Source organism: Corythoichthys intestinalis, chromosome 13 (genome assembly GCF_030265065.1).
Source record: "Corythoichthys intestinalis isolate RoL2023-P3 chromosome 13, ASM3026506v1, whole genome shotgun sequence".
Taxonomy (NCBI): Eukaryota; Metazoa; Chordata; class Actinopteri; order Syngnathiformes; family Syngnathidae; genus Corythoichthys; species Corythoichthys intestinalis.
Window position 1 is genome coordinate 21,057,462 of NC_080407.1, and position 71,705 is coordinate 21,129,166.

General features: G+C 41.2%; 3 protein-coding genes across 3 annotated transcripts; 1 reads left to right on the forward strand and 2 right to left on the reverse strand.

The window, feature by feature from the left end:
- Positions 1-10,776: 10,776 nt before the first annotated feature.
- On the reverse strand, positions 10,777-19,658 carry LOC130927873 (uncharacterized). The gene is made up of 3 exons (XM_057853973.1): positions 19,570-19,658; positions 19,197-19,485; positions 10,777-15,278 (listed from the first exon to the last, which is right to left on the reverse strand). The coding sequence occupies exons 1-3, from the start codon at positions 19,643-19,645 to the stop codon at positions 14,780-14,782; spliced, it is 864 nt and encodes a 287-aa protein (XP_057709956.1). The 5' UTR covers positions 19,646-19,658; the 3' UTR covers positions 10,777-14,779.
- Positions 15,269-44,210, reverse strand: LOC130927846 (oocyte zinc finger protein XlCOF6-like). The gene is made up of 4 exons (XM_057853934.1): positions 43,917-44,210; positions 39,938-40,342; positions 32,297-32,410; positions 15,269-23,089 (listed from the first exon to the last, which is right to left on the reverse strand). Exons 1-4 carry the CDS (start codon positions 43,921-43,923, stop codon positions 21,462-21,464), a joined length of 2,154 nt encoding a protein of 717 aa, XP_057709917.1. The 5' UTR covers positions 43,924-44,210; the 3' UTR covers positions 15,269-21,461.
- Positions 44,211-69,941: 25,731 nt separating this feature from the next.
- LOC130927875 (zinc finger BED domain-containing protein 4-like) lies at positions 69,942-70,801 on the forward strand. The gene is made up of 3 exons (XM_057853975.1): positions 69,942-70,049; positions 70,155-70,327; positions 70,479-70,801. Exons 1-3 carry the CDS (start codon positions 69,958-69,960, stop codon positions 70,799-70,801), a joined length of 588 nt encoding a protein of 195 aa, XP_057709958.1. The 5' UTR covers positions 69,942-69,957.
- The last annotated feature ends 904 nt before the right edge of the window (positions 70,802-71,705 follow it).

Below are 71,705 nucleotides of genomic sequence, written 5' to 3' on the forward strand. Positions count from 1 at the left end.
AAATTAGGCGGAAAACACAGACAAGACTGAAAACACAGTTTCTGCTCTTGCACTCCTGTTTAAAAGAAACTGCTGTAGTTTAAGCCAAAACAACGGTTGTGTTTGATAGAACAATATGTCTATATGCTGCCATGGCAGATTCCTGGCGCATTAAGCCCCGGAAATAAATTAAACGTGTTGAACTTTTGTCTTATTTGCGGACTTTTTCAGTTAATTTTTAATTTTCTTTTTAAAATGTCACACAAGGAAGAGTTCGGAGCCCCATTTGAAGTTCTTCATTCTTCCTCGTGAGAAGAAAAAGAAAAACCAATGGCTGAAAGCAATTAATCGAGGAACAGTAAAAGAACACGGTTCTGTGGACTATTCTCGCCTGTGGGAACCTAAATCCAAGCACATTTACGTTTGCAGTCGACATTTTATTACTGGTGAGCAGTGTTGGGTACGTTACTTTAAAAAAGTAATTAGTTACATTACTCACTACTTCTTCCAAAAAGTAACTGAGTAACTGAATTACTCTATAGTAAAAGTAACAATTTCCGTTACTTTAAAAAGAACTTGTTGTATGTCAAAGAATTTGAAATTTTGTGAGCAGTATTCGAGTCAGTGGAATAGAGAAGAACAGACAGGTAGTTAACGGCGTTATTTTTTCAGTAACGGGGTAATCTAACTAATTACTTTTTCCGCCGTTACCGTTACTGACGGTCAGAAGCGGTGTGTTACTTACTCTGAATAAATTGAAGAAACTACCAGCCGAGTCGACTCTCTGCTCTGTTGATTTGTCATCCAAGACTTGGGGTGCGTTCAGGTTCGAGAATAGCGCACGTACTTTTGACTCCAAGCTGTTTGTCCCTGCTCATTCAATTAGACAATGCTTTCCAAAGTTTGGTAACATTTCTGTGTTTGCTACACCTGATGCTAGCCTCGTTCCCATCTCCCACTGTCAGCCAACAATAATTCTGCTTCCATCTTGAGGACGGCAGACGCTTTGAAGGTGACGTGAATTGTCGGGAAACGAGCCTACCTAAATGCAGCCACTCGAGAGATGCGATGGAAGTGATTGTGGTTGGCTGAGGGTTAGAGTCATGTGTCGTGGTAAGCCAATCAGAGCCGGTGATTTCACAAGCAAACCGGAACAGCGCGTGCGGCAAACACACACACGCAAAACAGATGCACAGGGTCGGGATGGCAGCGCATTCAGAAGAAAAATTCTCCTTTAAGAGGTGGCGATATAGACACTATTTCAAGTTTGTCGAAATTAAAGGAAAGAACCTGCATGTAATGTGTAATTTATGTGCCGGTGCAAAGCTTTTGTCGACATCTGTGGTAAGCAATTCAAATCTGCTGAAGCACCTAACAAGTTAACTACCTGTCTGTTCTTCTCTATTCCACTGACTCGAATACTGCTACTGTGCGTGCCCCTTTCGCAAAATGGCGACATGTTGCTAAGTGAGGTGACGTCATCGTGACATCACGCCGACTTCCTCCATCGGTGAACTAACCTGGTAGTCTGTGAAGAACAACTTTAACTTGCAAATTTGTCAAGCAGTCCAGAGTTGATGTTGTCGCTGATCTTTTGCGTCACAAAGTTCCGCCTTGAACTTTGCGGCTGGCATCCTTATTGCACACATTTTGCACACTTTAGGAGGCTCCAACTTGATGTTCAAGCATCCTACCACATTGTTCTGTGTTCGCAAGCTAAGCTAAGCAAACTATGGTCCGAAGCTTCAACGCTAGGGTGACCAAACGTCCTCTTTTAAAAAGGCCGTTTTTTAATGATTTTTCACGGGACCAATTTGAAGACAATCCCTCCGGCCACTAGGAGGCATCGCCTGCCTGCGTTGATGTGGCTCCGACTAGCAGGGGCGGGAGAAAGAGTACATCTTTTTTTTGTTGGCAGTTTACCCTTTTTTTCATGTGGAATTACCACCATCTAACGACGGTTGACAGTATAGCAAGAAAACAGACTACAGCAAGGAGTTTTAAGACGTGGCTCCATACACCTTTCTGTAGGTTTCTCTCCTGTTAATGTCGATCACGTGTGTTGAATATTGGGTTATATGTGTAAACAGAGATGTAGTATATTGTATTAGTCTTGTATTAATTGTTCTGTGTTCGTGTATTTGGTTGAATGTTAGTATGATATTTTAAATAGGAGCGCCTGCCCAGTTGAGAGTTTTTTACGATAAATACGTATATAATGGCAACTGTTGATTTCTGTCGGAGATTTGCACTGGCGTAATCTGTAAAATCCCGTTTGGTGTCGCATCGTTGCGCTGCCGATGATTGTAAACTTTTATAGCAAAGTTTGATTTTGCCTCGCCCGGTAGTCGCTAACAGGGTAGCTATCAGTGCGCTCAGCCGCGCTAGGCATTACGGGCAATGTAGTTTTGAACTGCTGCGTTTGGAAACATGCTGGTTGAATAGCAAGTCAGTTTATTTCGGTTATTGTTTGCGTACAATCTAGAACACTGAATGAGAATAAAAATTGAGTGGGAATAACAATTTGTCAACGCCAATTGTCGTGATAGTAATTTATAAAAATGTTGAGTTGGCACATAGCCTACTGTGTGTGCGTATTGACTGGACTACATTTCCATGGGTCTGTATTATATATATATATATTTAACATTATTCGTTTTTTTTTTTTAAGGTTTGATTATTTTTCTAGGAAGAATAAAGCCCGTTGAGTAAAAAAATATTTCCATATAGTGTATAATATATACTATATGGCAATAGGCCTGTTTTTTTGTTTTTAAATAAAACTGAATTTTTCTAACCAGACGGAGGAGGCACACTTTAAATAAAGTTATATAGGCATCTTTGAGTGGACTTCGAGTAAAATTAAAGTATCTCGAGGCCGGGCCGAGTGTCCTCTTTATGGTCACCCTATTCAACGCGCACAAAGACCACTTGAAGATGGACGGTTCCAGTAAAGTAGTTCTCAACCTCCTGCGTCGCGAACTTACTCAGTGGGTTAACTCCGCACAAAAAGCAGCGTGTTTCTGAGCACGTTTTATTTTCCGCGACGGTAACTCACCGTGTGTGTGGCGACCAGATGGCGGCGTGCATGTGCAGACAAATGTGAGTAGCCCCGCTACTGCGCATGCTCCACTCACATCCTGTCGGGACTCACATTGGGTTGCGACAGGCCTACTTAAATAATACAACAACCATTCGATTTGCCTTGTAGCTTCCAAAATGACATCGCATGGCATGGTTTCTCAAGAGATGGGCACTTTATTGCTTTTCTGTGAAATGCCGTGAAAACTAAAAGAAAATAAAGCTTAGACACTTAAACAAAAAAGGTAACGTGCTAAACAGAAAATGAAGCCAACCTCGTGGCCGCCTGCCACTTTGGAGGTAAGAAATACTTTTAACATGAATTAGACACCTTTCAATAAATACAGTATTCTTTTAACCCTTAACAAATTTCTGAAACATTATTTTAATACAAGAACCATTTCTTAACCGTGACATGCCTTTCAGACCCCACGTATTGGTCAGCTTTCTTTGTGAAAGAAAGGAGAAAAAAATAAGTCCTGTGCTAAAGAGTAAAGCAATCTCAATGTCAAAGTTTTTAACAATTTTTTTTTTTTACAAATGAAATGTCTCAATTTTTTTTCCTATGAACATCTTTCTAAAGCTCTATTGATGGGTTTTAAAGCGCCACGCAGAAATGAATAAATCTAATTGTGTAAGCAGGATTTTTTTATTCTTATTATTTAATTAGAGGTGTTTTAACTCATTTCAATTTATTTTATTTATACGGGCTCTTATTTATTTTGTTATGTATTTCTGTTTTACAAATGTGTATTCATTTATATTCTATATTTTATGTTGTATAGTTTTAGTTCCTAACAAAAGGACCACAGTATTGCAGTCGCAAAAGAATTGTTCCCTGACTCAAAGATTGCATCGGCAAATTAATTTTATCAATTCACCTTTTAATTTAGTTTACCAAAATATTGTTATGCACTGTAATTTTACTCAAGCTTGTAAAAGTGTATGAAAAACGCATACATAGTTTCTTGGATTTCTTTCATTCATTCATTTGACAATATTACCAATAAATTCATATTATCATATTGCACGCTATATGAAACGTTGTAAGATTAGTCACCAATTTGTAAGGGCATACGTCACTATTTTGCCAACGGCCTCGGGTTGAAAGCTATGTCATCCGCTACAATATTAACTCATGTTAGATCAGGGATTATAAAGGCTCATAATTACTATGACGTTATTTAAACATTACTCTTTAAAAATGCATTAGCTAATGTTAATTAAGGGACCTGTATTGTAATGTACTGCCTAAGTTGTACTTCTACAGTGTTTTGAGTATAATTTGGATGTTTAATCATGAATAAATAGACCGTTAAATGTGAATGAAAATAATACAATCGTTCGATTTCATCCCTGCTGACCGTCAGAGGGCGGTGCTGACCGCACTGAATGATTTCTTAGACGAACTACACTTCCCAGGATCCTTATCGACGAAATAATAACGCTATAATCCCACTGTTGATTTTTTTTTTCCAAATAATGTCAAAATATAGATTAACTTGTGTAAGATAAGAGAAACATTTTTATCTTGAAAGGAAAGTTGTAATTTGGACTGTTTTTGTTTGTTATTATCGAAATAGGCGGGCTTTACGGTGTGATAGGGCTGGAGACTGTCTTTCCCATCATGCAATCCTGGTCGGAAATGCAAAAGATAAGACTGGCCAAGGCGGAACGTATTTTTCTTTGTCTGTGGCTTGTTCTTCCTCGATTTCAGTCACTTAACTAAAGCAAAGCCTTGATGACGTGTCCAGCATTAGCCACATTACGGACTCAAACATCAGTTTTCGAGTCTTACCACTCGTTGAAGTTTTGCGATCTACTTTAGCCTAGCCTAGAACTTTGTGGAGTAAAAGAGGAGCCCCCACGTCAGCGACCCTTGACTTTGTGCAAAATAATGTACGCAAAGGTTGTTCTTCACAGACTAGAAGGTTGGTTCACGTTCGATGATACGTACTGTATATCGTAAATGACGGAAGACCGATCCCGTTGATGAGAATTCATTTTTCCTATGGATGCCGAAAAGGCTTTTGACAGGGTGGAATGGAACTATATGTTCGAGACGCGAAAACAGTTCGGATTTGGGGCTACATTTATATCTTGGATTACATTATTATATTCTAGACCTGTGGCTAAGGTTTTAACTAATAATGAGCTTTCAGAGCCATTTAATTTATATCGTGGGACACGTCAAGGTTGCCCTTTAAGCCCTCTGCTTTTTGTTTTGGCCATTGAACCTCTTGCAGTTGCTATTAGATCTAACCGATATATAACAGGAATAAATAGAGGAGGCATAGAACATAAAGTTTCATTGTACGCCGATGACTTACTCCTTTAGATATCTAATGCTCAAACTTCGATTCCACCTGCTCTTGACCTGCTACAACGATTCGGCAGATTCTCAGGTTACAAGCTCGATCTCCATAAGAGTGAATTGATGCCTTTAGATGTCCACAAATTTGAAATTGGTGATGTCAGCTTGCCTTTTAAAGTGAATATTAGTAGCTTTAATTACTTGGGAATATCGGTAACCAAGCAATATAAGGGACTCCGTGAGCATAATTTTGACAGGCTTTTGGTTAGGACTAAGACTGACCTGGCTAATTGGTCACTAACAGGGGCGGACTGGTAATCTGTAGCTTCTGGAGGATCACAGAACGGCCGGTGCTCTGGACGGCCGGCGGCCTCCATACATACATCACTTTTTTTATCCCCTCTATACTCTGTGATTATCTACAGTTCGCATCCAATCCGACAGGTGGCAGCAATGCGCCTGGCTGAAAGACTTGTGGCCCACGAAAGGGCAGGATAGAGCGATAAGAGCTTTGGCGGACTTTCTAGTTGCCACCGGGCTGAGATGGAATAAAGAGGGTTACTTGCTAGGTATATTGGCAATTGTCATCCTACATTCATACATACATACATTCATTGTCATAGCTACAATTTAAATGAAATAAATGGCAATTAAAGGGCAAGTGCCAGCAAAAAACATTTTAGCTGTAAAACAACGTATGCACACGCAGCATGCAGCAATATTAATTCAGAAGAAATATAACAAAATATTAATAAAATGAATGGTTTTACTTTAAAGTTTAGGTAGTTAAATATATATGATATATATTTTTAATCATTTATATATTGTTTTGTTTTCTGGTTAACACTTTCCAATGAAGGTTATGTATACAGGATTTGTCTTGAAATGTTTATTGTATTTTCATTTAAATTTAGTATTTGTGTGGAAAGATTAATTATGGCATAAACAATGAAGTTATTTCATAGACACAGGGGATAGGTGTTATTATAATCAATTGAATACATAAAACTTGCTTTCAAAAATAAATTATTTTGTTTATTCAGGTTGATTATAGAGCTCGGGCAGAAAGATGAATCCAACTCCAGTTCAGTCTTGCAGTACTTTGAGCGCCCCAAGTCAGTCACAGTCTAGACACATTTTCTTCATTTTTCTTTCAAAGTGAACGAAATTGATGCATTTTACAATAAAATATTTTTTAAAATTGTCCCAGGGGGGTATGCCCCCGGGCCCCCCTAGAGGGTCTTTGTACAGCGATTCTTGTGGGCTGGGCTGAGTCAAAGTCCAGGGCTGCTTTTTAGTCCGAGTCCGCCCCTGGTCACTACTGCATACCTCATTAGCAGCATGCGTTAATGCTGTCAAGATGACGGTATTGCCCAGATATTTATACGTTTCAATGTTTGCCTATTTTTATTCCTGCTTCATATTTTAAAAAATTGGATTCAATTATTTCTTCTTATATATGGAATAATAAACAGCCAAGTTTACGTAAAGAATTCCTGCAAGGGGCTAAAAGCGAGGGCGGTTTGGCTCTTCCTAATTTTAAGTTGTATTACTGGGCCGCAAATCTAAATTGTATGGCATATTGGTTATATTACCATCTTATGGAGAATGGTCCCACTTGGGTGCAGATGGAAGCATGTGCATGTCTCCCAAATTCATTAGCCGCCTTGTGTGGTGCGCCACTGCACTTTAAAGTTGGGGTATCGGGAAATAACCCAATATTATCTCACTCCCTTCGGATACTTTCTCAATTTAGGAAAAAAAAATAGTGTAGTTGGTACTTGCCTTTTTAGCAGAGTGGCGTCGAATCATTTTTTGGTACCCTCAACAGTCGATAAAGCTTTTCATTTGTGGTCCAGCCTGGGTCTTACACGTTTAAATGACCTTTTTGTGGATGATATTTTTGCCTCTTTCGCACAGCTAGTCCAAAGATTTAATATTCCTAACTATCATCATTTTAGATACAGTGCCTTGCAAAAGTATTCGGCCCCCTTGAACCTTGCAACCTTTCGCCACATTTCAGGCTTCAAACATAAAGATATAACATTTTAATTTTTTGTCAAGAATCAACAACAAGTGGGACACAATCGTGAAGTGGAACAAAATTTATTGGATGATTTAAACTTTTTTAAAGTGATCCTCTAGTTTTAAGACAAGTAATTCTTAAAAGATACATCTTAGTATGAGTTATAATAATTTGACATTAAATCCCTCTTAATGTTTTCGTTTTAATAAAATTTGTAAAATTATTTTAACTGATTGTTCGCCATGGTTGTTGACGTCGCAGTGCTGTGACGTCACAAATCCCGCTGCCGGACTTCAGCGTGTCATTCATTAGCAACATCTCGTCAGTTCGTCCCTTCCAATTTGAACCAGAGCGGAAAAGTGAAGAGCAGGACAGCACTGTCGGTCGTTCACAAGACGAGCAGCAAAGGCGAAATGCAGAGCAAGAAATACCTGATGAGGCAAGAGTTGGGCTAAACTTCTGGTGTACTTGCGGCAAGTGCATCTCGATGACAACGGAGTGAGAGAGCGTACGTTGTCGAGAACTCAGGTTTTTGTCAGCAGATCTTCAAGGTGAGTTATTGCGTCATCAAACTCATTCCAATACAATTGTGTAGATTGTTAGCATCCAGAGCTGTCGTATGCTTTACATACAGTACAGGCCAAAACACATTGGCATTCGTGCCTTTTTATTTTCTTGACCATTGACATTATAAACTCTCACTGAAGGCAATAAAACTATGAATGTGTGGCGAGCTCGGGAAGGATGCGGAGTATCAAACCACGGAGCTAATCCGCGTTGTTTTATTGACATTTAGGCTGCAAGAAATAGCAATGTCTGTCTGGCATGCGACCCGCGGAAGGTAACAGTTATTTCCAGCTGTTCCCTTCACAAAGTAAAACCACACAACGTGCCAACATAATTTCCGCCGGTGAATTCTGTTATAACTTGCTACAAATGCACACGTGTGTATTGTGTACTTAGAAAAAAGGTGAAATAACTAAAAACGTGTGATATTCTAGTATCTTCAAAGTAGCCACCCTTTTCTCTGATTACTGTTTGGCACTCTTGCCATTCTCGCGATGAGCTTTCAGAGGGAGTCCCCTAAAATGAATTTTGACTTCACATGTATGCCATTCCGGCGATGAGAATTTATTGCTTTATCAATGGGGTTGGGACATTTGTGTTGCATTGAATGAATTGCATTGGACGTGCTTTGATCAGTTTGAGTGGCAGCATCACTCATATTAGCTGAATACTGAACACACACTGCCTGATGAACTGACAGTAGAGGTGAATTATTAGCTTCCTCTGTGACTAGCGGTACGCCCGAAGGTTCGCCTCCCGCTGTAGCGACAGGAGCGGCTTGGGTGCTTAAGAGGGCGGCCAGAGTGTCTCGTCCGTCTCGCTTCATTGCGCGCATTTCACTCGATATCCGAGCAGGCTGAGGCTTCTTGTGCGGGAAAATAGTTGCAACAGCATTTGGTTTTAGTCTGCGCTTATATCTAGCCGCTCCGGTGAGATCTTTCATTAGTTGTCATCTACTAAAATCCTCAAACGCGGTAGGAGAAAAATGGCGACAACAAAGCCTTGGTTGTTTGGGAAGATTTGCTTGTCTACAGGCATTTTCCCAAACCTTTCTCCTCTTCTTGTCACCAGGAAATTTGTGGAGACTCGCATCACTCTCCTTGTTTCCATTTGACTCGAAATTGCATCCATAAGCAGCACATCGTGGCATTTTACTTCGCGAGTTAAGCCAGTAATACACAGTTGTTGTACACACGCTACACGATTGGAAAAATATCATCTACGTCATCACTCCGCGCCCGCAGAACATGGCGCCAACTATCGGTCAAAATATGCACTAAATATTATAAAATATTTCCATTGATTTAACATTTTATGTGTTTCTAACGACATATTTTAATACAAGAGAACAATTGTGATTTATTAGAGCCTACATGTCTTTAAAATCGAGGATCACTTTAACAAATAAAAAACTGAAAAGTGGGGCGTGCAATATTATTCGGCCCCCTTGCGTTAATACTTTGTAGCGCCACCTTTTGCTCCAATTACAGCTGCAAGTCGCTTGGGGTATGTTTCTATCAGTTTTGCACATCAAGAGACTGACATTCTTGCCCATTCTTCCTTGCAAAACAGCTCGAGCTCAGTGAGGTTGGCTGGAGAGTGTTTGTGAACAGCAGTCTTCAGCGCTTTCCACAGATTCTCGATTGGATTCAGATCTGGACTTTAACTTGGCCATTCTAACACCTGGATATGTTTATTTTTGAACCATTCCATTGTAGATTTGGCTTTATGTTTTGGATCATTGTCCTGTTGGAAGATAAATCTCTGTCCCAGTCTCAGGTCTTGTGCAGATACCAACAGGTTTTCTTCCAGAATGTTCCTGTATTTGGCTGCATCCATCTTCCCGTCAATTTTAACCATCTTCCCTGTCCCTGCTGAAGAAAAGCAGGCCCAAACCATGATGCTGCCACCACGTTTGACAGTGGGGATGGTGTGTTCAGGGTGATGAGCTGTGTTGCTTTTACGCCAAACATATCGTTTTGCATTGTGGCCAAAAAGTTCAATTTTGGTTTCATCTGACCAGAGCACCTTCTTCCACATGTTTGGTGTGTCTCCCAGGTGGCTTGTGGCAAACTTTAAATGAGACTTTTTATGGATATCTTTGAGAAATGGCTTTCTTCTTGCCACTCTTCCATAAAGGCCAGATTTGTGCAGTGTACGACTGATTGTTGTCCTATGGACAGACTCTCCCACCTCAGCTGTAGATCTCTGCAGTTCATCCAGAGTGATCATGGGCCTCTTGGCTGCATCTCTGATCAGTTTTCTCCTTGTTTGAGAAGAAAGTTTGGAAGGACGGCCGGGTCTTGGTAGATTTGCAGTGGTCTGATGCTCCGTCCATTTCAATATGATGGCTTGCACAGTGCTCCTTGAGATGTTTAAAGCTTGGGAAATCTTTTTGTATCCAAATCCGGCTTTAAACTTCTCCACAACAGTATCTTGGACCTGCCTGGTCTGTTCCTTGGTTTTCATAATGCTCTCTGTACTTTAAACAGAACCCTGAGACTATCACAGAGCAGGTGCATTTATACAGAGACTTGATTACACACAGGTGGATTCTATTTATCATCATCGGTCATTTAGGACAACATTGGATCATTCAGAGATCCTCACTGAACTTCTGGAGTGAGTTTGCTGCACTGAAAGTATAGGGGCCGAATAATATTGCACGCCCCACTTTTCAGTTTTTTATTTGTTAAAAAAGTTTAAATTATCCAATAAATGTTGTTCCACTTCACGATTGTGTCCCACTTGTTGTTGATTCTTGACAAAAAAAAATTAAATTTCATATCTTTATGTTTGAAGCCTGAAATGTGGCGAAAGGTTGCAAGATTCAAGGGGGCCGAATACTTTTGCAAGGCACTGTATCTGCAATTTAGAAGCTTTGTTAAGAGTATCATACCGCTTTTCCCAAAAAAACCTCCTACAACAGTTTTAGATGACGTTATGTCTTTAGATCCGACAGCGAAAGGGGGAATTAAGCGCATTTTTAATCTAATTTCTCATATGGTAGCTCCGTCCATATCCAGAATCAAAGACCTGTGGGAACGGGATCTTCAAACACCAATCAGTGAGGGACTGTGGTCTAAGGCCTTGGGTAGGGTACATAATTCATCTATGTGCGCTCGTCATGCTCTGATTCAATTTAAAGTGTATTTCAACACCTGGGGAAATGCTAATATTCCATCATTTATCCATAAATGAATGCCTTTTGGATTCATATCATGTCACTTTGTGTAATTACACACATCGCAACACCAAGAAAATGAGAGAAATTTGGGTCATTTTCAAGCTAAAAAGACCTGCCCCCGAGATCCCGGAAATCTGGCAGATTGTGGGCGTGACATCAAAACAAGGAAACAACCGGCTAAGTGCTTTAGTACTGAATGGCGGCGATGATGGCGGACAATTACGTTTCTAGTTGCAGCGACGAATCCGACGTAACGAACATTCTTCTAATGGTGAAGAGGAGAGTTATGAACCTTTCTTTGGTGTTTTGGGTTATCAATTTGATCCCAAACGAAAGCCAATGCAGCCTAATGAAAGGATCATTGAGGGGAGCAATCACACTGATGAAACCCCGACAACAGTTCGTGTGGGAAACACCAAATGGTATGTTTTGCATTTCTTTTTGTGAAGCTGATACACAGTGACCGCAAAATAAAGTAATGTATAGAATAATTACCATTTAATATGCTATCATCGGTTTCGCCCTGCCAACCGACACAAATATGAATGGGATTAGAGCAGCGGTCCCCGGTGTGATTTGGGTCTTTTTTCACGGACCGGTGTCCCTCTTTTATATTCAGTTGGACTCTCAATGTTATCCAATGGTGCTAAAAAACTATTTACATCACAAACATACATGTGCAACACGGAAATGGCATAAATTAACGCTTAACGACACGGCGGAGTTGTTAAGTGAGATGGCTACGTGCAGTTGTTGTGTGCGCCAAACATGGCAAACGTAAGTTAATATTCCTTTCTTTAAAGAAAGTTTGTAGTGTGTACTTAAGAATCGCTGCATTCGCGGTCCTTTTTAACGTTACGCGCATGCCAACTTTGTCAGAACACCGGCAATGTGTGGCAGAAAAATACAGCAAATATAAAATAGCATTTGTTTTTAGCCCCGTCGTGTTAAGTGCACGGAAAAAATACAACTCACCCGCTGAATCAGTAAGAGGGCTGAGTTTGTTGCGTTGAGACGAGATGGGAGAGTGAGAGAAGCTAGCATCAAGCTAGCGATGTTGGAAATTGTAGCAGTTTTCAGCGCGCTCCAAGCGATGTCGGGATATTCCGAAATGACTTTAATCCAGAACTTCGGTAGAGTTGTTGTCTCAAATGTACGCTTAAGTCGCCGTGATTTGCGATCTCTACAAGCTGATATTCCTGTTCCACAGACATGCTCGAATCACTCGATTTATTCACATACGGGTCACGAATTCACTCCTTCGCAGTTCGTGGGTCTTTAGTGATAGGGAAGTAGCATAAATTTTGTTTTCTTTGAGGTTGTAGGCACATCTTCTGGCTTGTCAGGTTCCCGTTTCCCTGTAAAATTGCAAAATTAGCCCTCTTAGCACTGACGAATTTTACTCATTGTGTGCGTAGTCCAGCTTTTTTTCTCGCATTCGGGAACTCATGGGTACTACATTGCGACAAATGGCTATTTGTAAACTACATAGCAGGACAGGTTTGAACCATTTTAGCTATTTTTTGATTGAAAAGGAACGCAGCTCTCTCGTCGATGAACAACGATGGGACCTGCCTCGACCTTTTGTTTCCTTGTTATGACGTCTCCGCCCCATTCGGCTGTTTCCGGAACACTTTCGGAAATGTTCGTCATTTTCGATCAATTTTCGATAATTGCTCTTTAATGTGATTGATTTTTTTGTTAACTTTATCAATATTTGTTATCTTGGCACATAACGGTTCTATTGATGTCTCACACCCCCTTTGCGTTTTCATACCCTTTAAGGTAGTACATCGGGTACACTATTCTAAGGTAAGATTGTCCAGAATCTTTCCGAGATCAGCCCTTTGTGTGATAGGTGTAAGCTGGCGGATGCAACACTGATCCATATGTTTTGGTTATGTCCGGTCTTAGAAATATTTTGGAAGGGTATTTTTGAAGCCCTCTCCCTAGTGTTAGGGGTCCGAATCACTCCTGATCCTTTAATATCAATATTTGGAGTTTTACCGGAGGGTCTGTGGCTGCCTACTTGGGGGTGTAGGGTTATTACTTTTACCACCCTTTTGGCGCGACGTTTGGTTCTTTTGAGGTGGAAGGAGGCTGCCCCACCCACAACGTCGCATTGGGTAAAGGCCCAAGTACACCGCATGCGTGATCGTTGCGTTTCCGGTCCGACTCCGGTAAAAAATAGCGCCGGAGCCAATCCGTTCCCATTATATCCTATTGTTCAACGTATACTGGCCGCATCAGTGCTCCGGCTTGACTGCGAACCACCTCTGGCGTGCCGCATGCCCGCTGGATGGTATAGGCTATTTTCTATTTTTGCCGGACACGCATCCGACAAAATGGGCGGAGCTGGGCCTGACGTCAAAAGCCCAAGTGCCTAATCACGTTCCAAACACGAGCAAAGATGGATGATGAGCGCTTTATCATGGAGATGGAAACCCACAAAATCATTTATGATGCAGCAGATCCTTTCTATAAGGACAATATAAAAAAGGAAGCTGCATGGAACGCAATAGCTCAAGCTATGGGGATGGACGGTGAGTGTCCATGCAAGTAATCCAAATTAAAACAGTAATTACAAAGTCGAAAATGGATTGTCAGCGTGGTTGGGGTGTCAAAAACTAAACGGCAGACTAGACGGACAGAAAAGAGACGATGAAAAGCAGTGTATTTGGAAGTGGTTCCACTGCATATATTCTCGTGCCCGGCGCGCACACAATGTTGGTTCAAATGCAGAGAGGCGAGGAGAAAAGTACGAAAGAATAAAGAGCGACGCCTATAAGTTTCGAACTGGTGGTCTATTCAGGATGTCCCTCTTTCCTTTCCTAAATTTGACGTGCATTCTAATAGAAACACCAACAGTGTGCGCTTGGCACAGGAATCTCTGCATTAATGAGACACCATTTCCAGGCACGCTGTTTTATGCACCAGTTTCAATCAGTGTAGTCTATAAATCACTATTAATGTCACATAGATGAACAACTGTTGAATAATCTGAAATAACAGCCCGATGAGATGTTATGTGCCATGGGAAATTAATGTGTAAATAAATGCAAATAAGTCCATGACCGACACTACCAAGGGCATAATCAGGCAAAAATTCATTTTCAAACGTATTTATTAACAGAAAAAATGAGTCACATTTTTATGGAATGTTTTACATATGAACAAAGCTAAAATGCGTTCCACCTTGTGTCGGAAGTGTGCTTAGGGCACCATCCTGTCCTGCCAGGGCACACTGCCTTCGGGGGTGGTGAAGAAGGTGGCAAAGGTCTCCCTCACACTACAGGCCTCCCTTGAAGCCCTGTTACCCCCCATGTTCCTCACTGATGCCATTCCCCTGCCCAATTCCTCAGCCTCCGTGAGCAGCATCACATTATCTGAGGGGGCAAGGAGGAAATTGTGCAGTGTGCAGGCTGCCATGACGAGAGTGTCAACATTTTTAGGGTCCAGGTTAATCCTCCGATGGAGAATCCTCCACCGGGATGCAAGAATGCCAAATGCATTTTCCACCACTCTTCTCGTCCTTGATAATCTGTAATTAAATATGCTCTTTTTGCGGCTGAGGTTCATTCCAGGGTATGGTCTCATCAAATAGGGCTTCAGAGGGAATGCTGCGTCACCATGACATGTGGCACATACCATGTGGCACATTCCCGAGGTGGGCAGCACCAGGCAGGAAGCTACTTTGTGGAACCTGGAGTGTGCCATTTGCCATTCCCACCCCCAAATGTGATCCAGCAAAAACACCACCGTCACTTGTCCTCCCATAGTCTCCCACCTGAATGTACAGGAAGCGGTAATCAGCATCAACAAGTGCCAAAAGCACTATTGAAAATGTTCTTTTATAATTAATGAATAGGCTCCCTGATCGTGGTGGTGCTTGAATCAATATGTGCTTCCCATCAAGTGCACCCAGGCAATTAGGGAAGTCCCATTTCACCCAGAAGCGTTCTGCCACCTCCCTCCATGTGTCTGGGGTCGGCTTAGGAAGGAATATTTTCATCATGATCTTTTCGATGGCTGCACACACCATATGCACTGAGTTGATTACGGTTGTGTGACCCAGGCGATAGCAGAATGCCAGGCTCATCAGTGAGTCCCCAGATGCCAAGTATCTGTGACGGAATTGACAAAGTAAAGAGAGGTTACATGCGAGATTGTTTTATTAACCTACATCTCCTCTTTGTTTCAGCAAATATGTGCAAAACCAGATGGAGGTGCCTGAGGGATGCGTTCGTAAAATGCAGAAGGAAAGTAGCTGCTAGTGGTTCAGCAGGTGGAACCCAGAGGGAGTGGAAATATGAAGGGCTTATGTCTTTTCTTCTGCCCCATGTACAACCCAGAAGGTCTTTGTGAATTCTAATCATCCGCAATTTGGAGTATTGCAAACTATCAAATTTGTCATTATTCATGGCACATTGCAATTATATTGAATGATATTGATTATTTATCCCTAATGTAATACTTCCTATGACAAATAAGTTTCATTTAATATTTTCCTTAGTTCAAAAGCCAGCCTGAGTGCCACCTCCCTGGAGGAAGAGTGGTCATCCACAACTTTAACACTTAGTGGATCAGATGGGCAGCCCAGTGGCAGCTCATCTGTCACCACAGAGAGACAGCAGCCGGATGCCACTACCTCAGAGACAAGGGACAGGGCAGAGAGGTCTCGCAGCCCCAGGGTGCGGGACACCTCTACCAGCGCCCCTACAAAGAGACACAGGGGTACAGACTCCATGGAGCAAAGACTCTTGTCTGTTTTACAAGAGACCAGGCCAGATACATCACTGGACGAATCCTACCACTTTGCCATGAGTCTCGTCCCCCAGCTGAACCGACTAGGCCGGAGGAAGAGGCTCAGGGCAAAGATACATATTCTAAAGTACCTGGACGAATTGGAACATTCAGATGAGGATGGTGCACAGCCCCAGCAACACCCATCACATTGAATGAGTACATCTAATTATGCACAACCTGCACCACCACTGCCCATCCCACCATTACTAGCTAACAGAAGAATATTGTTTCAGCACCCCACACATCCTCCAGGACACCAACCACATGTGCATTTCACACAAATGCTTCCAAGCGCTCAGGAGTGGGAAGGTAGCAACACCTCTGGACCATGAAAATGAGCTGCCTCATTATTTTTCGTTGAGTTTGTCTGTGTGCTGTGGGTGACTATTTGTGTTGACGTTTTATTTTAATTTATTTTAGATATTGCCTTTGTTTTGTAGTTCTGACACTTATTTAAATGATACTATGAGGTCAATGCCTGTTCAGTTTGTCTTAAGTGATTTGAAATGCATTAAAATGAAAGCCCACCTCAGTGCAACAGCCAGTCTCTGCTTTGGTTCTATGGCTAATCTGTAGTTGGTGGATTGCCTGGTGAGTTCACTGTCGATAAGCGACAGAAGCTCATCCATTTTCTCCGCACTCATCCTGAAGTACTGGTGATGGCGTTGGCTGTCCAGCCGCAGTTCAGCCACAAGATGATAATAATCACCTTGCTGACGCCTGCGCTGGTTCAGTGGATGGACCCAATGCAGCCTCCTTCTACCTCCACCCCTCCTCCGCAGTCTGTCCAGTAGTAGTAGGAAGGCTACTACTTTCCTCTTACAAAAAGGCGCTGAGACAGTAATAATGACAATAGGTATATTATTACTATGTGAGATGTTCAAACATGTCCAACATTGCCTGTACTGTTAACTATAGGAACTTTTACATTCTGACTCTATACATTGATATATATGTATATTTTTATTATATCATATATATATATATATATGTATATACAGGATATACTGTATGTATATATTTTCCCCAAGTGGAAGCTTCCATGATCCTAATAAATTTAATAATTTAAACAATATATATATACGGTATATTTTTATTATATTATGTATATACAGGATATACTGTATGTATATATTTTCCCCAAGTGGAGGCCTCCATGATCCTAATAAATTTAATAATTTAAACTATATACAGTATATTTTTATTATATTATGTATATACAGGATATACTGTATGTATATATTTTCCCCAAGTGGAAGCTTACATGATCCTAATAAATTTAATAATTAAAAAAATAATATATACAGTATATTTTTATTATATTATGTATATACAGGATATACTGTATGTATATATTTTCCCCAAGCGGAAGCTTCCATGATCCTAATGAATTTAATAATTAAAAAAATAATATATACAGTACTGTGCAAACGTTTTTGGCAGATGTCCTGCCTAAAACTTTTGCACAGTACTGTATATGCTCATGTGTGTATTATTCAGCTCGGACAACACTAAATAATGAGTATGTAAACGGTAGGCTATCATTATGTTGCAGGGAAATGGATTCCGGCACACCCTGTAGAATCAGTATGTGTATTAGGGAAATATATTTCTTGATAGGATACGTTATCCATGGTTACAGCAACAAAATGTTTCGGGATGAATATGTTCCGTTGAATCAAGTCCACCTTTTTCCCCGCTTCTCTGACAAGTGTACAGACCCCGTGTGTTCGCCGCGTTGTTTTGAACGGCACATTATCGCGCGCGATCGTGCGTTCACGCGAGAGCTCACGGGGGTACGGAGTTGGCGGACCGCAGCCGTGCAGCAGCCGGTATGATTTGCCTGTTTTTGACGGACTGCGTGGCACGCAGGCAACACTGAACCGGACCGGAACCGCAACGATCACGCATGCAGTGTACTTGGGCATTAAGGGATGTGCTGATGAACCTTAGGCTCGAGAAAATCTGATATATTCTTCGCGGTTCTGAAAAGAAATTTTATAGTACATGGGGACCTTTTCTTTCATTCTTTGACAACACCGCTACACAAGTGCAGGAATGACATATGCACTGTTATATTGCTCATTTAGCCATGGGGGATGGGCAACGGTATGGTCGCTGTCCATGCTGCTCCTATTAGGTGGAACATTTGAATGTATTGCACTGGATTTTTATTCTGTAACAATTATGTATTGGAAGTGATGGCACGGAAGAACTTTCTATGACTCTCTGGACATTTAAGATTAGACTTAGACTTCATGGTTGGTTGTGTTGGATAACTTAGAGTGAAACATTTTTTTTTTTGGGTGGGGGGTGTTCTGTATTTTTGTAAAACCAATAAAAAGAAATTTGAAAGAAAGAGAATTCATTTTTCATGTTAAAAGTAGTGTTGTCAAGGCATTCGAATTTTTAATCGCATTTTACATAGTTAACTGCTGGTTAACTTTTCTGTGTGTGTGTGTGTGTGTGTGTGTGTGTACACGCGTGTGTGGATATATATATAATTGATCCCCCCCTTTCCCATGACATCACATTGCTGTTAATGGTTAAAAAAAAAAAAAAAAAACGCAAAAAAATGTCACCCCGGTGTTGTACCGAAATCTGCGATCCGTCAGAATATGTGACGAAAGAGAGGGCTGTTGCCGACAGCAACGACGATGAGGATTCGAAGAAGGCCACTTACGCTAATGGCGTTAACTGGCATTTGCTACGCAAATAATAAAAATAATAAAAATAAATGAGGCTATACGCTCGCTATAAGTTGCTGAGGCTTATTTTCCCTTTCACGGAATAAAAGTCATGATATTAAATCATGACGTTGTCATCAGGAAAATGTCTGCTTAAAAAAGTTTCGAAAATTTCTGCTTGAATAGTTACTTTTGATATTGTGAAATACTGAGCAGCAATAAGTTTCTATTATCCTTTTTCTACCTGACGAGGTAATTGTGTAAATATCCCATTCAATGAATTATACAGTGGGGAGAACAAGTACTTGATACACTGCCGATTTTGCTGGTTTTCCCACTTGCAAAGCATGTAGAGGTCTGTAATTTGTATCATAAATTCTCTTCAACTGTGAGGGATGGAATCTAATACAAAAAAAAAAAAAAAAGGAAATCTCGTATGATTTTTAAATAATAAATATGCATTTAATTGCACGAAAGTATTTGATACATCAAAAAAATCGAACTTAATATTTGGTACAGAAACCTTTGTTTGCTATTACAGATACCAACCGTTTCCTGTAGTCCTTGACAAGGTTTGCACACACTGCAGCAGGGATTTTGGCCCACTCCTCCATGCAGATCTTCTCCAGAGCCTTCAGGTTTCGGGGCTGCTGCTGGGCAACACGGACTTTCAGCTCCCTCCATAGATTTTCTATCGGGTTCAGATCTGGTGACTGGCTAGGCCACTCCAGGACCTTAAGATGCTTCTTACGGAGCCACTCTTTAGTTGCCTTGGCTGTGTGCTTTGGGTCGTTGTCATGCTGGAAGACCCAGCCACGACCCATCTTCAGGGCTCTCACTGAAAGAAGGAGGTTGTCAGCCAAGATCTGGCGATACATAGCCCCATCCATCCTCCCCTCAATACGGTGCAGTCGTCATGTACCCTTGGCAGAGAAGCAGCCCCAAAAAATGAGGTTTCCTCTTCCATGTTGGGATGGTGTTCTTGGGGTTGTACTCATCCTTCTTTTTCCTCCAAACACGACGAGCAGAGTTTAGACCAAAAAGTTCAATTTTGGTCACATCCACCACATGACCTTCTCCCATTGCTCCTCTGGATCATCCAGATGGTCAGTGGCAAACTTCAGACGTGTCTGGACATGCACTGGCTTAAGCAGCGGGACCTTGCATGCGCTGTAGGATTTTAATCCATGACGGCGTAATGTGTTTCCGATGGTTTTCTTCGAGACTGTGGTTCCAGCTCTCTTCAGGTCATTGACCAGGTCCTGCCGTGTAGTTCTGGGCTGATCCCTCACCTTCCTCATGATCAGTGATGCCCCACGAGGTGAGATCTTGCATGGAGCCCCAGAACGAGGCAGATTGACCGTCAACTTGAACTTCTTCCATTTTCTAATAATCGCTCCAACAGTTGTTACCTTCTCACCAAGCTGCTTGCTTATTTTCCTGTAGCCCATCCCAGCCTTGTGTGGGTCTATTATTTTATCCCTGATGTCGTTACACAGCTCTTTGGTCTTGGCCATTGTGGAGAGGTTGGAGTTTGTTTGTTTGAGCATGTGAACAGGTGTCTTTTATACAGGTAACAAGTTCAAACAGGTGCAGTTACTTCCGGTAATGAGTGGAGAACAGGATGGGTTCTTAAAAAAGAACTAAGAGCCGAAATGTTTACTAGTTGGTAATGTATCAAATAAAGCTTAAAATCTCAATTTTCTGGGGGAAGAAAAATTTTGAACAGGAGGGCATTTAAAAAAAAAAAAAAAAAAAAAAAAGTTTTTTAAACAGCAAAACCCTATCTGGAGGTGAGGACACGTGAGAGCAGAATTACAGACACCATGACTTTAACAAGATATTATACTATTATACTATATAATAGATATTATCTTGTTTTGATCCAAAAACTCCACGTAGCATGCATCACTGAGTGTCAAGACATAGCTGTGAATGGCCAAAGCTGGATTTTTGGGGGATTTTATGTGTGAAACATGGTAATATAACAAGGGTCGCGATGCAGAAATCGCAGACATTAAGGAGTGGCCGAGATTTTCTTTTTCATATATTTACCCTTCTAAACTTTTATTTTCAATTTTTCTTTGTTTGGATCGATTATTATCTAACATATCGGAGAAAACGCGACAGTAACAAACGAACAAAAAATACAATTAAGCAATAGTTATGAGGTAGATATCCGTGACTTTACAGACGCCATTTTTTTCATTGTGACATAATTTGTTTAAAAGTTTAAAATATGAGAGTGAATAACTTTTTTAAGTCCTTTTTTTTTTTTTTTTTTTTTTTTTATTAAATATGAGACATCAAGTAATGATTCTAAGCTAAAAACGACAGAAATTTTGAATAATAAATATTATCAATTAGCTGCGTTTTATGGCTGGGTTGAAACAAGCGGTTGTGCGACGTCTGTAAATGGGGGTTTTCAGGGTAAAACGGACAAATTAAAAATAGTTCGGGGGCTTAATGCGCCCATGAATCTGCTGTGGCAGCATATAGACATATTGTTCTAGCAAACACAATGGCTGTTTTTGCTTAAAATACAGCAGTTTCTTTTAAAGAGGAGTGCAAGAGCAGAAATTGCTTTTTCAGTCTTGTCTGTGTTTTCCGCCATATGTGTAATGGCACTTGAGAGTTAAATCGGGTGAGCCAATACTTTTGCCAATAGTGTGGATGCACATCATTCATGGATTGGACAAAGCACATGTAAGGGACCAAAAGTGACAACCCTCAATAGGATTTGAGGAAGCTCCATAAAATACAATTGTAGTGCATGGGAAATCTGATGAAGCCAGCATGGATGACAGGCAAAAGTCATTGGCCACTGCTTCTCAAACACACGTGTCTCTTAATCTGACTATTCAGGGTGAATCCTTGACCACAAACTGAGCAGGAAAAAGGTTTTTCGCCAGTGTGGGTTCTTGTGTGTATTTTTAACTGTTGCTTCCGAGCGAATCTTCTATCACAAACTGAGCAGGAAAAGGGTTTTTCGCCAGTGTGTGTTCTTATGTGTCGTTGTAAGTGTTGCTTCCGAGCGAATCTTCGATCACAAACTGAGCAGGAAAAAGGTTTTTCACCAGTGTGGGTTTTTGTGTGTGTTTTTAAGTCTCCCGACAAAACAAAACATTTTCCACAAACTGAGCAGGAAAAAGGTTTTTCGCCAGTGTGGGTTCTTGTGTGTTTTGTTAAGTCTCCCGCCTGAACAAAAGCTTTTCCACAAACTGAGCAGGAAAAAGGTTTTTCACCTGCGTGGGTCCTTTTGTGTCTTTTTAAGGCTTCTGTTTGAGAGAATCCTTGACCACAAACTGAGCAGGAAAAAGGTTTTTCACCAGTGTGAGTTCTTTTGTGTCTTTTTAAGGCTTCTGTTTGAGTGAATCCTTGACCACAAACTGAGCAGGAATAAGGTTTTTCGCCAGTGTGGGTTCTTGTGTGTATTTTTAACTGTTGCTTCTGAGCGAATCTTCTATCACAAACTGAGCAGGAAAAGGGTTTTTCGCCAGTGTGTGTTCTTATGTGTCGTTGTAAGTGTTGCTTCCGAGCGAATCTTCGATCACAAACTGAGCAGGAAAAAGGTTTTTCACCAGTGTGGGTTTTTGTGTGTGTTTTTAAGTCTCCCGACTGAACAAAACATTTTCCACAAACTGAGCAGGAAAAAGGTTTTTCGCCAGTGTGGGTTCTTGTGTGTTTTGTTAAGTCTCCCGCCTGAACAAAAGCTTTTCCACAAACTGAGCAGGAAAAAGGCTTTTCACCAGTGTGGGTTCTTGCATGTGTTTTTAAGCGTTGCTTTAGACTGAATCTTTCACCACAAATTGAGCATGCAAAAGGTTTTTCGCCAGTGTGGGTTCTTGTGTGTTCTTTTAAATGTTGCTTCCAAGCAAATCTTTGATCACAAACAGAGCAGAAAAAAGGTTTTTCGCCAGTGTGGGTTCTTGTGTGTTGTTTTAGGTATCCCACCGAAACAAAACCTTTTCCACAAACCGAGCAGGAAAAAGGCTTTTCACCAGTGTGGCTCCTCATATGCATCCGACAAGTATACTTATTAGCAAAGGTTTTGCCACACTGAGAGCATTTGCAGAGTGTGTCGTCACTGTGAGATGTCTTATGATCATCATTGTAAGGTGAGTGTGACATGGTGGCATTTGTGTCTGATGTAGCGATGAAAGTGTCTGCTTGCAATCCTTCTGTTGAGCTGCTGCCGCTTGGAAGTTCCGCCCCTCTGCCGGCCTCACTCAGACCATCTTCACTCTTCAAGGGATCGCCAGTCCACCTGGTGATATGCGCCTCCTCCTCTTCACCATATGGCAGCTCCTGCTCCTCCTTTTTGATTGGAAGTTGCTTCTGTTCACAGGGCCCTGGCTCTTCCTCCGCTTTGATTTGAGGGAGCTCAACATCCTCTTTTACGCCAGGAGATTTTGGCTCAACACCAAGATATTTTCTGAAACCTGCAAGACAAGAAAACCACTGATATATTTGATGGACCACCACTGTGTCATTGGCCAGTCTTTTCTTTCTGCAAAACTTGGAGAAGATGAGTACACTGATTCCTCACGACTTCACGGTTCACGTTGTGCGGATTCAGTGCGTTGCTGGGTTTAAAAAATATTAATCAAAAAATAAAAGTGAAAAAATACACGTCATTTCATTTTGAGACACAAGAGATGCGACCAAAAATTCTACGACGAATGTTATAATTGTTGTTATAATTTTTTAAAAGTGATAAGAACAATCATCCAATCTCATCTACGTCTCATCTACATCGTGCAGAATCCATTTTTGGAGATTCCGTGGGTTCCTCTGACTTGATTTCGCAGTTTTAACTTTGTCAAAACACTGCTAACTTCAACCGCAACTAATGACTTTTTTTTCCTAAACTGTAAATTTGAAGCAGACATTTACAATGATGGCATCGCCCATATTTCGCTCAGGAAACTTGTCTATAGTTCTTTTTTTTGTGTGTAAATATTGGTTCAGAATTGGCTCCAGGAATTTCGGACCATGACCCTGACCAATACTACAAAGTAAAAAATAGACAAACATTTCAAGCACTGTCAAAATATCCAAAAGATGTAAATTCTTGTATGAGTGTCGGCTCACAATGTAATGACATTTACAAACAATTTTTGTTGCTGTTCTTATAGAATTAGTGTACATATATTAAGAATTATTATTAATGAGCAAACTCTGTTGGTCTAGTTGGTTGTCTATCTTGCTTTTTTCCCCCCTTTCCTGGTCTCTTCATTGTGTGGACTTAAAAGTCAAAGGACAGGAGTATCCCACGAAATAAGACTGCTGGAGGATGGGATAAGGGGTGGGATTAAATAAGTTTTTCTTCTTCCCACTCCCTATCGAGCGTAAATAATTTTTTGGGTGTGTTATGTACTCATATGTTGACTTGCATGCATTATATAGCCTTTTATTCTTAGTTGAAGGAATCATGTTTTCACATTCTGACGAGTTTTAACATATTCCATTTGGTGTCATAAAAGTAAGCCCGGTTATCTTAGTCCTTTGAAGAACACAAAAGTGTAACATGAGCCCCCTTTTCACCCTTAGGGGCAGTTTACATGGCGACTCTGCGACACAAAGACGCAATGACTGAGTAGCGGAATTGCCTCGCGTGCATATGGTGTCGGCGAAGACGAAAAATTCTGAATCCTGCCTCGAAAGTGGAAGAATTCGATAGCGGGGGAATGAGGGGGGCTTGCTTCGCATGCATATCAAAGGCTACTGCCGCGCCAGACCCGCGCCGATAACGTCAGCACTCGTACACGTCACATTGGGCGTGCTCAACGGTGCTATTTAACATTAAAAATCGCAAATGGCGGAACGTCGGCTTTAATTTACTGTTTTAATAATATTTTTAAATTTAAATATTTTGAATGTTTCCATTTTTGTGCCTTTTGGAGCAAAAGGAAAATGCCATTGCTTCGAATGGGCGGGCATGTTTTCTTCCGGGCTGAGGAGCCCCATGGGGTCAAAGTGCATCATTCGCTGTCACCTTGTAAATCTGCACTGCCCCCTAGGGCTTGGCTTGAATACTACATCGTTTTCATGCGGAATAGCGACATTGTTCGAATGGAAACGAAACCATGGAAGTGCACATTTGAAATTTTTCGTCTTCTTGGAGAGTCACCATGTAAACGGCCCATTAGTCTACTCAAGTCTTTGATAATCAAATAAGGGTAAGTCACAAACGACCCTCACAACTGTTAACCAATGGTTTCAACGATTAAAGTAAACGCCCACAGATCGTAAAACGTGAGGTATAGACCCTACTCACGTGACGTCACAGCCACGCCCCCGCGCCATGTTGTCCGGATACTCGTCATATAAATGCATTAGCGCTTCGTAAATTCCTCCTATTATTGCACGTTTTACTGCTCGTCAACATTAATACTCAAAATGGTGAAGTCGTGTGTGGCGGTCGGTTGCAATAACAGAGAAGATAGACGGAGAGACTTGAAGTTTTACCCGATTCCGAGGGACCCGGAGAGAAGAGCGAGATGGGCTGCTGCAATTCGACGCGAAAACTGGGCTCCAAACGACTACCACAGATTATGTAGTAGTCATTTTATATCTGGTAAGATGCATTTAATATATATTTAGAGGGTTTTGGGCTGACAACCACAATTAAGATCATTGCTAGGCTAATCGCCGACAACATACACGTATGTATGTAGTGAGTGCTATCGCTAAACCATATAAACATTAAAAGTAGGGCTGCAGCTATCGAATATTTTAGTAATTGTTACAGATGGAGAGTAATTTATCTTTTGTTCAGGTATGTATGTGTTCCCTTTCACTTTATACTGGTTTATGTTGGTTTTCACCTGTATTTTTCATTTGCAGTAGTTTCCACCTGTGATCTCAGAAGGCCTCCACAGCTGGAACCACTTCCTCATTAGTCAATCATCCAATCATCTGTTCGTCCTGCCACTATATAAGTTGAATTGTTTGCTTGGTTCAGGAGAGGCGGTGGCAGCTCTCACTTTGGTTGTATTGGTTTGTTGAAGCCTGTTATGTTTTGACTTTGATTCCGTTTGTGAAGTTTGCTTTCTGCCACTTGTTTATTAATGATCTCTTTTGTCTTTTTCTTTAGGTTGGCGCAGAGCACAGAGGTAGGGACTTTAGTTAGACACCTGCAGGTCTACATCGTGTCTCCCACCTCACGTAGGTACCAACTCTCTGTATTAGTCCATTAGATAGAGCGGCAACACCACCCATGTATTTTGGGGCACAATAGGTGCCTGTCACTGTAGTGTTTTAGTTTGGGGGTTGTTTTGGGTTCTAGTTTTAGTTGGGGTTTTTGAAACTGTTTATTTGGTGTTTGCTGCATAGTGCAGGGGGTTGGGTAAATGTTTGTGTGCTCTGTGTCCATTGTTTCTTTTCTGTTAAATAAACTTTTTATTTGCAATTTTGATTTGTCACTGCCTCCTCATTGCACACCTGCCGTCTTATGTTACGCTCGCGGCCCCTGACCACCAGGGGTACTCGTAACAGTAATCGAGTAATCGACTGAAAATTCTATCGATTAATCGAGTAATCGGATAAAACAAATATATTTTTAGGTGAAGAGCAATTATAAATATACATGAGAAAACAAGACATTTCATCTAATCTTGAACCATTTTCAGTCAATCAATGTCTTTATTTTCGATGTATATTGTTGAAAACAGCCAACAATTGCATCTCAGATGTAACTAGAATTAAAAAAAAGACAAATTCACTGCTTTCACTCAAAAAACCTTTAGATCTTATTAAAATATATATATATATTTATACCTAAAAATGCCATTACGCTTGATAACACACATCACTTAAAAGTTAGATTTTTTCCCACCTGCTTCAATTGAATTTCTATTTGTGTCAAGCCATTTTTAAGTTCTAGTTAAGTTTTACGCTACTCTAAACTGTAAGTCCTGATAGGATTTTGTGTTTTTGCAGTGTTCAAGATAAATGTATGATACAGGCTGTATTGGAGCACATTAGGGACCAGTGCTACTTGGTGTTTTATCCAGCAATGACTACTAAGCTAAAATTGATAGTTAGCATTATTTAGTTTTTATTTTACACCCTTATCACTCCACAAAGCTATGTTATGTTAAAGCCTGTATGTAAGACACGTTAGCCACGCATCGAAAGTGGTCATAATTAATAGAAACCTAGCCTTCCGCAGGGCTAACGTTGCGTGAGCTAGTGACTCAGACAGTAACGTTAATCTTATTTTTTAGCGCTTAGCGCTCTTTATTAGCGCTTAGCGCTTTACTGCTTTAAGATGGCCGCTGTTTATTACCGCTGCCCAGACGCGGCCGAGTCTATCATAATGCATCTAGTTCAACATACATGTGATCTCTATGAGACTCCTAATATGCTACGTGCTACCAACTTAACATCACGCGGGCTAGTTTTTAGCAACGTCGGCGTAGTTTGGAGCGGCTGTCAGCTGCGGAAATGTTTTTTATATTTTTTTATTGCTTCTTCCTCTACGCACGTGACGTCAGCGCGTTGTCCCGCATTAAAAGTAGTCCGAGCGAAACGTGATGCTTAGAGCTGTCAAAATAAACGATTACTCGAGGTGAATAAAATTACTCGGATCAGTTTTTAAACTCGAGTTACTCGAGTTGCTCGAGTATTCGTTTCAGCTCTAATTAAAAGCCCTAGCTCCATCGACAAATGACATGAAATACATTAGACTTGACAGTGGATGTTAGCAAGAACAAAAGATTTTGAATTGAAAATTTCGTAACTCACCTTCCGAGCACAAGATTCCTGCCGAATTTTCGTGTACGAGGACTTGTTTCACCCAACCAGCAACGTAGCATTTATAAGCCTCCAAGCTCTTAAAGTTTTTCAAACTTTCGTGAGAATAGGCTGATTTTGTGTGGACAAGATAGTTGTAAATATAAGGATATCAGATGTCAGGCGAAGCCAGCGGGTCGAAAAACATCGATTTAGGCATCAAATACGGATCTGGCGAATGGATAAACTGAAGCTTTTCCACGTAACGCCTTTTATGCAACGGATCCAATGAGTTTACAGCGTCAGATAACACCGGGGCTTCCATGAATTGCTCTATAACTTGCTCGACTAATTGAAAACAATGAGAATAGGTCTGAAAAAGAGGTACAATATGGCGGCCGGAAACAGCGACACGCCCATTTTGTGACGTAGGTGAGTAGGGTCTATATAATGGAGTCAGACTCTGAAATGTGTGTGCCTCATTCATTAAAACTTGCTTTTATTGTTTGACCGCACCCTGAGACTCAGTATTTGTGTGTCAACTCAGTTTTTATGAAAGCCTCCAGAACAGAAAATGAATGCGTGCCGTTCTGAGTACGAGGTCGAGAGCCAACGACAACATGAGTTATATTATATTTCGGTTTCTTTGTGCATGCTTGAAATAAAAAGCTTCATCATCATCAAAAGGATATTTCGATGAGAGCATATCGATAACCTTTTGGGCTACAAAGTATCACAATATATCGCCTTTTTGATATATTTTCACTAGAGGTGCACGATAATTATCGGTCCAATAATAGGAATTATGACGTCATCCCAATATATTCGATAACATTATTAATAGGCCTGATAACTGTGGCAAATACACAAGAATGTGTAACATTTTACTGAAACATTTTTCTAATAAACATAAAAAAGCCTTCTTTTTAAAAGGACATATGAGCTAATAGCACTCAAAATAATAATAATAATAAAAAAAAAAAAGTCAAATACAACAGACCAGTGTGTAGTGCAAATGTGCAAATCTAACAATTCTTTTGCAGAAAAATGAGTATGTCTGTTTTTCAGGAAGGATACGTCATCTTTCTGGACTTGTGTCCAGCATTGTCTCCAGCAGTGGAGAACACAGAAGTTACGTGACGTAATTCGTACTGGTTGGAGTTGATAAGAGAATTGTTAGATAAACTGCCAAACGATTCCATAGAATTGAAACACATGGATCCGGTTCTCGATTCCCATCCCTAGCTGTGAATTAACCGTTAAAGTTGTTAAAATTGCTCCCGTTATTGCATTAGTTCCCTTCTGTCTACTTTCGTCATGTGAAAGTTTTAAAATTGTTTTATCATTTAAAGATAGATTCAAGTCAAGATTTTGCCCATTTAGGAGTATTTTTGATAAAAAGTAAATTAGGTATGCTACAACAGAGCCTTCCTGAGAAGCCTACTGCTTTAAGATGGCAGCTGTTTACTAACGCCGGCGAGTTTGTCATTTCGCATCTAGTTCTCGATACATGTGCTAACTAGCGGTGCAACGGTTTGCGGTTCAAAGCCGAACCGTACGGTTCGCCCTGTACCGTTCAATATGCCTTTATGAACCGCGCCTTTTCGGTTTTGCAATTAATGTATTCCGAACGCTTGTGGAATGAATTGATCGAGCTCTGTGTGCCTGTGTGTGACGTAAAGCTACGCTGTGGAGAAATTCCCGCCCCGCAAGTAAATGTCGGATCGCTGTCAAGCACCTGTGTAATAGAAGCCGAGTAACGCCCTCTCTCCCTTACGAGCGAAGTGAAAGTGAAACAAGAAAGAATACAAATAGCTATGGCATCACCCACAGATATCACTTTCTCAGGGTAGGACAACCTCGAAGATGACACTAGTGAAAACACACGGCGGACTTCGTTACTGTATTTGCAACGCTTGACCCGTGTTACATTGTTCCCTTGCGGACATATTTCTCCAACAACGCAATCCCCGACATTTATGAAATGGCACGCAAAGCCATCGAAGATGAATTCGCTAAAGCACGTAGTTTCGCCCTGACCACTGATAGTTGGAAGTTTGACGTCCCGTGCTACAGAGTGCTACTACCTAACTGTGACGGTCCACTATAATTCATATCTGTCAAATTTTAGGGTCTCGTCGTAATTTGTACAAGTGAGCACTCATTTTTAAATGTGTACGCCGTACGTTGCGTACAAAATCTGCACGTTTTTCGTGCATTACTTTTTTTTTTTATCCGTTCGGATTTGGTCACCGTCTCTGCAACGAGACAATGCGTTGGTTGAATGACGCGAGAAAAGTCAGAGACTGGGAGAGGGAAGAGTGTTTGTTGAGACGCTGTAGCAAACCGATGCTAGGCTAGGTGGCTCCAATATTAACTGACTTACCGAAAACATACAATCTACGCCTACTTATCTCATGCATATAGAACAACATGCGAAATTACAGACTCGGTAGCGTTAGTAAACAGCCGCCATTTTAGAGCAGTAAACTTCTAAGAAAGGTTCTGTTGTAGTAAACCTTACGAGCGAACCTAAGCAACTTTTTATCTAAAATACTCCTAAATCGGCAAAATCTTGACTTGAGTCTTTCTTTAAAGGATGAAACAGTTTTAAAATTTTCACATGTCGAAAGTAGACAGAAGGGAACTAATGCAAAAACGGGAGCAATTTTATCAACTTTAACGGTTGATTCACAACATTAAATGACCTCCAAACATAGCAAAGGTTACTATGTTTTTGGGTTTGTTTATTTTTGGTTTTTTTTAATGAAAAAAAAAAAAAAATATGAAAGGTATCACCAGTTACTTTGCTAAGTAACTTTTTCACTACAGTGTGTGTATTTCAGTAGTCAGTCACTACACTAGCCAAAGAGCTAAGAGGCATTTTAACAGTCGTAAATGTTTACATTTTAAGTGTTTATTTCATTTTTTAAAAGCAAAATAAAGGCAGTTTGTAAAAAAAAAAAAAAAAAAAAAAAAAAAGCAAACCGAAACCGTGATCCCAAAACCGAGGTTCAAACCGAACCGTGGGCTACCTGAACCGTTGCACCCCTAGTGCTAACGCCGCCGAGTCTGTCATTTCATATCTAGTTCTATATACATGTGATATCTACTATTGCATTATGTGGGTGTAGTTTGTAGCATCGTTGGCGAAGTTTGTAGCGGCTGTCGGCGGTTTTTTATCCAGCGGCATGAGTTATGGTGAATGTTTACTCTCAGTCCGTTCCTTATTGAGTCCCGAAGACCGTGCTGCCTGTGTTTTAGTTCCGCTTTGCTGAGCATATTTAAATAATCGGAGTATGGATGCTAGTAAATCCTTCTCGAATCTTCAGCGGCCGAATCGCGAATATTCTAAGAATCGGAAATTTCACACACCTTTGTCACACCCCTATGAGTAAATGTTCCACTTAATTTTGTGTGGTTGGAGTGACCACATGTTTTCTGTCAGTGTGTTTGACACAACGTTATGCACTTGTTTGCGCTACAAAGTATGTCTGTTCTACACTTGTAATGTATCTACCTCATGTAATTACTTCAAACAAAGCAAATTTGTTTACATAGAAAGAAATCTTTGTGTCTGCAAAAAACAGTCAAGTCGATTCTGTGGCGCAAACCTTACATCGGTTGACGAGTCCATTGCACAGCTACTAAGAGAGCAAATCCACTATATTAGACCAGGGGTGAAAGTGGTTAGAATTTCTTGCCTGAACTCCCCGACGTGAAGGTCGCCATGGAGCAAGAAATTTTATTTATTTATTTGGGGTTGGAGGGGTCAAAAATACTGAAATGCAAAGAAACCTGTTTTGGTCAGTTATTTCTATAACACATACAAAAACTGATTTTCATTCAAAATTGTATTTTTTCAATGATTTGCAAACTAAAAGTTAACAAAAACAGCTATAACATCATTTATCACCTAATTTCTATTTCCCCTCATTTCCTCACATACTAAATGCCAAATCTCAATTTTAACTACTTAAGAGCATGGGATGTATATTAAAATTGAAGATAATGTAAACATTTACTTTTTGTTGTGTTTTTTAATAATAAAAATATAAGTTACAAACATTAACAAAAATAAGTACTAATGACTTAGTGAAAGAGAGTGAAATGGAATACATTTTGAAGATCACGCAAACATTGAATTTTTTAAATGATAAGGAAATAAGTAGCCCAACATAAATGAACAAATATAAGTCCAAAGTGCACATTGACAGCTAAGATGTTCTGAACCTCCCCATCAGAGCAAATAAAACTAAATATGATAAATAAGCCTCCTTAACTCTTTGCTTGCTTTTAAAGATTTGATCCAGTTTCTGTCGCATTGCCCTTTTATTTTTTTTGCTGTTTCAGAAAACATGCACATTTGAGCCAATCAGAGCTAATTATCTCTGGTGATCACATGTCAGTATGTCACCCAATTAAACGGATAAATGAGTCCAGGCGTTTTGCTTTGCTGCGTGCATTCGCACATTGATGTGACTCATCATCGTCAGACTCGGATAACTGCAGCAGCTGGGGAAACCTCCATGCCGTCCTTGGAATAAAATCAATAATAAATATTGGTGGAAACGGATTATGCTACACAAGCATTTTATTATGTTTGTTGTTAACACTTGTGTATGTAAATCTGATGTTGGTAGATTGTTTTCTTCTTGGAGATGAAATGCATGTGTGGCAGCTTTGTATTTATTTTTTTTTTTTTTAACAGAGCGTTTTGACAGTTGCCGTCATATTTTCGGAATCAAAGCACCGTATACAGGAACAGTGTTCCGGCCCTGAATCTTATACCGGATATGTGTTCCTGACCGTTCTGGCCCACTTTCACCCCTGTATTAGACTGAAAGACATTTTCGAACTTATGAAAAGGATTTCTTACTCATCTAAAGAAAAACAATGCTTGGGATGACCTTTAATGTGAACAGACTCTTCCTCCTCCTTGATGTATGGCGACTCTTCCTCCTCCCCCTTGACGCATGTTGGCTCCTGGTGCTCAAGACGATGGGCTTGGCTGACATATAGATCTGCAAAACCACCAACACATTGGCCAAATATTATTTCTTCAATTGCAAACTTGTGTCCCCAAAATTGTTTACTGTAGGAGAAAATTCCTCCTTGCCCATTTTTTTGTTTATTCATGTTTTGTTGCCATCCAATTCAACACAAATAAATTCAAAGTGCTGGACGTTACATTAAAATCAGGAAGACATCAACAAAAACAGTCTCATAAAATACATTAAAAAGGAATACAAATGAAAAATAAAATAATAATAGAATAAATGAAAAAAAGACATCCGGTCGGGACACCGAAGCGATGGCTGCGTGTTAAGAGGAGCTCCCATTTGAACCGCAGAAATTTGGACTAAACCCCGGAATAAGATGAATGAATACACCGATGAGAACATCGATAAAGATGGGGTAAAAAGACTGCACAATTATCAAAATTTAAAGAGTTGTGCGAAACAGCAGTGGAGGGGTGGACGCCACTCATGAACACAGAAATTAACAACCAAGTCGGGCATATGGCCACTACCCAAATCATGGCACAGGCAAAGGAAAGACTGAAATGGATCTCATCCTCGGAGAGATCAGGGAATTCCGCCTCGAAAACAGAAACAATTTGACGCGGTCAAAGAAGATATTTTGAAACTAAACGCGAGGTTGGAAGAGGCAGAAAACCGAATTGAAAAGACTGAGGAACGAGTTGGCAACGCCGAAACTGCTATAGCCGAAATGTTAAAGCTAAACGCTGAATTGCTGGATAAATTGCTTGAATTGGATTGCCGATCTCGACGTTGAGAACATCAGAATTTACGGCGTTTCGGAGGGCGCCAAAAATGATTCGCCATCAATGGTGCAGTTCGTGGAACAACTACTTCACAGCAGTCTCGGTGTAGCAAATAATGAACTTAATTTGAACATCGAACGGGCCCATAGATCGCTGGGCTCGACACCACCGAAAGGAGTGCCCCCACGTTCAATCCTATTAAAGTTCAATAACTTTCTAACAAAAGAGACACTACTACGCAAGGGCTGACAAGGGAAGGGCTTTGCATGGAAGAAAAATCACATCAACATTGACCATGAATACCCACCAATGATTTTGAAGAAACGAACAGAATATGCCGAGGTGCGCAAACTTTTGAAGGAAGATCGCATCCCCTTCCAAACACTTTTTCCTGCGAGACTACGGGTGAAGTTTAAGGAGGAGACAAAGATTTATGACACCATTGAAGAAGCAACTGCTGACGACATGGTGAAAAGAGGCTACAATGTTACAACCATCAGGCCACTGGGAGTACGTTGGAGCAGATGATTTCAGTGGACAAAAGCAGACAGACGGACGACGAGGGATAACATCAATACAGGTTGGGCGACAAATTTTACCCAAATGTTTTAAGTTGCTGTGCGTTATTTTTATGTATCTTTTTTTTTTTTTTTTTTAATTATGTCTATTATTTTTTTGTTCTCCTTAAAAGAAAAATGTAAAGAATCGAGAAATGGACTATATTTACTCATCACTATAAGTACAATGTATATTATTTGTGAGATGTTAAAATATTAATTTGAAGAAAAAAAAAAAAGGACAACATCACAATATGCATGACACCATTCACAACTGAAGCAAGCGTGAAAGTAAACAAACAATTGAAGCATCCGTTTGTGTGTGTAAATTGTAGTTAATGTGAACTAGAGCAGGGCAGTAAACCGAAAATTTACCGTCACCAAAATTCTTCACTATGACTGACGTAATTTTGACCATGTCGGTAAATTCGGTAATTTAATAAAACAAGAAAATATAGTCTATCCCGCTTTGACCCTGTGTTGTTCTATGTTAATTCCCCTTTTAAGAAAGCAGTCAGAGTGCTTACGTAAGGAGTCACATGGTCATCAGGAAGCCAAACAAACAGAAGCCCGGTAGGCTAATGCTAGCGGCTAACGCTTCAACCAAAACATGATGTAGTGTGGCTTATGGGAGGTTCACCAAACTTCCACCCGACATTTAGTAGACTCTTGGTGGCATCCAGACGGGCTTTCACCCGCTGTCCTTCCTTGCTCTCATGATTTCCGGAGATGGTGCTTTCATTGCTTTCTACTGGTAGCCAGTCCACAGGCTAACGCTAGCGGCTAACACTAGCGGTTAACGCTACAAATGAACGTGATGGAGTCGGATAGCAGCTCTAACCTTGTCGAAACGGCTGAACTTAATGGTGGATTGGGCACGGACTGCATCGAGCAATTACTATGTCGCGTTATTTTTAAAGATACACGATAATATCGGCTGCCGATAATTATCGGCCGATAATGGCAATTATGACGTCACACAGATAATACAGATAATAAAAAAATCAACCGATAATGCAATCCGATAATTATATACTGGATTTAGCCTCCAAATGTGCGCAACCAAGCAGTTTTCTCCACTTCTTCACTGCCGCCTGCTCAACCCCTCCCCTCTCTGAAGCCCCTGTGGGAGGAGGGGTTTAGGAGTACGGCGTCATAGAGGAGGCGGTGTTACACATCAGTGTTGAGGCGCTCTCACTAGCGTGCGTTGCTTTTCCCGTGTGTGAAATGAAATAAACGACGCTCTCGCCATCTACAAAACAGTTCCTCAAGGCCTAAAGAAAGCGTCCTCATTGAACACCACTAGCACTAACCCAGCAGCCATTTAAAACTGCATCACAATGATTTTTGGAACGAATATGCTGCTGCTAGTACGAATGCTAAAGCTATTGTTAACAAATAAACTATAAAGGAAGCTACGGGGCTTGTGACGATACAGAGACGCTGCGGTCCTCCTGGAGTCGGGGTGTTTGGGAATGCAGCCCAAAGCGAGTGGTAAACTCCCATCTATGGCTAAACACCTCACGAGATCGATAGTTGACAAGTAGCTGTCTTCCGACGGAGCCCGCCGGTCCGGCAGGCCGCCGCCGCCTCGCCCTAGGCGGGTAGAGCATGAGAGCAGAGCCATGCACCGAATGCGCCGCAGCGAGCCGGCCGGGGCGGGCAGATATACGGTACGAACTTTGCTGCCGCCGCCACTCCGGTTCAAGACAGAGGCCTGGCGCGGGTGCTAATTTGGCAGCCGGGCGGACTGAAGGGCACAGGCGGGAGGAAATTCCCGAAATGACCCGATAGCCAAACCGCTGGATGAAAAAATAATGCAGTTTATATGACCACGATTCTTCGTGAAAGACATGTCGATCACATCAGTTTTACCACGGACATTTACACAGGTGATGTCAACAAACCATGTTTATCATGACGGCACAGTGGTTAGTTGATAATTGTAACATGCACCAAACGACACAAAGAAGTCATCCAGTCAGTAATGCATTCAGTACGCTTTAAATTTATGACGTCTTAATCAGATCATTCTTCTTAAATCTAGTCAAATAATTTTCCCCATCTTGTTTGAGTGTTGAAGACTAGTTGAATGCGCCAGATTATTCCACTTATTTGAACTAAATATTGCAATTTGTTCTTATTAAGCCCAAACATCTAAAAAAAATAAGGTCATTTTTCACCTAAATCAAGAAAAAATTGCTTACAAATAATGTTTTGAACCATACATATTCTTGAATAAAGAACATTTCTGACAAGTTTTTTTTTTTTTTTTTTTTTTTTTAGGATTATGTATAATAATTTATTGCTTAAAATAAGGCTGTTAATCTTATTTTCAGCTGGCCATTTTTCTTCAAGAAATCTGAGTGAAATATACTTGAAGTACTGGCAGTTAATTTAACTTATTTCCAATAGATTTACACTGAAAACAAGGGACTTTAACTAGTCTTTAGGAGCTGTGTTTTTGCTGTGTAGTAATGTTATACTTTAGGAATGGCATACTTTTAAAGCCATTTTTGTGCAACTTATGTATTTACTCTGTAAGTAATTGTTGCCAAAAGTTTACCATTACACAATGTCAGACAATCGGTCTTTATTTAGATGTTGGAATTTACTACTACTTGTTCACATTTGATGTTCAAAAAAAAAAAAAAAGAGCAATATTATTTTTGCACAGCAATATTTTCTCTTGTGTATACTTTAAAATTTTACATAAATCTTTAATAAAATTATCGGCTTGACATTATCGGTTATCGGTTGGAACGAGGAGGAAATTATCGGTTATCGGTATCGGCTGAAAAATGCATTATCGTGCATCACTAGTTATTTTGTATCTGTCTGTGTGTGATTTCTCTGATAGCTTTTGTGATGGTAAAGCATTGAGCATAAAGTACAATCCAACAGTGAAACTCAAAATATGACCGATTAATGGCCCCAGCTATTTTTCTGTATGTGCTTAATTCTGTGTCATTATTGCCATCATAAAATCTTAAATGTTTCATTTGCAGAAGATCAATATAGCTTTAATGTGTGTGTGTCTGTTTGGGGGTTCATGTGTGCATGCATGTATTAAAAAATGCACAAGGGAGGAAAAAAAACCCCTGAAACCATGAAGTAAACACTTGTGTTGAGTAATTATGTCACAGCAGCCATAAACAATAAGTTGTCTTTTGAAGTGTACTGTTCGAGCTGCAAGTCATTTGTGGTGCAATGACATGTTTGCACAGGCATATTGATTTTGACAATGTACATTGTTCAAGCCACACACGCGGTTATATATGTTCATACTTGAACTCTTATTGTTCACAATGCATTTTTAAATACTTAATGTTTAGACTGCATGTACAATTGTTAAATATATCAAATTGAAAGCTGGTAAATAAATCAACAAGAAACGGTTAATCTGTATTTCATGCATTGATTCAGATTTTCAAATTGTATAACGGTTCGCGTGGGCGAATTTATCGTAATTTATCGTTATCAAGGAAAATCTGCTCAATTTACAGTGATACGTGCTTAAGGCCATATCGCCCACCACTAATGTGAACTATATTGTTTACTTTACTAGCTTTACTGTTGGTGTATAAAGAGAATCTTCGTCAATAATTAAAGATGCATTACTGCAAATTTACCTTTGCAGTATTTTCTTGCACTGTCTCTTAAAGGGGATGTAGTGCCCTGGGAAAATTTTAATATTCCATCATTTATCCATCAACGCATGCCTTTTGTATTCATATCATGCCACTTCGTGTAATTACACACAAGAAAATGAGAGAAATTTGGCTCGATTGTCAAGCTAAAACGACCGGCGCCTGAGATCTGGCAGATTGTGTGCGTGACGTCACGACAAGTGAAGAGAGTCCCACCGGCCACTAGGGGGGCAGCGCCTGTCTGCATCAATATAATTCCTTCTAGTGAGGGGAGAATTAGGGGTGTTTTGAGCTGTTTATGCTGATGCATTGTGTTCGTCCTGCACATATTCCAGGTTCCCTCATGAAGAAACACCCCTCGTTGTCAATAAAAGAGAATTCAGAATTGACAGTGAGGGGTGTTTCTTCAACAAGAAAAAAGGCTCAGTGCTTTAATACTGAATGGCGGCGATGATTGCAGACATTTTCGTTTCTAGTTTCAGCGACGAATCCGACGTAGAAGGACGTAACGAATGTTCATCTAATGGTGACGAGGAGAGTTACGAAGCTTTAATCGATGTTTTAGGTTACCAATTTGAGCCCAAACCAACGCCAATGCAGCGTAATGAAACGGTCATTCAGGGGAGCAATGACACTGATGAAACATCGACAGCAGATCGTGTGGGAAACACCAATGATTTGTTTTGCATTTCTTTTTGTGAAGCTGATACACCGTGACTGCAAAATAAAGGAATGCATAGAATAATTATCATTTATTGCGCTATCATAGCTTTTGGCTCTGCCAACAGACACAAATATGAATGGGATCAGAGGATTTGTTCTATATATTTTACGATCGATAATGTATACATGTGTCAAGTCCTGTATCCAATGCGTGACATTTTTTTAATTATAAAAGAGTACTCACTCTGGCCATTTCGAGCTTGGCTGCTCCCCTCCTTTCCTTAGCCTCCTTTGCTAGTCATCATCCTTTTTCTTGATATCTCGGGACATTTAGGTCGCTGCGCGTGTATGGTCGGCACCGGATCTCCTTTGAGCAGCAATCTTTTAGCAAAATCCGATTTCACTTGTCCATAGTTCGAGAAGCTTTCAGGTGGAAAATGCGCACCACAGAAAAGCGTGCCGGAGGCTGTGTCTAGAAAATTAGCCCTCTTTGCAGGACGAACTTTACCCATCGTCTGCGTAGTCCAGCTTTTTTTTTCGCGTTCGGGAACTCATGGATACTATATTCCGATAAATAACTATTTGTACACCACATATCACAGCAGTTTTGAACCATTTTTGAGATGTTTTCGTCAAACAAACCCCAACGCTACTCTCTCGTCGTTAAAAAACAATGGCACCTGGCTCCGCCTCGACTGTCAATCACTTGTCGTGACGTCGCCGCCCCATTCGGCTGTTTCCGGACCACTTTCGGGAATGTTCGTCATTTTCTATCTATTTTCGATAATTGCTCATTAATGTGATTGATTTTTTTGTTAACTTTATCAATATTTGTTATCTTGGCACATAACGGTTCTATTGATGTCTCACACCCCCTTTGCCGCGACATCCCCTTTAACTCTGGATGCCATTGAAGGCGCTAGACACCTAATCCATTTAGACTGGAAGCATCAACAGGAAGGGAGTCAGAAAATGCCCCAAAATGAACAACAAATGACCTAAAATACCCCCAAATTATGGACCGCAGACAGTTTCACCCCCCGAGTATCAGTTGTGTGAGAGGAAACAATGAAGTGCATGATGATGACAATGGCTTCTCTGTGCATTACCTCAAGAAGCCTCAATACATACAGCAGAGATGAAGACATTGGCATCATCCGAGAAGGGCCACCTGATTACTACAGATGGGCAGTCCTTACTCCTGCTAACTGTGAAATTACAAAGTGTGGGGAACTTCCTCTTCAAGGTGTAGTTGTTGATTGTAATTGTTTCCCCGATTTAAAAAAACAACAACCTTCCCCTCCTCCAAAATTGCCTAATTATCTCCCCTTTGTTGATATTAATAAATTTTCTGATGCAAAACGTGACTTGAAGTGTTTATGATTTAATATGTACAAGTTCGGGTGTCCGAAACTTGTTTGTAAAATGAGAAACTCGATTTTTAGCTCACGATTTCACCTACTTTTAGGGTGTCAAAAATGCCCTCCTGCTCAGAAATACGATATTTTAAAGTTTCCAATGATGAATCAGATATGCATGTTGACATTTTTTAAATATGGTCAAATTCGGGGTCTTGGAAAGGAATTTCAAGCCACCTGAGAGTTTTCTGTCATGTGCTCGTCTTTCACACAGTCATGGTGCACACACTTGTTTTGCAGACGATCACTATACATGTTATTCCGTTTCATAAGTTCACACATAAATGTAATGCACCTTAAACTCGCCTTGATGTGCCGATGTCAAAATGAGTCAGTAATAATTCGTAAAACAACAAGGATTGGACACACTGTCGCATAAAGACTAAACGGATTGAATGAATGCCACCAAATGACGTATCCGGCTTCTTCAAACAGAGCCCCACATTCCCCACAAGGTGAGTAACGTAATACTCACAGAACAGCGAGTGTGATGTGAAGTCGTTACTCTCTGATGGTCGAGCGATGAGGTTGTCTGCTTGGGACCCTTCGTTTGAACTGCTGTTGCTGCCATTCGGAGGCTCCGTCCCTCTGCTGGCTTCACTCGGACCTCCATCTTCACTCATCTTTAAGGGCTCACTAGTCCACTTGGGGATGTCCACCACCTCAACTTTAACATATGGAGGGTCCTCCTCCTCCTTTTTGAGGGTATGAGGTTGCTGCAGCTCCTCAATGTGGGGGTTCTGCAGTCTAATGAAGTACTCCTCCTGCTCCTCTTTAATGTGGACAAATTCTTCCTCCACCTTCTTGATGTATGGCGACTCTTCAGCTACCTCCATGCGAGCAGACTCCAGGCGTTCAGGACGATGCGCGTGACTGACATCTGCAAGACCAAGACCATAAAAACACTTTGGCCAAATTGTATGTCTTCATTTGCCATAATCTGTCCCCCAAAAAATGTACTGCTTCAGAAGTAATCCTCTGTGACGATTTTGTATTTATTTGTATTTTGTTGTCATCCACTACGACACAATGTAATAGAGCTGTTCCGACTAGTCTACGTTGGTGACGTAGTCGATGAAGTAAATGCGTCGACGAACACAATATCCCATTGACAGTTAAAGGTGAGTTATAAAAAAAAAAAAATACATTGAAAGTTGAGAATGTCAGACGCCCGGGATGCAAGCGAGGAAAAGCGGCACAAAGCCAAAAAAGCAGACCACTGTGGCCAAAGCATGGACTTAATTCAATGGATAAAAGGAGGGTGTCACTGTAGTGTGCAGTCTCTCGTAAATCCAGATTAGGGATGGGCGATATGGCCTTAAGTAAAAAAGAATGACGAGAATAAAGTTGTACAATTGCTACGAGGAAAAAAAGTCATTATTATGTAGGGGTAATCCAGCTGTGAACTGCTACACGCTTTACCTTAGCTGGGAGCTATGACGAAGCATTACATTTTACATCTTTCTAATGATCATCATTTGATGTAGATGAGTCAATATATTAAGGATTTCCTTATTTGTAAAACTAATTGTAAAACACAAGATGCCTTCAATATTGTTGATTTTAACTACTGGTGCACAATAATTATTGGTCCGATAATAGGAATTATGACGTCATCCCGATAAATCCAATAACATTTATAAAAGGACAGATAATATGTACTGTTCTGGCTTTACAGTTTCTAGTATGGGAAATCAATTGACCATTTGCGGGCCATTGCTCCCACCTGCTGGTCAGAATAATTCACTGCATCTATTTTTTGTTACAGTAGTTTGGTTCATTCACTTACACATTGCGGTGTCTAGCGGTAGCACTGGCAGTCGTAAATGCTTTCTGTTACGTTTCCACCTCGGAAATATATGTATTTTATGTTTACTATAACATATGGATGTGCAATATATGTTTACTTCTGTGGTGAAGGGTCATATGTACAGAACTTCATAAGTTGTGTTATAGAAGCCAGCCAATGCTTTAGTAGCTCAAGCTAGTGTGCTACGCTGAACATATAATAGTTGTGTATATAAGTTTATTGTGCAGTTTGTTGTATATTGAGTATTGAATATGTGTATTTTTCTGTTGTACTTTCACAATATTAAGACGAGTGTCTTCCCATAAAAGTAAGGAAAGACCAAGCCTTGTGGTTTATGGAAGTGCATTAATTCTTAGCTGGCTGTCGGGCAGTGCAGAAGTGAACAGCACTGTTTTGTTCATGTCATTATGAAAAATCTGATGAGATCAAAGGCAAATCTATGTTGAATCCACCACTAGTTTTTTTGTTTTTGTTTTTTAAACCTCCAGGTGCTCAAAAACTGAGGTTATACATTTAAAAAATTATATATTTATTATCGGTTATCTTTATCGGCTTTGAGGATCAGGAAGTTATCGATATCGGTTTCAAAAAATGGATATCGTGCACCCCTAATTTTAACAGAGGCTACGTAACTACGTAAAGTACGTAGCTGCTTATTCAGCTATGTAATAATATGACTTTTATTCTCATAGAAATAGTGCGAGAAAAAACAATGAACTGTAACTACAAGAATAAACATTTAATTAATAGTACAAGAATAAAAGCCGTATAATTACGTCGGGCTAATGTAGCTGAAGAAATAATAATAATCATTATGAGGATACCAGGGTTCACTAAATCCGGACTTCAGTGCCACTTTTCCTGTCGTGTTTTCCCACGTCTCTCTCCCCTAAAACACCTGAATCAAATGATTATGTCATCAGCAACCTCTCCAGAAGCCTGATAATGATCCTGATTATTTTGATTCAGGTGTGTTGGAGGAGGGAGACATGGGAAACACGACAGGAAAAGTGGCACCGAGGTGTGGATTTAGTGAACCCTGATTTATATTAATGCTTCATCGTAGCTCCAAGTTAAGGTACATGTACGTACTGGAAAGTGCATAGCTCCTCACAGAAACTACCCCTACTTAATAATGTGACTTTTTTCTCATAGCAATAGTACAACTTTAATGTCGTAGTCCTTATTTTATTTTATTTATTTGGCAATAATACTCACTCATAGCGTCCTGTCAACGTGCATAATTAAGTTTTTTTTCTCCACGTACATCACTCCAGTGATTTGTGACAATTATTTATCTACTCTGCTGGTGGTCACCCCAATGCTTAGGACAATATAGACAGACCACGAAAAGAAAATGTAAGAATTGTTTTGAATCCTGTTGGAAAATTCAAGTCACAGTGTTCTGAATGTTTTTATTAGCTGATGATTTATAGTCACTCCTTTCTGATTTTGGGGCCTTTTGGGTCACTTCGTGATGATTTTGGGGCATGTATGGTTCACTTCCAGTTTATTTTGGGTTTCAGGACTGGAGATTCTCCCAAAATCTCAAACTTAACAGAAAGTGACCTAAATGCCTTAAAATGAACAAAAAGGGACCTGTAAGTGCTCCAACGATCAATTCTTGGCAGGAACATATCGATAACCTTTCGGGATACAAAGTATCACAATATATCACCATTTGGATATTTTGTCAAACCCCTACTTCACATGCAAGAAAGAATCATGATTCTAGCTTCAGCGTTCTGGTGAATTTTGACCATTTTTTTTCCATTGTTGTACAATTTGTTTGTTCGGTTTTGCAGATATTTGCTCCAGTGTTATATGTTCCATGACTAAATTTAGCCATTAGTTCTTGTTAATATTTTGTTTATTTTTCCAATTAAGTAACATTGTTTTGTTTTTCCAGCGATCGTTAATGTCACCAGCAGTAGACGAGCCTGATTACATGAAATATTCAGATCACCGAGCAGAGCAAGATTTGGAGACAATGGAATCCCGCAGTTCGAAAGGGATAGGAGTCCCTTCATAACCCGCAGCCGGACCTGTTGTACAGTTTCACACAGCCAAATAGCATGCAAATATGTATCTGGAGTATTCTCCTGACAGTTTGGACCAAGGGCGTAGGTTTGCATAGGGACGGTAGGGACATAAGTCACATAACACTTCCCACTTTTCAGCAAAAAGTGTACATGCAGGGTATGTGTTTATACCGTCCCTACCAGTGTTGAAACCAAACCCGCGCCCTTGGTTTGGACATTCATTGGATTGGCAAAAGCCCATTTTGCACGCGTTAAATTGAGTTTTATGCAATTTATGCAGTATTTCAAATTGGATTATTTGCAGATTGCTGTTCGTAGTCATTGTAAATGTATTGTTACAGATTTGTGTCCCAGCAACTGTTATAGGATGTTGCTGAAAGGTCGTCACTCCATTTTTCGATTGGTAAATATGTAGACTTGTTACATGAGAATCATTTAAGTGTTTTACATCACATTCAAATTAGTAAGAGACGATCAAAAACAGTAAAGATAGCAAACAACAAATGGGGTGCTGCGTGACAGCACTAATCAGACATTTTGTGTCTTTAAACATTTGAATGGTAATGCATAGTATTTGCGATTGAGTCATAAGTCTTACTCACTTGACATTTTGGGACTTGACGTTGGCTTGCTCGACGACGTGTTTATTCCATGCGCGTTGTTTCTCTTTGTTAGCTGCTAAACTAGGCTAGGCTAACCTTAGCAGGCCTCGAAGTTTCAACGTGCACCCAAACGACTCGCGCGAAGCAGAAGCGAGATTGAACGGATTCTTGTCCAAAAATATCTGACACCTTTCAGTCGATTACATTACGTCTTGGGGTTAAGTGGATTGTCTTTAAAGCACGACTTTTCCAAAGCAATCGGACGGCAACTCCAGCCTCTCGCATCCTCTACGTCATGACGCATGACGCGCACGTATAGACCCTACTCACGTGACGTCATAGCCACGCCTCCGCGCCATGTTGTCCGTACACCCTCCATGTGTTGGCCGTCACAATTCTATAATTCATGCAACATGAATGAGAGTAAAGAGTGGTGTACAAAACCACAGATTTCAATTTTGACCCTTAGTGAAATATTCAGTTGTTTTTAAAACTTTTAATTATGATACTTTAATCAATTTAAAACAGATTGCTCAACAAAAAGCATGAAAAGAAGATCAAAGAATATTTTACATAAGGCCAAAATTTAGTTTTTAAACATTCTATTGTATTTTTCATAGTCTAATCTCTTTATTAAAAGATTGAAATGAAAATTGTTTGTAGTCTTACCTTTATTTGTAGATGAAGTCCATGCGCCTGTCCTTCGCCACAAAAACCTACTTACTTTGTTGTAAAAGTCCTCCTTATTTTCCTTTAGTTTTAAAAGTCTCTCCGACTCAATGGAGACGATTGCTTCAATTAGATAGTTCTGTATTCTATTTGACAAGCCAGAAAACAGTGGATGTGTCCAAAAGTGTAGCTAACCTTTCATCTTTCTCAGCAAAAGTATGTAATAGTTCTACATAATTGTCACGAATAGAAGAGCTTGCCCTCTCATCGTTACCACGAAATGCTAACTCCTGTTTAGCTAGGAAGCAGGTTGCATTAATGAGGTCTTTCAAAATCGTTCGATTTTTCTTTACCTTAGAATTGTGGATGCTAACGTTGAGCCTGCGGCACCTCTTATTTCATTTCTTTATTTGAACAGGAAATAGGTAAATTCAGCGATTCTGACAATAAAAAATGTTCGAAATTAGTCATACATAAAAATTAATGGACAAATATTAACATAAATTTGATGTTATAATTATTTTTTGTCATGATGACAGTTGAGGCTCTGCCTCCCCTGACCGCACGTCACTGATGGAGTCCCTTTTCATTCAAACGCCGACGGATAGTACGGGTTGACACTGTGAGGTGAAAGTTTGGATACTTTGGTGGTGGTTTGGAGAGTGAAAAGTTTAAGTGATTTGAGAGAAGGGTACAGTAGTTGATATTAGAATGGATCCCGCAAGAAAGAGGACTTCCTCTCTGTGGAATTTTTTTTTTTTTAATAAAACAGAATGAAAATCCCCACCATCCTGTAGCTATACATCAATGTCCAAATTTCACAAGCATAATTAGGACCCTTTTTCATGTTCCACAAACAAGTTTACAGTTCTCTCCCTGATTACGTTAAACGGGTACACGCAGGTCCGATGTGTGCAGTGTGTGGAAAACTCCCTCCCAGTGCCTTCATGTTGGTGTGCTGGCAGGTAAAAGTGTACCCGGGCTTCCAGCTTGGTGGTCAGAGCATTCGCCTGCCGTGCTGGATGCGTCGTGCGCGTGGGCTCGATTCCTATCCTGGGGAAGGGGGACGGATCATCTCGCGTCGTACCGTGCCGCACCAAATCATGCAACATTCATGAGTAATGTGTGACTATATGTGGGCACTCCTCTTACTGGACCCATATGTTTTATGCATAATTTGTTGTACGTTGATTTTTGGGGAGCTGCTTGGCACTGCATGCATGCTGACCCACAGGAGACATCGCCATATCATATATTTTTGTCTGTGAGGTACTGTTAATGTCTATTTGTGCGTTTTTATTGTAGATCCTTTTTGGGTTTTTATTTCTTTTTGATTTAGGGGGTACTGCCCCCCCCCCCCCCCCCCCCCATAAATTATGGTCACTCAGGTTATGAGTTTTATCCCAGTGCTGAAGATGTATGCCAAATTTAACTTCTGTGACTGGAAAACAATGAAATGAAAGTTGAAGGGGAAAAAAAAAATATATATATATACTTATGTGATAATATATATACTTCGAGGATTTGCTAAGACAATATTTTGCTAAAGAATACCTTGCCAATAGACACACACACACTTACACAAATTAACAAATCACTTGGGAGACAAATGACTGTGATTATACACTTAGCCAGTAGGTGGTTCCGTGGACACATGAAGCTCCGAGAAATGAACCCTTTGTCGAACCAGTTGGCTCAAGTGGTGCAATGCCTCATGAGGCTTCATCTCACCATCACTACTTATTGATGACACTGCGCACGGTAGACACAGGAACATTCAGGTCTTTTGAGATGGACTTGTAGCCTTGAGATTGCCCATGCTCCCTCACAATTTTGCTTCTCAAGTCCTCAGACAGTTCTTTGGTCTTCTTTCTTTTCTCTATGCTCAATGTGGTACACACATTTTAACTGGCTGCAAGTGTGATTTAGTTATTGCCACCACCTGTTATGTGCCACAGGTAAGTAACAGGTGTTGTTAATTACATTAATTAGAGAAGCATCACAGGATTTTTCCAAATGTTGCCAATACTTTTATCCGGACCATTTTTGGAGTTTTGTGTAAAATGATAATGATTTAATATGATAATATGATCATGATTTAGGTACAAACTACCTAACGTGAGCAGCCATTGCAGATTTTTTCCTGATTCAGGGCAGTAGCGATTTCTTCAATTGCTTCAAGCACAGCCATAGAGGTTGTTCTTCCAGTTCTAAAACAATACTGGCTTTCATTTATTATTTTATGTTTGTCAAGAATTTTTTCTTGTCGAGAATTTAAAAAGTTTTCAAGAATTTTAGAAAACTGGGGCAACAAAGAAATTGGTCTGTAATTGTTAAAACTATATCACCATTTTTAAATAGCGGTATTACTTTGGCAATTTTTATTTGTTCAGGAAAACACCCGGATTGGAAAGATAAGTTGAAGATATAAATTCATGTTTTGCAATATTAAAGATGACTCTCTTAACCAGAACTTAAAGACAGTATTAACTACTTCCTGCTTATTTGTTGCTGAGAGGAAGAGTGAGTATTGATATTTTTACACTTCCTCCATCACCTCCATGGTCCAGAATATCAATAGGCAACTCTGGGCCAATATTTACAAAACAAATACCCCAAAAAATTGAAACATTGACTAAATTTTTCATATTATATTGTTTACCATTTTTGCCTATAAAATAATCCAGATATGACAATTGAGAAGGACCTTTATTAATTAGATTATTTAATACATCCCAAGTTCCTTTCAAATAATTTCTTTCCATAATATCACTGTTTACTAGCCTCTTATAATTTCAGTTAGTTTCTGTACATTTTATATCTTAGTTCTGACTCTTCTGTTTTCATTTTAACAAAATACTTTGTGAAGATTATTTTTCTTTTTGCGTGCATTAATTATTCCTTTCTTAAAGAATATTCCTTTAAAGGACAGAATTTATTTTATATAATGATGTAAATATGTCTAAAAAATTACCATAAGCACCGTTTACACTCGGCTCTCTGTAAACTCCTCCAATCCTGAAGCGCTAAACTGTTATTAAATGCAATAATTGTTTCATCACTTCTTGTGTGTTTGTAAATCACTTGAACAGAATCCTTAGGTTTCTTAAGATCACAGTTACACAGAGTAAACAGAGGCAGTGGTCGGTGATATCACAAACAAAAAGTCCACGGGTAGTTTCGTTGTCCAATTTTGATCAGATATATTAATGTTGAGGTCTAAGTTCCAGATTGTTCTGAGAGTATTTAAGAAGGTTAGATTGATTTTAAAAATTAAGTCATACATAGACTTTATCATGATATTGACGGGTCAGATTCAACCTTCACTGCGCCACGCCTTTAAGGAGGAGGCCATCCCACAATCCGCTTCAGGTTATCGCAGTCTGTTTTACGTCCATAGCTATAGAGAATTTAGGGATTCAAGAATTTTTTCACAAGAATTTTCAACGTAAAAAGCTCTGTTTACATATCGCAGCCGCCACATTGACTGACAGACTAGCGTCGTACTTTGACATAGTTACGTGAAATAAATGCTAACTGTATGGGGAGAGATTTGTCTCAAAAATGGACTCACAAATACATCCGCGATTCACACAAATGTTTTGTAGATCCACAAATATATCCAAGATTTTCACATATATTTCCGAGATCCACAAATATACCCAAGATTTTCACATGTGTTTTTGAAATCCACAAATATATCCTTGAAATCCACATGTATTTTTGTATGTGGTGCGTACACTTATCATGAATTATTGTTTGCAAACATTCAAATTGCATTTATTTTTGAGCCAAACATAACAAGAAACTGTTAAATTTTCACACAAGTGCACATTCGCGATTCTCACACGTGTTTTACAAATTCACAAATACATCCGTGATTCTCACAAATACATTAGTCATTTTCACATGTGTTTTTCAGATCGACAAATACGTCCGCGTTTTCCACGTGTTTTTCAATTCCACAAATACTTCCGTAAATTTCACATGTGTTTTTTAATGATGTGCGTGCAATTATCATGACTTGACATTTTTGAAGTATTCAGTTTTGCTTGTGAGTTGTTGGAGCTGTGTTTTTTAACAGCGAACACGCGCATCTATTTTTGAGACAAACGTCATTCGATATGATCAAGATTTTCTCACACACAAGCTGACAATTTCACATGTCTCAAAACACCTCCACCCCTACCCGGTAGATGGCAGTATTGAGCGCATAGATGACAAAAGGATGATTCCCAAATTTCAAGAACTATCAAGAGTCAAGAACCCTGTTGACCTGCTTCCCGGTGTAATGTCAACCGCTAGGTGTCTGTATGTGATCTCTTTGTTGATGGGCACGTTTGACCTTGCTTCTAATTGAATTTTATTTGAAATCGCACTTCCACGGTCACGACGGTGAGTGGTCTAGTTGAGATTTAGCTTTGAGTAATTTGAGAAAATTTAGAAAACGATGGCTGAGCAAGAAGAACAAGAGGGAGTCCCGTCATTAGTGAGTAAAAGAAAAATGTCAGCAAGATACAAAAATATAATTACGGTATTCGCTCATGTTGTGAATTAGCTTGAATTAGCTTAACACATGGTTAGCACATTATCTCTAGTTGTGTGTCTTTACATGACTCTAACATGTGTTTATTAATCTATTGCATTCACCTAAGCAAATTACATTACAAAATAGAAACTTGAATTAATATACTGGCATTGCTGTACATGCCTTATAGACCCTACTCACATGACGTCACAACCACCCCTCAGCTCGTCGTGTTTACGCATTACCGCTACGTAAATTCCTCCTATTATGGCGTGTTTTTCTGCTCGTTAACATTAATAATCAAAATGGTGAAGGCGTGTGTGGCGGTTGGTTGCAGTAACAGAGAAGATAGATGGAGAGACTTGAAGTTCTACCGTATTCCGAGAGACCCGGAGAGGAGAGCGAGATGGACTGCTGCAATTCGACGAGAAAACTGGGCACCAAACAATCACCACAGATTATGTAGTAGTCATTTTATATCTGGTAAGATGCATTTAATATACTGTATATTTAGAGGGTTTTGGGCTGACAACCACAATTAAGATCATTGCGAGGTTAATCACCGACAACATACAGTTTCAAATTCAAGATGCTTATTTCTTCCACCATCATTATTTTTTTAATAATATTTAGCTGGTAACAAGTGAAAGCAGCTGGCCTCATCTACGGATCATCAGTTAAACAGGGGTGTCCAAACTTTTTGCAAAGGGGGATTTGCCAGATTTGGTGTGGTAAAAATGTGGGGGGCTACCTTGGCTGATTTACGTAGAACAATATATTTAAACAAAGCAAGCCCTTCTGTGTGTCACATTTGCTTTATTAAATTTTTTAAAAATTCATAATTTCAACAATCTCGCCTTTGTGGCGTTCTCTTTCGACACCCGGGCTCTTGCGAAATACTGCTGCTGTGAAATTGAACTAGCTTCAAGTTGCTTTCATTTCTCGCTGCGTATCTTCCCTGTAATGTTGTCGTACATGTCAGCGTGTCGTTTGGTAATATCGCGTCACATCGAACTCTTTGAAAACAGCGACTGTCTCTTTGCAAATGAGGCAGACACAGTTGTTGCGTATTTTATTGAAGAAATTGTTAGGGCAAGGTAGGCAAAGTTGATTTGGACCACAATGCGAGCCGGAAACAGATGAAGTGTGAAGTGGTATTTATTGTACAAGGACAAAGTGCTGAGCGGCTGGTGGGTTGAATGATCAATGGCTGTGGCTGTGGCTGTGGCTGCGAGGGCTTTGATGGGTGGGTGTCCTAATGGCAAAAAACAGAATAAGTTATAAGTTCAAAGACAAGAGTCACAAAACTACAAGCTTAGTTGGCCGATGTACCTATGGTGACTGGCAGAATCATCTGGCACCTGCTTGCTGTCCAGGCCGATCCTTATGAGCAGTGTTGATTGATGATGAGCTTCAGGTGCGCTCCCAGGTGAGCCAAGATTGGAGTGATTCCAGGCATCAAAAACAGGAAGTGTTATACCAATAAAAGCCAGCAGAGGGGAGTGTGGGCAAGGACCACCACAGAAATAGTCCAATATCCACCTATCCTTGAAGCGTCGGCCATCGCAGTCAACTTTTTTTTTTTTTTATTGATTGTCGCCATTTTAGAAAATTGGAAGTAAAGGGTCACACGGGTAATGTTGCTTAGAGTGCTGCTCTTAAAGTTTTTCAAACTTTCGTGAGAATAGGCTGATTTTGTGTGGACAAGATAGTTGTAGATATCAGGGTAGCAGATGTCAGGCAGAGACAGCGAAGACAGCGGGTCGAGAAATATCGATTTAGGCATAAAATATGGATCTGGCGAATGGATCGACCGAAGCTTTTCCACATAACGCCTTTTATGCAACACATCGAATGAGTTTACGGCGTCTGAAAGCACCGGGGTTTCCATGAATTGCACTATAAATTGCACGATAAATTGAAACCATTGAGAATACGGATAAACAATGACGGACAATATGGCGGCCGGATACAGCGACACGTCGTTGTGTGACGTTGGTGAGTAGGGTCTATAGTTACATATAGCTAGTAGTATTGTGATACTGAATTGGTACATTCTGTAAAGTGGATATTGTGTAGTACTACCGTGTTATAAAGAAAGCATTTCTGCAATCTAATTAATGATTTCATTTCAATTGATTTGCATTAAAATTCTTAACTAATTTTCACTATTGTAACAGACAATGGTTGAGAGTATGGCTCAGTCCCTACTGAACGCCATAAAACGGACACCCCTCAATGCTGCACCCTCAAGCCTTCCCCAGAGCAACTTCACACATAGTTTGCCATCTACTAGACCAAGTGGCTCCTCTGAATTAGCTCCTCGTGTGGATAGGGCTGTTAAGCGGTAAGTGAGGAGAGGAAACGAGCAAATGTATCTAATATGAATTTGTGTTCATTCTTCACTATTATAAATTAATTTTGTGTGTAGCTATGTGCATATATACAGTATATAATTTGAATTGTTGGCTCATCATTATTTCAATGGCAATTTTTATTTTGTTTTGTTTTGTAGGCAGTTTGCCAGTGTGTTTAATGGCAGAAAGAGAGGAAGAGGCAGGTTTTGCCCTGCACCCCTGTCTGCCCCAGTCAAACTTAGTGTACGTTTGCCTGGACCGACCGACTTGACACCCAAGCTTTCACGGGAGCTTAAGTTGGCTCAAGCGGGCCTTGGCAAAAGATGTATTTCTATACCGTTGGACAGCAACCAGGCTGAGGTCCTGTTCATGTCTTAATATTGCTAATAGATAATTGTGATATTTATAATAATGACCCTATTCATGCATTTCAGTTTATGCTTTGTCATATTGTTTTATTTCAGATAGTGTCATTGATGGAGGAGACGTTTGTAAAACTCCGCCCGCTTCAGTCAAGATGGATGTTTTATAAAGGTACAGGTACAGCTTTAAAAATTAAGAAATGAGACTTAAAGAGTGTTGAAAATGGAGTTTGGTTACTTTAATTATACCAAAATATACATCCATTCATGAAAGAATTTGATTTTGGAAGAAAAAGTTATATCTCATTATATTTTGGGGCCATCAAACCCTGCAATAGAAATACAATATGATGAGGAGATAATAAAGCTCAATTTAGCATACTCCTGGGACAGGATGCAGCCATACAGCAACAAGTACAAACGTGCTGTCATAATGACATCCATTCATGTTTTGGTCTAGGAGGCAGTGGACAATGGAAGCGAAGCTGTCAGTTATTTTACATGACAAGGGGTACACAGGAAAGCAGCTTGCCACAACATCAAGCAATGGCAAGCATGTTCTCTTTTTGGTTCCACTACAAGAGCAGCTGGAAACAACGCCACTACCTTTTGATGCTGTGGAATTAGCAAATATGCCACATGTTCCCTGCAAATGCTGCAATACGACCATGCCTCTGCAAATGTTATCACTACACGTGAAAACCTGCAACCCAATAACAAATGTAAGTTTTTTGTTTTTTATTTGGGATGACTGATTAACATGCCACCTCACTACTCTGAGATGGTGGGTTCAGTGTTGGCCTTCATGTGGTTAGTTTGCATGTTCTCCCCTTGCTTGTGTAGATTTTTGCCGTGTACTCCGGTTTCCTCACACATCCCAAAAATACTTTTTAATATTTTCTTACGAGTGGCCAGGGTGACTGTGTTGCACTTTCTCTGGCCACCGTTGGGTGCTTTGTTCTCCTACCTGGCTGCAGCACATGAAGACAATCAGCACTCTGGTTGCGCACAGGTACAGGGGTTGGACAAAATAATGGAAACACCTAACATTTTGGCATCATGGCCATTAAAAATAATTGTTAAACGATGGCATGAGGAACATTCTAATGAAGTTAAGAATCTCGTATGGGCGGCAAAATCCCCAGACCTTAACATTATTGAGCATTTATGGTCAGTTTTAGAGATTCAATTAAGAAATCGATTTCCACCACCATCGTCTCGAAAGAGTTCAGTGTATTTTAACTGAAGAATGGCTTAAAATTCCTTTCAAATTTCTTTTTATTGGTTTTACAAAAATACAGAACACCCCCCCCCTCCCCAAACTTAAAAAAAAAAAAAAATTATGTTTCACTCTAAGTTATCAAACACAGCCAACCATGAAGTCCAAGTCTAATCGTAAATGTCCAGAGAGCCATAGAAAGTTCTTCCGTGCCATCACTCTCAATACATAATAGTTACAGAATCAAAATACAGTGCAATACGTTCAAATGTCCAAATAGGAGCAGCATGGAAAGCGACCATACTATTGCCCATCCCCCATAGCTAAATTAACAATGTACAGTAACAGTGCATATGTCATTCCTGTATTGTGTAGCGGTGTTATCAAAGAATGAAAGAAAAGGTCCCCATGTACTGTAAAATTTCTTTTCAGAACCGCGAAGAATATATCTAATTTTCTCGAGCCTAAGGTTCATCAGCACATCCCTTATCCAATGCGATGTTGTGGGTGGGGCAGCCTCCTTCCACCTCAAAAGAACCAAATGTCGTGCCAGAAGGGTGGTAAATGCAATAACCCTACACCCCCAAGTAGGCAGCCGCAGACCCTCCGGTAAAACTCCAAATATTGATATTAAAGGATCAGGAGTGATTCTGACCCCCAACACTAGGGAGAGGGCTTCAAAAATACCCTTCCAAAATATTTCTAAGCTCGGACATAACCAAAACATATGGATCAGTGTTGCATCCACCAGCTTACACCTATCACACAAAGGGCTGATTTCTGAAAAGATTCTGGACAATCTTACTTTAGAATAGTGTACCCGATGTACTACCTTAAATTGAATCAGAGCATGACGAGCGCACATAGATGAATTATGTACCCTGCCCAAAACCTTAGACCATAGTCCCTCTCCGATTGGTATTTGAAGATCCCGTGCCCACAGGTCTTTGAGTCTGGATAAGGACGGAGCTGCCAAATGAGAAATTAGATTAAAAATGCGCTTAATTCCCCCTTTCTCTGTCGGATCTAAAGACATACCATCATCTAAAACTGTTGTAGGAGGTTTATTTGGGAAAAGCGGTATGATACTCTTAACAAAGCTTCTAAGTTGCAGATATCTAAAATGATGAGAATTAGGAATATTAAATCTTTGGACTAACTGTGCAAAAGAGGCAAAAATATCATCCACAAAAAGATCATTTAAATGTGTAAGACCCAGGCTGGACCACAGATGAAAGGCTTTATCAACTGTTGAGGGTACAAAAAAATGATTCGACGCCACTGGGCTAAAAAGGCAAGTACCAACTACACCGGTTTTTTTCCTAAATTGAAAAAAGTATCCGAAGGGAGTGAGATAATACCGGGTTATTTCCCGATATCCCAACTGTCAAGGGCAGTGGCGCACCACACAAGGCGGCTAATGAATTTGGGAGACATGCACATGATTCCATCTGCACCCAAGTGGGACCATTCTCCTTAAGATGGTAATATGACCAATATGCCATACAATTTAAATTTGCGGCCCAGTAATACAACTGAAAGTTAGGAAGAGCCAAACCGCCCTCGCATTTAGCCCCTTGCAGGAATTCTTTATGTAAATGTGGCTGTTTATTATTCCATATATAAGAAGAAATAATTGAATCCAATTTTTTAAAATATGAAGCGGGAATGAAAATAGGCAAACAGTGAAACAGGTATAAATATCTGGGCAATACAGTCATCTTGACAGCATTAACGCGTGCTGCTAGTGAGGTATGCAGTAGTGACCAATTAGCCAGATCAGTCTTAGTCCTAACCAAGAGCCTGTCAAAATTATGCTCACGGAGTCCCTTGTATTGCTTGGTTACTGATATTCCCAAGTAATTAAAGCTACTAATATTCACTTTAAAAGGCAAGCTGACTTCACCAATTTCAAATTTGACAACATCTAAAGGCATCAATTCACTCTTATGGAGATTGAGCTTGTAACCTGAGAATCTGCCGAATCGTTGTAGCAGGTCAAGAGCAGGTGGAATTGAAGTTTGAGCTTTAGATATGTAAAGGAGTAAATCGTCAGCGTACAATGAAACTTTTTGTTCTATGCTTCCTCTATTTATTCCTGTTATATATCGGTTAGATCTAATAGCTACTGCAAGAGGTTCAATGGCCAAAACGAAAAGCAGAGGGCTTAAAGGGCAACCTTGACGTGTCCCACGATATAAATTAAATGGCTCTGAAAGCTCATTATTAGTTAAAACCTTAGCCACAGGTCTAGAATATAATAATCTAATCCAAGATATAAATTTAGCCCCAAATCCAAACTGTTTTAGCGTCTCGAACATAGTTCCATTCCACCCTGTCAAAAGCCTTTTAGGCATCCATAGCTATAACACATTCAGAGACAGACTGGCTAGGAGTGTAAATTATGTTAAATAACCGACGGATATTGAAAAAGGAACGTCTATTTTGAACAAAGCCTGTCTGATCATGGGTTATAATATTTGGTAAAACAGACTCCAAGCGATGTGCAAGTACTTTAGCTAGTATTTTGTAGTCTGTATTTAAAAGAGAAATAGGCCTGTAAGATCCAAGTTTCAATGGATCTTTATCTTTTTTCGCTAACAATGTAATGCAAGCTTGATTTAAAGTAGGTGGAAGGTAACCTAAGGACAGGGACTCACCATACACAGCCGTCAGAATGGGAGTCAACTGCCGAGCAAATTTTAAATAAAACGCACTGGGGAAACCATCTAAACCAGGCGCTTTCCCAGTTTGGAGCCCGGCTATGGCATTCCCAACTTCTTGCTGAGTCACCGGCTTATCCAATTCTAAGACAATTTCTGGAGATATCTGTCGAGATTCCAAATCCTTAAAAAAACTTAGCATGGCCTCTGTGTCCGTGGGAGCCTCTGAAGTATATAATTCACTATAATAATCCTTAAAAGCTGTATTAATTCCCGACTGATCCGTAATAGTTTTACCATCCAATGTGATGCCGGTGATAGTAAATTTTGATTTAACACCCTTTAGTTGCCTAGCCAAAATTGAGCCCACTTTGTCCCCGTGTTCATAAAAATTACTTCTACTCCTATTCAGCAGATTCTCCACAAAGTATGACGAAACACAGTCATATTCTGATTTGAGACGAAGTCGCTCTTTATACAGAGCGGGACAAGGAGATTGTGCATAAGTATTATCAAGGTCTGCTATTCTCCGGTCCAAGTCTAAAAGTTTTGCATCGGTTTTTCTCCTTTTGGCAGCCATATAAGAAATGGTTTGGCCCCGTAAATAGGCCTTGAGTGCCTCCCAAATTACTGAAAAAGAAACCTCAGGGGTGGTATTGATATCTAAAAACAGCGTAATCTGATCAGAAAGAAAATTTACAAAAGCCTCATCTGCTAATAAAAGTGAGTTAAACCTCCAATTCCTGCTGGTAGCACCTGCTTCCGGTAAATTTAACTTCAGCGCAAGAGGTGCATGATCTGAAATAACTATAGTTTGGTATTCACAGGAGCGAATATTGGATATTAATCTATTATCAGTAAAGAAATAGTCTATTCTGCTGTATGTATGATGTACATGCGAGAAAAAAGAATATTCCCTATCTTTTGGATGTAAAAAACGCCATACATCAGAAACACCAAGTTCTAAAAAACAAGATTGGAGGTAAGAAGCTGATTTGGATGCAACCCTGCCAAACCTATGCGACGACCTATCGAGCAAAGGATTAGTGTTGTATCGGTCGCGAACGATTCGTTCTTTTTGAACGAATTGTTTGGGTGACCGAGACCGAACTAATCTGCACTGATTCGTTCTATGAAGTTGGTGCTTGTTCACTGCGTGGGAGGGCGTTGAGCAAGCGGCAGGGTCTTCTGACATCGCACACGACCAATCAGACGCCAGCCTCATCGCGAGCAGGGGAGGGACCGGAAACAGAATCAGGGCGTATGTCACTCACTTCCACGTGTGGCCAATGAGCAGCCAGCGTGCAGGCAGGGGGGCAAGACTGAGTTTTGTCACTTCCCGTTCAGTGACTCGGTCCTCCGGTTCCTGACCTAGCTTGCTGCTAACTTGACTTTCCAGTAATGACTATGCGGTGAACGAATCAAAAAATGAAAGGAAAGGACTTTGTCACATATTTGTTAACGTGGAGCCTAACAAATGCAGTTCAAAATGACAAAAACACCACACAAATCTAGCGAGCATGGTTTAGTGTACTACTTTTCTCAACAGACTCGCGACTACCTATTACGACATACTATCAAATTTACAGTAATTTAAAACACGGGTAGCTACGAGGCAAGTAAAAGCTGAGCTGCGGTCGCGTGACGGCAATGAAGGGGCCAAAGAACTGTCACTATAAGGAGGCTTCGTGGCAGCGATATTTACCTCATATGTGCACAGAAAAAAAGAATATTTAGTATGATCACCATAATACTGATTTGCAATGAAACGGTATATACTTGTCCATTTTTTTCCAAGTGTTTTATTTTTTTTTTTTTCGTGTCAGGTGTTGGTTGGTTTGACAAATTATGTCAATCCGTCCATCATGTGCTACTCAAGCGCCCCAAAACAACGCACATGGACACGGGAGATGTCGCAATATGTCTACATTTTTCTTAACAGGCTAATGAGAGTAGAAAGGCGATATCGTAAAGAGCAAACAATTATTTCTCGTCAGCATTTGACAATCTGAGATGCGGGGACGACAGGGGATCTGACCGGATTATTTTATTTATTAATACCAGTGCAAAAATTCAATACGATCACCATAATACTGATTTGCAATGAAACTGTATATACATGTCAATTTTTTCCGAGTGTTTTATTTTTTTTTTTTCGTGTCAGAGCGTGTCGGTTGGTTTGACAAATTATGTCAATCCGTCCATCATGCGCTACTCAAGCGCCCCAAACCAACGCACGCGGACACGGGAGATGTCGCAATATGTCTACATTTTTCTTAACAGACTAATGAGGGTAGAAAGGCGACATCGTAAAGAGCAAGCAATCATTTCTCGTCAGCATTTGACGATCTGAGATGCGGGGACGACAGGGGAGTTGACCGGATTATTTTATTTATTAATACCAGTGCAAAAATTCAATATGATCATCTTAATACTGATTTGCAATTAAACTGGCAAATATCAAAATGTAGTATTGTCTTTATTTCAGAGCAGCACATTCGACAACTAGCTATTTACACCTATAGTTTTAACAATAGTGACTAAAAATAATAGTGATGAGCATAAAAACAAAAATACAACAGAGCGACAGGTAAATATGATGTGTTGGTCGTTCCATATTTAGAAATTAAACTTTCGATTATTTTTATTTTCGTGACAGCAAGCATGCTGCGTTGGCTGGTAGCAGGCTAGCAGCAGCATTGTATATGTGATCGAGAACATGCTAAAGAAAGTCCGTGCGCCCCCGACCCCAAACCCCCACTCCCCCCACAAAAGGAAAATGTTTAACCGTGGTCTAAATCGAAATGCAAGCACGAGCCATGATTTTGAGCCCATAGAACTAGGACAGACGACGCGGAAGTTCTCCCTCGCTTTTGCAGCAGCGGGAGGGAGACGAGGCTGTCTGTGAAAGCAGAATGATATTGCCTGTCACTCATTACTGAAACTACGACAAGCGGTCAATGAGGAGCCTGTCTGCAAGAGAGAGGGAGGGACCAAGAATGTCACTTCCCGTTCAGTTATACTGCGAAGCGGTCTTTGGTGATTCGTTCGTCAACGTCACTTCCCGTTCAGTAACCGAACGATTCATTTGGACGGGGAGGGAGATGAGGGGGGCGAACGATTCGTTGAACGATTCGTTTGAACGAATCTTTTAACTTAACGATCCGGAATGGATTCGTTTACTCAAGTGAACGACAGATCCCGTCACTACTGTAGGTATGAATGTGAGAGTGTATAGTTGGTTGTCTTATGCTCTGCAATTGACTGGCAACCAGTCCAGGGTGTAACCTCCCTCCATGCTACCCCCGTAATGATAACTGGTAAAGAAAGATAAATGACTATGTTATTTAGACACGTTCCGCAAAGTGTTGTGTGTATGTTTATTTGCCTCAAGATTTTTTAGCAATCCATCCACTGGAGATGAGCCAGACAATGAGGTCGTAGGGACATCATCATCATCATCTCTTGCCTTATCTTTGACTCAACCCGCAGCATTTAGTAACAAAGAAATAAAATACAACTGTTCAACTCTGCACCATAGGTTCTTGAGAATTTTAATAACTCGTAACAACCTTGTCTCTAAAGAAGCATGGAAAACAACTGAAAGCCCTCAGGAGGCCTTGAAGCTATTTCTTGAAGACTTGAAGCAGAAGGGACAACACCAGGCAGATGCTGTCCTGGTGCTGAATGCAGAACACAGTCATGAGGAGCGGGACATGTGTCTAATTTCTTTTTACAAAGAAACACTAGACAAAACAATCTGGACGCGACCTTTCAAGTGCCGCATTCTAGGTAGAAGTTTTACATTGAGGCAATGTAATGTCAACTTTTTGTAATCATGCATGCGCCTCTAAATCATGATGGTTGTATTCATTTGGTTTAGGGAGAGCAGATGGAATTGTCAAGTTTTTAAAATCGGAGCCTACTGTTTGCATTAATCTAATGTTATATTTTTGTGGTTACCTTAGCATTGACTAAAACAATGGTGGCCCACTTAAATAGCACTGGGGAAAGCCTACACTGGGTTAAACTTTGTATTCCAAGTAGTTGCTATACCCCATGGACTGTTATAACTACCCGTAATTGTCGGACTGTAAGCCGCTACATTTTCCCCTCATTTTGAATCCTGTGGCTTATTTCTTGTTTGAGTTAACAGGTAACACTTTATTTGACAGCGGCGTCATAAGACCGTCATAATTATGACATGACACTTTCATGAGCATGAATGAATGCTTATGACAAATGTCATGTACTGACTGATCCCTGTTCCCAGTCTAGTACTGGATGATAGTTAGGGGATTGTAGTGATGACGTGCGCTCAGTGCAGTTGGAGACGCGAAGAAAACACCAGCGAGTCCATTTCTCAGTTCCAATAAGTTTATTCTGGTGGCGTTTAATAAGTTAACTCAAAAGCACTTTGTCCAAATAAAAGTAACAAACCAAAAGACTCAAAACGTATTCACAAAAGAACAAACAAAATGAGTAATTTCCATTCCTGCACGATGCACTATGACACAGTCAAAAACTGTTTGCCCTCCTAACTGCCAACACCTGTGACATGATTAGCTGCCATTTTAAGCGTACCTGGGCTGATTCGAGGTCAGTGGAAAGACGCGATTGACAGCCTCTAGTGGCGAGGAGTAAAATTACATATAATACAAATCAGGAATATGGTTCTTACATGTCTTATGGCAAATTTGTTCACTAACTCTATGTCTAGTCTGGATCTTTTACATCCATTCAAAAGTGAGATAATTTGTTGCATAGCACTTTGACATCTGTTATAAGCATTCATTCATGCTCATGGCCGTGTCATGTCATAATTATGACTGTCTTATGATAGTCTTACGATGCCACTTTCCAATAAAGTGTTACTGGTTATCTTTTGGTGTAAATATCCCATAATACAATGAGGACAGCTACGGCTTATAGTCCAGTGCAGTTTATCTATGAACAAATATTGTTTCCGTGTGGAATTTGATGGGTGCGGCTTAAAGTCAGGTGCACCTTATAGTCTGAAAATTACGGTAGTTAAAAAAAACACCGGTTCATTGACTATCTGATATTTTGATAATTGTGTTTTATTGCAGGGGATCCTGCTGTTGGGGTGGGGGTAATGAGCCGCGTCCTGTCCTCGGCCATTTCCAAGCTGAAGTGTGGATTTAACATTAACTTGGGTACGTGCATTATACGTATTTAGCACATACGATAACCATACAAAAGAATGTTTTTAAGAGGTTTTGGAAACTTTAAACATGTAGGCATGTAAGGTTTATTTTGAGGCTTCTATTATAAGACGTCGTTCAGTAACTTAGTTTTATTTGTGTATTTATCTGTATCTGTTCAGGAAACACGCCTGTGACGAGACTATTTGAAGGGCAGGAAGACCATCTTGTACCTTCTCTCTCTACAACAATTATTGAAAGTGACCTATTTGTCATGGCTGGTAGGATGATAGGTCATTCAGCAATCCATGGTGGACCTCTTCTATCAGGCCTGAGTCTGGCTGTGGTCGATGCCTTGATATATGGGAGGGGGAAAAAATGGCCATATCACAGCTCTGCTTAGAGGACTGCCCTGACCTTGAATTGTCTAAAACTGAGATGTGCAACTCATGCTTTTTGATACCTCTGGATCAGAGATGGGATTTTGCATCATACCAGTCTCCCATAACTGGTTTGGTGTGAGGTTATGCTCTGTTCTCATTGAGTGATTGTCCCATCCTTGACGAAACACATCAAGACTGGCTTGGAGACGTGGCAAAAACACATAGTGAAGGCAGAAGAAATGTAGGGCATTGCTCAAATTCAGGAGAGACTCTTCCTCCAATAAATGGAATATGTGGTAGAAGACATTGGTAACACCACACCAAACATCACGCCAAAGTCTCTCAATTCTGTTAAAAAAAACATGTTTAAGTCTCAAAAAAGCATTAATACCCAAACTGCAAGCTACCAATTTTGAAATATGAGATGTACCGTACTTGAAATTGACAGCTAGGGTTAATTTTACAAAATAACTAAATTTGTTTATGATCTGCATAACAAAAATGTATATTGGTAAAATACAACTGTGTCAAAACATCTATGGACCTGACTGTGGATCAGCCAATATATGGTAGGTTTTCAATGAAAGTTTAAAGGGAAAAAATGCATGCCTTTTGTCAGAACTGGACTCAAAGGAGGACCCAAATGCAGAGTTATCTTGGTTAACAAAAGGATTTATTTAACAGTCTCTCTTAAGGTGAAAACAAACAAGGCAGGTTCTTCAACAAAAATTAACTTCATCAAGGAAGGCAAAAACATTATCAAAAACACAAAGTACCAAACAAACTCAGAAATTAGTGATGTGCCCTACTGTGCCGAGGCGCCGATGCGTGTGCCGAGTAAACCGGAAAAAAAATCTGCAAAGCGCGCATCGAGGCATGTGTTGATTACGCTTGTGGCCACGCCCAAAGCCTCGGAAGGCACGTTGCTACGTCCGAAGCCTCACGAGACGGGCTTCCTACGTCATCGCCAACACATAGTTTCGCCGGTGATTCGAAATGAAATGGCGCACCGAGACGACAATGAGCTGACAGGTGACACTGACACACCCAACTCGCATCTTCAAACCTAAATTCAATGGGATTCGTTTTGCAATGGACGCACTGTCCAACATCGAAAAAGAAGAGAACATCCCCTGCCTGGGATCATTTTGAGCAGTTCTCTCCTAAAAAGGTACAAATTATAATAACCAGTGTGAATATATATTGTAAATAATGGTGACAACACCGTGTATCCCTCGTTTTAATGTTTTCTACTTGCTGATTGTATTGTATTTGTATTTGTATTGTTATATTATATTATATTATATTATATTATATTATATTATATTATATTATATTATATTATATTATATTTACTTTTGTTCTGTGAAGAATGAAAAGTTATGTGGCCCTCACAGGAAAAAGTTTGGGGACCCCTGCGATTGGATTAATTTGCAATTGCACATAGTATAGGCATTTGACACACTATACACTGATTTATATAATACACACACGCACCCCCCCCCCCCCCCCCCACACACACACAAGTTAGTTTTTGTGTCTGTCAGTTTGTCAGTTTTTGTGTTTGCTTGTTTTTGTATCTGTCTGTCTGTCTGTCAGTTTTTGTATTTGTTAGTTTTTGTGTCTGTCAGTTTTTGTGTTTGTTTGAGGAATCGGCTGAAACCAAATCCTGCTGAGATGATTTTGTTTTTAGATAAAAATGTGTGAAACACCCAGATCCCCATCCCAGTGTCACTAGCATTCTAATAAACACCTACCATCAAGAGTTCCCTATTCCATAAGCATGTCTGTTTTTCATTTAAAAGTAAAACAGCTGTTTTTTTTTCGTTATTATTATATATTTTTTTTTATTCATTTGGGGGCAGAACAAAATATACCTTGTAGGCCAGGAGTCGAACCCACTTCGGCTTGCATATCAGGTAAGTTTGTAACCACCACGCTACCCATTGGTTTAGCATATTAGGGGACACTTTGTTTCGTTATATTAAAGTTCAATATATTTTTGTCCAGCAGATGCCACCACACTGAATAGTTTCAAATGCCTCGTAGCACTGAACCATTTCAACCCATTGCTTGATATTGATTCACTGCTTTAGAAAGCTTCAGTTTCTCCATCACTACTGAAAGTTAAGTTAATTGCTCGGGCCGGGTCGGGCTGGATTTCTTAGGCCCAATCTAGGCTCTACTTGTAGTGATGTGCCCTACTGTGCGGAGGCGCTGATGCGTGATCCGAGTAAACCGGAAAGAAACTCTGCAAAGCGAGCATCGGGGCATGTGTTGATTACGCTTGCGGCCACGCCCGAAGCCTCGGAACGCGTGTGGCTACGTCCGGAGCCTCGCGAGACGGGCTTCCTACGTCATCGCCAACACATAGTTTTGCGGGTGATTCGAAATAAAATGGCTCACCGAGGCGACAATGAGCTGACAGGTGGCACTGACACACCCAACTGGCATCTCCTTCGGATTCGTTTAGCAATGGACGCGCAGTCAACAACGAAAAAAAAGAGAACATCCCCTGTCTGGGATCATTTTGAGCAGATCTCCCCTAAAAAGGTAAAAATAATAATAATCAGTGTGAATATATATTGTAAATTATTGTGACAATACAGTGTATCCCTCGTTTTAATGTATTTCTCCTACTTGCTGATATTTCAAAAGGTGAAGTGTAAACTTTGTTCCAAGGAACTTGGGTACCAAGACAACACATCATCTATGTTGAGGCATTATAGGGCCCTGCATGAAAATAAGGAGACAACTCAAACAGAACCAGGCCCAGGTAAACCATTTTAACATGCAATGGAAAAACAGAATAGCCCACTATGTACATTTCAAATGTGACAAATGAAATGAAAGACATCTATTATTAATAGATGTCGTAATAAATAAAATAAATAAAAAAATAAACTAAAATTAATAAAAAGAATACAAATATAAATAAACGTCATAATAAACTCTGTTTCTGTTAAACTGCAGTGGATAAGAAAGCAGTGGAAGAGGCATTGATCAACATGGTAATAGTAGATTGCCAGCCCTTCAGTTTTGTGGAGGACACAGGGTTCAGGAAGCTTATCCAAGCTTTTGACCCTACATATGTTCTCCCCACCAGGCAGGTCTGTATGAGAGCACATGAATCATTATTCCCCATTCCCCCATAACTGCTCTTCCAATAGTGTTCTTTCTCCTGTCCTTTATGTTGTGTTATGGTAAGAGCACAGATGGACACAAGCTTGGCTTTCTGAACACCCCTTTACTTCCGTATCCACACACGCTAACAACACACTAACTCCACCCACATATCCCACAATCCCATGGTAATAAACTGTCTATATATATACAGCATATATATATATATCTTACAGACACAACATTTCCCCCTCCCACCGGAAAGTGCAACTGAGAACAAACAACTAACAAGAAGAATAACATGCAACATAAACTATTGTCGGTAGTCCCACACCCAACCTAGGTATGATATGATGTAACATAGTCCCGAAGAGTAACCGGCCGAGCTCGGACCCTCACTGGCCTGGCATCCAGTTGCTGTGGTGCCTGGAGCTGGGGAGCAACCGGTTCCTCTGGTACGGCCCACACTGTAGGTGCAGGTGGTCCAGGATCCACTTTCAGTGGAACTGTAAGTGCAGCTCCATCTGGAGGTGAAGGCGGTGGAACCTTTCTCAGTCTGCAGGCATGCCAACGGGAGCCATCGTCCAAAAGGAAAGTCGCACGGCCCAGAATCCGTATGACTTGCCTTGGTTGCGACCAGAAAGATGACATCTTGTTGAGGCGTTGTGGCCGCCGAGTCCTAACCCAGTCCGACACCTGGATCGTTGTTGGACGTGCCCTGCGCCTCCTGTCCACTTGCTCCTTCGTCTTCCGCTGCCGTACTGCCACAACCTCCTTTGTCTGCGCGAGTGAGGGCCTGATTGGCAACAAAGTGGGGGCCCGAAGCCTGTGCAGCGGAAGTTCAATGTCCCGTCCTAACATAAGCTGCGCTGGGGACACTTGAGTCGTGGAATGGGGGCTCGCCCTGTAGTGTAACAATGTTTGGTTGAGAGCAACTGGAAAACTACAGCCTTGTGCCATGTGAGCACGGATACCATTTGTCAGCGTAGCATTGAAACGCTCCACACCTCCATTGGCCTGAGGGTGGTAAAAGGCGGTTCGAATGTGCTTGATGCTTCTGCTGGCGAGGAAATCCACAAATTCCGCTAATGTCAACTGAGGGCCATTGTCAGTCGTCACAGTCTTTGGCAGCCCCCAGCGACCAAACAGATCATCAAGAATTTGGATTACAGCACAGGACGTCACCGTACCCACTGGAACCACCTCAGGCCACTTGGAGTGGAGATCATACACAACCACAAGGAAGCGCTGGTGGCGAGGAACATTCTGGCCATGGATTTCACCACATATATCCAACTGCACGTGGGCCCATGGTTGAGAAGGCCATGCAAGTGCTTGTAAGGGAGCAGCGGGTGGAGGCCCTGCCTTGCCACTGAGGAGGCAAGCAGAGCAGTCACGGACCAGATGCTCAATGTCCTGGTCAATTGCTGGCCACCACACGAACTCACGGCACCTTTGCTTGAGCTTAACCACTCCAAGGTGGCCCTCATGTGCCATCGCCAGCACACGAGCACGTCGGGTGGTCGGAATGATGGTACGGAGTCCCCTTGACACAGGAGGACAACTCATCCTTCACCTTAGCAAATGGCTTTAGCTCCTCAGGAAATTTGGCAGGCCAGCCCAGTCTAATATATGTGCGGAGCTTGCACAAAATCGGATCCTTATCCGATTCAGCTTGCAGTTCCTCGAGCCTGACTGTAGACTGCAAAGGCGCGTACAATGTCTGTATGAGGATCGGTTCCTCGTCCTCTGCTTGCCTAGACAGCATGGGTGGGACAGAAGGCTTTGAGGCTGCAATAGAACGAGAGAGGAGGTCAGCTACAACATTTTCCCTGCCTGGAGTGAATACAAGATCATAGTCGTATTGCCAGAGGCGATCGGCCCAGCGGTGGAGTCGCAGCGGCTTGTGTCCAGTGCCGGATGTGGCAAGCACCGTAGTCAGGGCTTGGTGGTCTGTTCTGATGGTGAAGTGCCGACCATAGAGGAACATGTGCCACCGTTCGCATGCCCATACGCAGGCGAGCGCCTCACGTTCGCCAACCGAGTAGCGCTGCTCCGTCTCAGAAAGAGCGCGAGATGCGAAGGCAATTGGCCTCTCTACTCCATCCTGCAGCTGGGAAAGGACAGCACCAACTGCAGCCGTAGACGCATCGCAGGTCAGGATGGTTGGGCTGTTAATATCAAAATGAGCCAGGATCGGAGGGGATATCAGCTGGTCTTTCAGGGCAGCGAAGGCAGCAGAGCATTGTGAAGACCACACCCATGGCTCATTCACCTTCAATAAGCGACGCAAGGGTGCTGTGGTGTCAGAATAGTGGGGCAGAAAACGCATGTAATAAGCAGTCATCCCGAGAAATGAAGCAACCTCGGCCGCAGAGGTCGGCTCAGGAATGCGCCGCACCGCCTCAACGCTGGACGACAGGGGCACAATTCCTTTCGCTGAAAGACGGAACCCGAGGAAGTCCACAGCTTCAGCTGCGAATAAGCATTTGTCAGCGTTCAGAGTGACATGATGTTTCTCCAGGGCGTCAAACACACTGTGTAGGCGGGCATCATGGGTGGCCTGGTCCGCTGCGTGGACCACTATGTCATCTAAGTAGACAGCAGTTCCTGGAAGCCCCGCCAAAATCGTTGACATAATTTTCTGAAAGCAGCTGGGTGCTGAGCTCAAACCAAACGGCATGCGTGTGTATCTGAAAACCCCCGAGTGAGTCACAAATGCAGTCAGGTCCCGGCTGGTGGGATGCAGAGGCACTTGGAGGTAGCCTTGTCGTAGATCAAGCTTTGAAAAAACTGTTGAGCCATGAAAAAGGGCTGTGAGCTCCTCCACTGTGGGCAACGGGTACTTGTCCGGAATGATGGCCTTGTTGACCTGCCGTAGGTCAACGCATATCCTGAGTCCCCCTGACTTCTTTTTGGCGACCACCAAATTGGAGACCCATGGCGAAGCATCAATGGGCTCAATGATGCCATCCAGTAACATGGAGGACAGTTTGGCTGAGACCCCATCCCTGAGCGCAAGTGGCACGCGCCTGAGAGGCTGGATTACTGGCACAACCCCTGGATCTACACGAGGGCGGTGATTGAAAGCCGTAATACATCCCAAACCATCGAACAATGCTGGACATTTGTTTTGAAGCGATGCAGGTAGGACCTGCATTATAGCCTGGCCGCTGTTGTCCATCATTGAAAAGCCCAGTTCTATAAACAGGTCCAAGCCAAGCCGGTTGGCCCCCTGGCGTGCCACTGTGAATGGGAAGGATGGTAGATGCTTTGACCCGTAGCTGACCGGCAGATTAAGGGTGCCCATCACGTCGATTTTTGAATTTCCATACCCCTGCAGAAGGAGTCTGGGACGAGGGCCAAGCTGAAGATGGTGAAAGAACATCCTATAGGTTGCATAATTGAGCAGTGACGCTGCAGCTCCAGTATCCACCAGCAATGGAATGCCCACCTCTCCCAGTTGGACAGTGCACGTCTTGAATGACGCACTGGTAGATAGGACATTACTAATGTCAGCAGAGCCTGTGGCAGATCGAGAACTGCAAACCGGATTGTTAGGTGAGGTGACGTGGTATGTAGCTGAACGACATAACTTAGCAAAATGATTGAGTTTTCCACAGTTTCTGCACGTTTGACCGCGTGCAGGGCAGTCTGATGCTCTTGTTATATGTGCAAATGAGCCACAGTTGCTGCAGTGTCTCCTATCTCCCCCACGAGGGCGCTGTCTGACCATTTGTAACATTGCAACGTCAGCCTCCCTGCCTGCAGTGTCTGGAGCTGATGTATGTTGAGATGGTGGTTGTCGTACCACGTGCTGCGTCGGCATTTGTTGGACGTACATGTTTTCGGTGGAATTCAGCAAAGAAGAACATTCAAGTGCCGACTCCACTTGAAGTGCTATTTTGATGGCGTCAGCGAGTGACAGATCGTCAGATTCCATTAAGAGTTTTTCTCTCATTTTTTCACATGATGTGCCTTCAATCATTTGATCTCGTATCATTTGATTCTGCAGCGCGCCGTAGTCACAGTGACTAGCAAGGCCGCGGAGGTCTGCAACGAAGGACTGAATTGACTCGCCCGGTCGCTGATGGCGCTTCCGTAGTTTGTATCTGCGCATCAGAACTCTCTGTTTCCCCGTGAAGTGAGCCGTCAGTAACAACACAGCCGCGTCGAACGTCGTAGCGGACCCAAGGGCTTCCAAAATGCGCTGTCCTTCGATGCCGAGGCAGTGGATGAGAAGAGCCAATTTGCGCCTATCCGGCATCTGCTCGTCGGTGAACCCCATTGCAACAACGTAGGCATTGAAACCTGTTAGCCATCGGCCCCACGGCACGACGGGCTCTCCCGGTACCGGCAGGAACGGGTCCGGTGGAGGAAGGTTAAAGCCAGCCATCTTCGTCGCCAAATTGTTGTGTTACGGTAAGAGCACAGATGGACACAAGCTTGGCTTTCTGAACACCCCTTTACTTCCGTATCCACACACGCTAACAACACACTAACTCCACCCACATATCCCACAATCCCATGGTATTAAACTGTCTATATATATACACAGCATATATATATATATATATCCTACAGACACAACACTTTAGACTTTGAAAGCCATGGTGGAGGAGAGGTACCAGCAGGCAAAGGAGAAGGCCCAAGAACTTGTGGCAAAGTCCTCTGCAGTGAGCATAACAGCAGATATGTGGACCAGCATCAACACGGATGCATATCTGGCAGTCACTGGTCATTTCATTGATGAGCACACCTCTCTGCACTCAGCTGTGTTAGGTGTGCTCCATTTCCCTGACCGCCATACAGCTGAGAACATGGCTGCCGTTAAATCGGCACTCATGGCACAATGGGGCATTTCCACCAAAGTCACTTGCCTTGTGACAGATGGTGCAGCCAACATGGCTGCATGTGCCAAAGACCTTCATCTGCGCCACACAATTTGTGTGGCACACACATTAAATCTGATAGTGAAGAAGGCTCTGGCGGAAAACACTGAGCTGTCTGAGATCTGTCTTCAGTGTAGGAGGATAGTTGGCTACTTCAAAAGCAGTACCACTGCAAAGGTGAATTCCTTTATTACACAGCAGTATTCAAATCAATGCTGATCACTTGAATAATGTTTTGTTTCCCATTTCATTTATTATAGACAAGGCTGACTCAGGTGCAGGAGCAAATGAAGCCTACAGAGCATGTGCTGAAGCTCATTCAAGAGGTAAGTTGACATCCATAACTGCTTCCACTCCCCTTTCAAACAATAATGACCTTTTATTTTCAGGTGGAGACACGCTGGAACAGCACCTTCCACATGCTGCAACGCATATACTACCTCAGGGAAGCCGTAGGAGCAGCCTTGGCAGGCCTACACACTGACATTACCCCACTCACGTCCCACCAGTTGAGGCTCATTTCTGAGAGTCTGCAGGTGCTGTCCCCATTTAATGATGCCACCGTAGAGCTCTCAGAGGAGAAGAGAGTGTCTGGGTCCAAGGTCATTCCACTTTTGGCCATGCTGCACCACACCTTGGAGGATGACATGGGAGCCATACAAATGGAGGAGAGCAAAGCAATGGCTGAGGGTCTTAAAAAACAACTGAGGGACAAGCTCTACAACCTCCAAGCCATGAGCGTCATGTCACTGGCAACACTGCTGGATCCCAGGTTTGTATCTGTTGTCTGTTTTTCTCATCTGTCTATACCAACAAATGAACAACTGCCTCTTGTTGAACAGTTCACAAATGCAATAAGTCTCATTGTCATTTGCAGGTTCAAGAAGATAGGGTTCTTTAGCCCCAATAAAGCACAAGAGGCTGAGAGGAGGCTCACAGCTGAATGTGCGGCAGTGATCCGGCACAGGGCATCTTCCTCCTTCTCCTCCTCCGACCCATCTTCATCAACACAGCCGGACACATCAGAAGGTTCCCAGCCTGTGGAGCAAGGTAATATTGGATACATTCTAATGGTGTTAATTAAGCAAAAGGGAAATGAGCGGCAGTGCATTATTGTGGGATAAGGCATTCTTTTGCTCTCATCTCTACGATGGGCAGCCAGAACTGCCTGTTGGCTGTTAGTCTGTTTGTTGTGTCTTAGGTGACAAACTGTGGCGGCGATTAGACCACACAGTCATGCAGAGCAGGACCCAGAGTGAGAGCGCAGATGCAACTGTGGAGGTGCACACTTACCTGGGGGAGCCCAACACTAGCAGGAAGTCAAATCCCCTGGACTACTGGGAGCAGCATAAACATATCTACCCAAACCTCTACAAACTGGCAATAACCCTTCTATGTACCCCGGCCTCATCCGTCCCATGTGAAAGAGTATTTTCAAAAGCAGGAGAAATCCTATCAAAAAAAAGGAACCGTCTAAAGTCCAAATCTTTGGAAATGCTAATTTTCCTAAATAAAAATGAATGAAAGGTGTGTCTTGTTACTTGTTAATATGTCAATGTCTAAAATAAAGCAATCATGCTTTCAAGTAACGCATGCACATTCATTCACATCACAACTCCCTGCCCTTTTGACCCCATCAAATCCATGGTATTATTTTAATCACTCTGTCATACCATTTATTTTCCACATGAAGGCGCAATAGAACAAATGAAGCCTCATGATGCTTTGGCCCAGAAGTGAACCAGTTGGATGGAAAGCCTCATTGCTTCATGATGCTTCAGTTTACCATCACTATCAGAAATGCTTACAGAATATTTGCAATCAGAAAGCAGGTTCTCCAATAAAAATTCACTTCACAAGGAAGGCAAAAATACTGTACCATCAAAACAAAATAGCAAACAAACTCAAAAGCCTTACTAAATACTTCAGGACTTGATTCACGTGGTGACTTTGGCTGTGGACTAAAGCAGGCTGGGGTGACACGTCAGCGGACGAAGACACTCTGGCACAAAACAAAGGGGAGAGTGACTATATATACACACAGAAGGTAATGGGGAACAGGTGGAACCTATTAGTGATTAGGGAGGACATGAGGAAGGGCAAGTGCTCTGAAACATGGAGGGAAAGACTTACAAAATAAAGCAGGAAATGACCATGACACGACAAACCTCACCACGGTGTGACACCTTTGATGATGTACACTTTTCACGGCTATAAAGCAGCCACTCTCTGGTCCACGCATTGTAAACATCCAATGGGCAACACCAACATTCTCCCCGCCTTTGTCGGCTCGCACTCTAAAAGGAAAGGCATTGATATTACACAAAATAACATCTCATGAAGCATTACAACAATCCTCCTTCTTAACAAAATCAAACTTGTCAGGAGACCCGGGATACTTACCTAAGTGGATATCCAAATTCTTCAA

Coding starts and splice junctions, on each gene's coding strand:
- LOC130927846 (XM_057853934.1), bottom strand. Junction 32,411..39,937: donor CACATCACACTCGCTGTTCT/GTGAGTATTACG, acceptor GTGGTTTTGCAG/ATCTATATGTCAGCCAAGCC. Junction 23,090..32,296: donor AGAGTCTGTTCACATTAAAG/GTCATCCCAAGC, acceptor CTTGTCTTGCAG/GTTTCAGAAAATATCTTGGT.
- LOC130927875 (XM_057853975.1), top strand. CDS start 69,958: ATGGCTGAGGGTCTTAAAAAACAACTGAGGGACAAGCTCTACAACCTC. Junction 70,050..70,154: donor GCAACACTGCTGGATCCCAG/GTTTGTATCTGT, acceptor TGTCATTTGCAG/GTTCAAGAAGATAGGGTTCT. Junction 70,328..70,478: donor TTCCCAGCCTGTGGAGCAAG/GTAATATTGGAT, acceptor GTTGTGTCTTAG/GTGACAAACTGTGGCGGCGA.
- LOC130927873 (XM_057853973.1), bottom strand. CDS start 19,645: ATGAGTACAACCCCAAGAACACCATCCCAACATGGAAGAGGAAACCTC. Junction 19,486..19,569: donor GGGCTGCTTCTCTGCCAAGG/GTACATGACGAC, acceptor TCCTTCTTTCAG/TGAGAGCCCTGAAGATGGGT. Junction 15,279..19,196: donor GTCAAGGACTACAGGAAACG/GTTGGTATCTGT, acceptor ATTCCGTCACAG/ATACTTGGCATCTGGGGACT.